Below are 71372 nucleotides of genomic sequence, written 5' to 3' on the forward strand. Positions count from 1 at the left end.
ACACAGAAGAGACTTGGTGAGTGCGCTCCTTCATCAAGCTTCTGCGTGGTCTGAAATATTGTAAGGCTTCCTCTCCATCAGAATCTTGTTTTTCCTGTCACATCTACATAAGAATTACCCAAGTTCATCTAGCAGTGAGAACTATTTACTGGCCACATTTCCATCTGCTCCTGGGGAACTAGTTATGCTATATGCCCTGCTTTTAGGATTAAATGATCTAGACGTGCTGTCTCAAGAGTACTCTTTGCTGTCACCAGCAAAGTCACCGTGATTTTCTGGGGACATCTGCCTCAAAATACACTGCTTACAGTGCTGGATTCTTTATTGTCGCTTGTCTTTTATTTACTCATTTCCCTCCTCTCCCAGAAGAGAGAGGTTTGTAATTCACAGTGGGAGAGAAAAACAGCAAACTATTGAACTAATAGAACACAAAGCTCTTAGGTGCAACAGTGTGACAAATGTATGCAGCAAACTAAGATTCAGTTTAACTGACATCCACAAATAGAGACAGCATCTGTAAACAAATTCAGCTTGGTTTCATTCAAGGAGTGTGGGTGATTTGATTTTACCATTGTTATTCAAAAACCCCAATTCTTCTGGCTTTGAGGATCTTTCCTGCAAAGGGGACAGAAGTTCTTTATATCTAATCCTACAGTCTATAAAATCTATTACTTCATTTTATAAATATGGACTAGAGTAAAGCACTACATTGGAATAATGTCAACTGCTGCTAAAGTGCTATTTAAAAGCATCCTGGCAATAAGAAATATTCAAAGGCCATACTCAGCAACTTGTCTGGCTTTTCATCACAGTCATTTGACAGTTGCACACTCTCTTAATTTGTATTTTCTACAAGAATGCCCTTTACAGAAAAGGGAAAACAAAAAGCAGTGCTCAAGAGTGAAAGGTGTCAAACGCATAGGCACAATTTTAGCCTAACTTCTTTGTGTATACATGAAATTATTGCATGCAGAGGTACCTTGTTACCAGGAAATTCAAGCACTTTGGAGTAAAAGGGCTATATTTTGTGTGCTGTGACTCACCATTGTAGTCAGGATGCTTGAACTCACTGTTGGGCATGGCATTAAAGTTGTAAATAAAATAAACACTGATCATTATCCTCTTCCCAAATCACTAAGTTTTATCTACATGCAAGTGAATTCTTCTTTTTTACAGTCACCAACAATTCTAGAAAGCTATAACAAATAAAAACTCTGACATTTCCTATCCACATTGGAAAAAATGCCACATAGTGTTAAACCAGACCATTTCATTAGCTAATGTCTGCCTTTAAAACAGAGCAGATTCCCTTGTATGGGACATTGTAGCCAGGTGGGGGGGGAGGGGGGGGCTTCTTCTCCCAGGCAACCAGCAATAGAACAAGGGGACACAGTCTCAAGTTGTGCCGGGGAAAGTATAGGCTGGATGTTAGGAGGAAGTTCTTCACAGAGAGAGTGATTGGCATTGGAATGGGCTGCCCAGGGAGGTGGTGTAGGCACCGTCCCTGGAGGTCTTCAAGAAAAGACTGGATGAGGCACTCGGTGCCATGGTCTAGTTGACTGGATAGGGCTGGGGGATAGGTTGGAGTGGATGATCTTGGAGGTCTCTTCCAACCTGGCTGATTCTATGATGATGATGATTCTATGATGACATTAAGTTTTTGCTAACCAGAATTATTTTCCTTTCACAGCTATTACAGAGATTTGCTATTGTTAAAGCCCAAAAGATACAGACTGAAAGGTTTAAGAAGCCCATTTAAGAAGCCCATTTAATTAGGTGTAAAATAACTCTATTATGAAAAAAACAGACGTTAAAAACCTCAGGTAATACAGTTGAAGTAACCTCTTAGAAGTTATAAGCTATTGGAGAATTTTTGTGTCAATGTGACTGCAGAGAAAAACACTATGCAGTTTCAGCAACACAGCTATATTTATATATCCCATTTTCCACTGTTACATTCAAAGCAGTAAGGATCAAGGATCTAATATTTGTACCCTTTGACAAGCTGCAATACTCTATTGTACTTCTAAGCATCAAAATTCCCAACAAGCTAAGGTTCACAGATGAGAGCTAATGATAATTAGACTTGTATCTTTACTCCCTGCATTCAAGGAGTAGGTTTCCACCTCTATAAGGAAATGCTCACACCAAAGCACACTTACTCTGCTTAACCAGCAAATTCTGTTTCTTCTTTATTTCTGCCATACTCTCATTTCACTAAAAGTTGTCCAAACTTTTTTCCATACCTGCATCTGTGTACTGTAGTCAGCTGATAGTTGACCCCCAGCACCTTTATAGCTTGGAAAGACTCTCTTCTCCATATTCATTCTGCACAACTTATACATGAATAAAATATTCTACCTATGCTCCTCCTTTCCTTCTTCCATACTCTCATTTTTCAGTGAGTTTATTCTCTCTTAGACTTTCAGTTTCAAGGGTATAAGAATTATTCATTACAGTATGTGAGTCACAGGATGTTAAATTTATTTCTGTATTCATCTTCTTTGTCAGTGAACCATTGAGAAAATGCATAAAATCCTTTGGCAGAAATAAAAAACCAATCTTGGCCACTCCTAGAGTAAGAACATTCAATCTTCACCCTCCCATATCTTTGGTTCCTATGACTGTGCTCTTTACCTTCCTTTTTGAATAAGGCCTAGTATTGATAGGAAAAATGTTTATTCCATAAACAAAAGAGACTCTTCCAAAAGCAAAATCTTGTGGTCAAACCGGGGGACCCACTTGGCTAGAAGCAGAAATGTTTCACATCCATTAATTCCTAAGTGCCTGCTTTATTGCCACCTACATTATCCCCTTCCCTTTCTTTGAACACCACCTCTTTGTTACCTACTTGGTCTGTTAGCATTTCTTTGTTAAGGAATGCCTTTGCCCGATTTTGCAAACTCATCAGGCTTTGCTGGCAGATTACTTGTGAGCAGATTAGGTGAGACTCTTATCTTGATAATCTGGGTAGCCGTTGTAGGATTTTTTCCACGGCGAAGGAGACTTAAGTATCTTTTTATCATTAAATTTTCCAGAGTTTCACTGGGAAAAGTGCTTTTTCCCTAAAATAAACACCTTGTGAGTGCTGTCAGTCACTCATCTGTGTAAATCTGAGATAAATTCATTAACTAGTATGGAATTTTACTTTTTGTTTTGTTTTGTTTTCTGATAAAGTGTAAGAAAGGCATTAATTTTTTCAGCCAACATTAGCCAGAGATGCAAACTGAGACATAAACTTGTCTCAGCACCTGGCAAACAGATGCTTCCTCATGAACATATAAAAGATGTATTCTCTTTATTCTAAGATTCCTACATATATTTGTAGGAGAAGGAAGTTGTAATGTTTCAGATGCTGCCTTTGGTTTATAGCTCTTTCATATGCTAATCAAAGAAACGCTGATGCCAGTGTATGTCTGTGTGTGACCTTTTTCAGTAGCACCTACTGATGACAGAGAAGGAAGTCTCAGAAGTCTAAAAGGCATTACAGACAACCACCTGATCAGATCTTTTTTCTAAATGTAATTACCAAACTCTGTTGAAAACTAAGGAGGCATCTTTCCCTTCCTGCTCAAGAACCTCAATCCTCCAGTGTTCACTCTCAAGGGCCATATATACTGGTAGATTTTGTGCCAGATTGTGTCATTTCTTTCTAGCTCTTTTCCCTTGCTAGTGATTAGTCCCATTTCTCTGCGTGTTTGCATTTCTAAGGAGGTCTTGCAATGTGACATTTCTCTTTTATGTGTTTAAGCTATTGCAGAGAAAGAAGATTCTTCCCTGGGTAACCCTCTTAGCTGGTCCTTCCTTCACTTGCCTCTCTAGAAGATTCTGCACTCTTTCCTTACCTTTTGACCATTAGTGTACTTGGCTAAATAAACTGAAGGCTCTATATGAGAAATTCTGCATCTCCTGAGTTGTCTTTCACTGCTCCCATTTGTTTCAGCTTTCTTGGGCCTGAAGTGCTGCAGCTGTTTGCCATGGTCACTATAGAAGTCTGATTTATCAGTAACCTGCCTTTCACTTGATGTATTCCTTTTCTGCACATGCTGCAGCATTTGCCAAACCCTTCCCTCCTTTCAGTTCTTCTGCTAAGTGCTTTTTCCTCCTGTTCAACTAATACTCTTTAAGGAATTACATCAAATTTAGCTGACATCTAAGCTTGATTAATTTTTTTTTTTCTTGTAATGGGAGTCCATTTTGCATCTGCTTTTCATCGTTGGCATTTGCCTCGGTCAAGAAAGAGGGTATTCAAATCAAGGCAGTACTCAGCTGCACTGGACCGGGGAATTAATGGTAATAGGGTTTGCCCCAAGGGAAAGGGAAATGTTTCTGCTGTGTGACAATGGTTTCTGTAGTTTCTGTGCCAATGACCAATTATGCCTCTACAGAAAATGGCTTCGGTAAATATGCCTGTGGCTAGATGGATGGCATAGAGTACGTGAGGCTGAGAAGGGCAGAGTCATTCTAGAAATCAATAGGAAACAGAGCTGTCTGTGCTATATACTTTGTTCCTCATCCTGTCTCCTGGGAAATAGAGCAGATGCAAGATAAGGGAGGATAATCTTATTCCCAGGGGTTTGGAATTCTCTCTCCTTGTTGCCTCCATAGCAAGTATGTACTCTGAAGTTTTTGCTTCTTTCAGCTGCTTCCATTCCTACCTTTTCTGTTGTAATTATATATTTTTTTTTAAAATCTGCTTTAATAGATTATTTTCTTGCAAGTTCACAGAGAAATTAATTGAAAAGTATTAAGTTCAATGACAAATCTGCCTTAATAGATTTTTTTCTTGCAAGTTCACAGAGAAATTAATTGAAAACTATTAAGTTCAAAGACATTCCATGGACATACTCTTCACTACTTCTGTACCTTCACAATGATGCAGAAGAAAACAAGAAGTGTACGTTGCTGCTATCGAGTCTTACGACTTAAAACATTAGGGGGATGATTGCATAATTCGTTCCTACAAGATGGATGGTTTTATCCCCAAAGGCCCATCTGTCAGTTACCTGAGAACTTGATCTGTGTTCAGTCTTCAAAAGGTCTAGAACAGAGTCTGTTATCCCAGATAAGAGACTGAGAGAATGGCTTTAAATCACTTTGTGCCTTCCCAGTCCCATATTACTCCCTGCTCCCTGTGTGATTTAAATAACCACAAGGACCTGACTTCCACGATCTCCCCATGGAGATCTATCTGTGATCTAGCTCATCATCCACACTTAATATACTCCCTGTATTAGGGGATGTGAAAGGAAGCTGTAGAAACTAGCCTACCAGGTACCAATTTCTGAAGAAAGGAATTCCTCATACATCTGTGTACAGGTGATTTAAAGACCAGTATAGAAAAAAAACCCAAAACCCAGCCACCAGTGAGAGGATGCTATTCATTTTTCCAGTTTGACAAATACTGCTGCATTGCATCATGTTCTAAAGCTTTTTCTTATTCAAAAAAAGCTAGACTCAATGTAACTAAGATGTAATTTATGTAGATATTGGCTGAAAAAGGAAGTTACCTCATCAGAACGTAGATCATTGCAGATATTTTGAGGCTACAGTTTGGCTTCACAAATAATTAATGATGGGAATTGAAGCAAGACTCCTTGACCTCTGACTTTGGTGGCCAGCACAACTCACAGGAACTGGAGCTTGTAGGAATTTAAGGAAAAAAAATAGTGCCACCATCATTCTATACAACACCAGTGTCACCTATGCACATGGTCTGTTTGAGGTGTTTTGATTACACGGAGCAGTTCACTCTAGCATATCAGTTAACAGTCTTCTGGGCAAGCTCTGGGGAATTGCTGAAGCACCTCACATGCAGTACTTTAGATTTTTAATTTGTGTGTGCTAACATAAAACTGTTCCTTACTATTTAAGATGCCATTTATGTTTTAATGAAAGCTGAAGTACGTTGAAATTGTTCCAAAGATATATATATAGTGCAGTCTTACATAGTTTATCAAGCCCTACATATTGAAAAGAATATAACTGTAAACAAGAACTGAAACATGCCTCAACATTAGGAGAAAGCTGGGAACAACTGATGTATATATAAATTAGCTATGAAAGTGAAATGTACTGCCTACACAGTGTTACACTTGTTAATACATGCTGAAGGGCCACAAAGTACACCATCACCATATGTTTGAAAACTGTCATGACTCACATCAAATAGGCTGATGACTAACAGCATCTTCTTTCATCAGTGTTTAGTGCTGACCAGAAATCGACCCAGTAAATGGGTCCATAGAAGGCAGCAATTTAGCATGCTCTCTATCCTTATAATTAACTACACAACCTTAAAAATGGTACTGCCAGGTTTATTGTGCACCAATGCAGAAAGCACTCCAAATATCTCTAAAGGAAAGTTCACACATTCGTCATCTTCCACCCCACTCATTTTGCAGGCAGAAGAGGCTGGAATGCTGTGTTACCAGCACGCTCACTAATTTAACTTACCTTCTTTCTCTTTGCATTATTGCTTGTGAACTCTGCTGTGTAGCAGTCTCCAGGACCAAAGTTCATATTGGAAATAAGTCAGATTGCTTTTCTAATGTACAGGTAAACATATAATAGAAATAAATGTTGAATTACAGAGTTAATTACAGATGAAATCGAACACTGAGTGCTAAGTGCTGTTAGATAATACCTATAAATTACAGACTCAAGACACTAAGCTGCTTTGCTGCTTTTAGAGGAAGTGTGATTCAAAAAGCTTGAGAAAAATCTTCCTAAGAAGTAAACATGCCCTGTCCAGTGGCAGCTCTTCAGTCACGTTTTCCCAGCATCAGCCTATTTTACTCACCCCTTTAGCAATCGGATTTATGGCTGCAGTACCATGGTAACTCTAAAGCTTGCCCAGCGAGTCTCCAGGTGTCACACTGTATTGACCCCTCCTTCTCCATACAACAAAAGCAGCACCATGGAAGAAGCAGCAGAGGAGCATAGCAAATGAATTAATTTTGAGCATCTCTTGTCAATTAAAATTGCTCTGCAATATCCTATGGCAAAGCTGATCTTTCCTTTGAAGTGAGCTTGGATTCTCTCTTAGCACACATTAGCACCTGTGGCTATTTACTCATATCAGTGTAGCATTTTGTTCTGTTTTTCATGGCACAATTTTTCATGAGGCCTGAGGAAACTGAGTTTTCCAGCTAAGACATTAAAAGTGAAATATTATTTTGGCAAATGTAAGAAGATTGGTAAAGCCAGAAGACATTTTCTTACATATTCACTGGAATTTGGCTTCCACTTTGTCTTTTGGTCTCATACAACTTCCCACAAATAAGCATTTTCTACTTACGGATTTATAGTTCCAAGAGCTACTAAGGTCAGAATTGTCTTAACCTGGTTTGTTACCAAGTTATTTGCTGTGTTATATTATCTGTTTTCTATATGACACTCCAAAATAGTACAAGCACTTGGAAAGCAATCAAGGCAATCTCTTTTGACATTTGCAGATCATGGGGTTTGTCTCCTAAGAGTGTCTTGGCTAGAAAAATCTGTTTTCTAAAGCCCTCTTCCCCCTAAAGAATCTATTTTTTTTGATTATTCAAATAATTCAAGAAATGACACTCTGTAACTTTTCCAGACTTCTTTATGAACAGTCAGTATAAGCTACACATTGATCGTAACATGAAAAACATTTCAAGGCAGGGATTTATTAAAAGACAATTCTTTAACAATGAGAGATGAATAATGACCTGAATTCCTTACAGTTATGAAATCTGTGCTTTAATTGTCCATGTGTTTTGGCTTAGCTGATTGTGATGGTTTGGGTGTTACCTGCCCCCCTACTCTTATGAAATCACCCAGACTAGACTCATCTGGCTGGAAATTAAAGAATGAAGCTTTATGTTTACAGCTTAGCACAATTTACAAGCAGGTATTTAAAATATATACAGCTATAGACAGAAATATACAAGTTAAAAAGTAATACAGAAACACAACAGCCCTCCCAGAAACCAGAGTCCCCAGGAGGGGGTCCCAACCACCCTTCCACCTTCTTTCCACCCCTCTAACTTATCCTGGACTTTGCCTTATGTGCAAGGATTGCACGTTTGGAGGATTGGCATGGGGGGTTAGAAAGCAGAAGGATTAGTTACACAGAAAGCAGGCCAGGGAGAAAAGTACAGGCACCCAGAGACATACACCGACTGTGTTTGTGTTTATGTTCTTATTTTTGTACATCTCAGTTAGTCTATGAGTGAAGTAGACATCACCATTGTTTCCTTTTCAGAGCCTATAATCTAGTTTCTCTCACTAAAATATTCCAGCTAGCCTCAAACTAGCACAGACTGGTGATGAAAGTTACCACAACCAATTCTGCAGCTGAATCATATCAGTGGGTTCTCTGGAGGCAGTAGTGTGAAAGAATACTGCTGAATGCCAGCAATTCTTGACTGGCATAAGGGCTGCTAGAAACTCATGCCAGTCGTGGTCCATCGAAATAGCTTCAGGGCTATTCCAGTTTAGGCTGAGTGCTAATTGCCTCCCAGCAGTCTCAGAAGATGCATACAATATTTTTTGCTGCCACCTGCTACTTCAGGCCCTGGTCACAACACACCTGGGACCACCCCTAAGGATGAGACACTGCATATACCACCAGAAAGCAAAATCACTCTCCCTGCAAAATACAAGAAACTCAAATAAGTATCTGGTTTGAACTAGTAAAACACAAGTAGCTTTATGAAACAGGGACCACATCTTCCAAACATTTACTGATTTTGTCTGTGGGTAATGCTATAAAACAGTATTTCTCCCAAGTTGAGATCACACTGAAAAATGGATCATGTAATTTTTTGCCATTACTGTTTCTAGCCAGAAGTCCTGCTTTTGCACAGCACACAGCAGCTGCTATTTGAAAATACCAGTCAACTACATCTCACAATACTTACATAAAAGTTAATTCATGAATGAATGCAAGGCATAAAGTAATAATATATATAATAATGAATATTAATCTGTTTCAGGATTATTATGCTACATGCACTTAAGAACTCTTTAGGACATAAAATAACTTGCATTTTTCTTACTACTTTGAGAAATGAACCTGAATATTCGATTGCAGGGTTATTATTCTGTAAATCAGTGTACAGTGATCACTGTATATATATATTTAATATGAAAACATTATTCTTGCATATTGCAGTTCCAGGCCTGTATTATCTCTTCCTGAAAACATTTCAATCTCCTAGTCTTTATGCAAAAGACTGGCCCGTGGGCACTGTTCAGGATGCAAATTAAGTTATTGTTTGAATAAATCCCTCTATAGGATACCAATATTGTTTAGTGATAGTGGAAGCTTCTAAATAACAAATCTGAGTTTGGAAACAGATTCTGATTGTATCCCTAAGAAAAGTCACCTAAATATAGAAGCTATCTTCTCAGTTACCAATATTGCTTAATGATAGTGGAAGCTTCTAAATAACAAATTTGAGTTTGGAAACAGATTTGGATTGTGTCCCTAAGAATAGTCACCTAAATATAAAAGCTATCTTCTGAAGAGTTGCTACCATAACTTTAAAACCTCCTAGGGCATTTTAAAAAGATGTACAGTACTTTATTCATGAAATACAAAGGTGTTACCATCACTTCAACCCAACTTTTAGCTGGTCCACCTCTCAGTTCCCCGCTCAACACTTCATCTTACTCCTCTTAGAATCATAGAATCAACCAGGTTGGAAGAGACCTCCAAGATCATCCAGTCCAACCTAGCACCCAGCCCTAGCCAGTCAACTAGACCATGGCACCGAGTGCCTCATCCAGTCTTTTCTTGAAGACCTCAAGGGATGGTGCCTCTACCACCTCCCTGGGCAGCCCATTCCAACAGGAAATCACTCTCTCTGTGAAGAACTGTATTTGACTAATGCTGCAATAGAGAAAATTCAATGAATAGCAAACCCACACATTATCATAACCACCCCCAAGCCACCACAAACTATCTAAAATTATTTGAATGTTACCAAAGTGTTGCATTATTATGCACTTACTGAAGGCATAAGACATAAAGAGGCACATGCTGACACCATTACATGTGAAATACTGCTATTCCTTCTGACAGGATTAGCTAAATACTTAAGTGATAAGAACACTCCCCTGTATTTTTTTTCTATACTCAGAAAATGTGCACAGAAAAGTCACTCTTTGATCTATTTCACCAGCTTCAGTTACAGTAGCAGGCTTTTGTATGCATTTAAAAAAATCATTTTTAGTAGTCTGCAGCAGCTCCTTATTCTTCCTTTGATGTATAAAGGATTTATGATCAATATCTGAAAGCAGTGGGCAGTATTACAACTGCTCAGAGTAACAAAGTAATGCAACGCTGGCAGAAACTATAGAGTTCTTCACTCTTTAAAAACTGTAATTTTCTCAGTAAATTTCAGATGGATAGTTTTTAATAGTATCTTTTCACAGTGGCTTTATTAGATAGTCTAAATCAGAGTTCAACACTTACCAAATAGATAAATACCTCACTCCTTCAATAGGCCTTAGATTAAGAAACCCAGCACTCCACACAGCATCTTAATGAAGGCAATGCCAAAAAGGCATGAATTTTACCTGCAAGTAGCTCACAGCAGAATCCAAGTATCATCCATCACACACCAAGTATTTTTGGGTGACCAACATGACACGTTCAGGAAACAATTTTAGCTGTGAATTGACTGAAGCACCATTTAAACCCTCCACATCTCCCTCGTGCCAACACACATCTGCATGATGAGGCATGTTAAATTCCACTGACATATAACACTTTTTTTCCTTGGATTAGTTCTAGCAGTCAATCAATTCTCTGGTCTGGTTCAGCAGGCAGACACAAAAATGTCTATATTAACAACAGTGAGCAGCCCAGAAGATGAAATGCTTGTTTTTATTGACTTCCACCCACTTAAAGCATATGTGAAATGACCTCAAGCATCTCATGCATAGACTGTCAGAACATATGGCTATGAAGCTACCATGTCCTGGTCTCCAAGCTGGTGACACATGGGTTTGATGATGGACCATGAGATAGATAAAGAACTGGCTTGATGGCTGCACCCAAAGAGTAGGTGTCAACAGATCCATGTTAAAGTGGAGGCCAGTGACAAGCAGAGTCCCTCAAGGATCAGTCCTGAGACCAGTCTGATTTAACATCTCTGTTGGTTACATGGACAGAAGCATTGAGTGCACCCTCAGCAAGTTTGCTGATGACACCAAGCTGTGTGGTGCAGCAGACATGCTGGAGGGAAAGGATGCCATCCAGAGGGACCTGGACAGGCTGGAGAGGTGGGCACAAGCCAAGCTCATGAGGTTCAACAAGACCAAGTGCAAGGTCCTGCATCTGGGTCGGGGCAATCACAAGCACAAATACAGGCTGGGCAGTGACTGGCTGGGGAGCAGCCCTGAGGAGAGGAACTTGGGGGTGCTGGTGGACAAGAAGCTCAATGTGAGCCAGCAGTGTGCACTTGCAGCCCAGAAAGCCATCCAGAGGCTGGGCTGCATCAGAAGTGTGGCCAGCAGGTCGAGGGAGGTGATTCTCCCCCTCTACTCTGCTCTGCTGAGACCCCACCTGGAGTACTGTGTCCAGTTCTGGAGCCCCCATTACAAGGATGTGGAGATGCTGGAGCATGTCCAGAGAAGGGCCACAAGGATGATCAGAGGGCTGGAGCACCTCTCCTTCAAGGACAGATTGAAAGTTGGGGCTGCTCAATCTGGAGGAGGCTCTGAGGTGACCTTCTTGTGGCTTTCCAGTAGCTGAAGGGGGCCTACAAAAAGGCTGGGGAAGCACTTTTCAGCATATCAGATAGTGACAGGACTAGGAGGAATGGAGCAAAGCTGGAGATGGGTAGGTTCAGGCTGGACTTGAGGAGGAAGTTCTTCAGCATGAGAGTGGTGAGACCCTGAAAAGTATTGCCCAGGGAGGTGGTTGAGGCCCTGTCTCTGGAGGTGTTTAAGGCCAGGCTGGAGGGGCTGTGGGCAGCCTGATCTAGGTAGGGTGTCCCTGCCCATGGCAGGGAAGTTTGAACTAGATGATCCTTGTGATCCCTTCCAACCCTGACTGATTCTATGATTCTAAGCACCAGTCCAGTGGGGTTCTGCTATCTGCCTCTCAAGGGTATTTTCTTATATTGTCCAGTAATTCTTTTTCCTCGAAACTATTGAAAGGTGTGCATTTGCACTGTGGACAAAGCTTATGTATTCTGAGACAGGACTGTAAAGCCCTCAAGAATTACATTACATACCCACAGCACTCTATTTTAAAATGTTTCTAAAGAAGCATGCAATTTTGTAACTTTTTAATAAATACAGACATTGTTATTTAGTGATGCAGTAAATATTTTCCTCTAAGTGCTGGTTATCACCTGAGCAAACTGTTAATGACTCTTTTCATGAACTGCTACACAACAGTTAAAAGCACAATTCAGTGACAAAATGTTTTAGGCCCTGTAATATCATCATTCTATGAAACTGTGCTCCACTATGGTACTATTAATAGTTCATCTAGCAATGGCATTATTACAATTGATACTGGCGAAGCTTTTTGATCCATCTGAAAAAGACAGTGAGTAAATGATGTCATGTTTTAGATGTGAAAAACAGGTCACTGGCTATTGAGCTGACATTTCCAAAAGCAGAATGCTCCCTGCAGCACAGCTTTAGGAAAACATGCTTCAGCTGACAATACATATTCTTTCTGACTGAAACCTCTTACGAGGTACTGTATCAAAACAAAATAATCATTTAACTGTATAAATGGACAGGGAGAGCATTCTGAGGAACGTAAATTCTTTTGAATTACAGATATATGACACAACATTTTAAAACTTCACTCTTTCCCATTGTTGTTGCATACCTGCAGAGCAAAAAAGCACTCTGGGCAAGTTGTTTTGCATGTCTCAGAGAAACTGGTGAGAATGGCACATTTGGTGAAAGAAATGAAGCCACAGAAAGCAGTGTGTGTTAGTACTAATGCTGCTCTCCTCCATATAGCCACACATCAGTTTCATTTTCTCACGAGACTGACTGGCAATGCTTCTGCTTTACTGCTTGGCAAATAAAATCTTTACTAAGCATAAGTTAGAGGAACTCTTTTCCAAAGACAGATTTCTTTTATTTAGAACAAAATTATCTACAAAGATCCTATTGCATTAGCAATGTATATGAAAACATACCTTAACTGTTCGTTAAGAGTAAACAATCTCACTGAAAAGAGCATTTCTCTAAATTGATTTTGTGTATACTCACAAATCAGACTTCTTCCTTCAGTCATGTTGTATTACTTAGGGATAGCTACTGCACAGACAGACAATAACGTTTCTATCTGTGTATACTAATAGGATTGGTAAGGACATCATTCTCTGACCCATGTTCAGGTACAGCACACTGAATCACATGCTACTTAGGAGCTATGGCTTTGTGCTTAAAAACATGACCCTTTTGATACATTCCATTTAGTGTAAATGAGGAATAGCTTTTGCAGCTTTCTTGATTGTGTTTTGGTTGAGAAATACTTTAGGTATCCTTGGAATAAAAGATAAAGGAAATGTGAGTATAAATTAAGACCAATGGTAACTTTAATTTACATAGTTTAACAAACAGATTCAAGTAATTATAACATTAGTTATACAAATTCTGAACATCACTATAAACAAATTTATAGCAGACCTAGCTAGTGTTGCATTCATGGACCTGTGATTAACTTCCAACATTTTTCTTTTTCCAACGAAGCCACCTCAGAGCTCTCACCAGTGCTACTTGTCCCATGAGGAATGTGATGGTAAAGTTACGTTTATACCAATCTCTAGGTTTCCAAAGCCAGGAAAAACATCAGCATACATGACAAGAGAAAAGAGGAAAAGTTACACAATTATATTAAGATATCCTTTGGCATTGACAAGTGCAAAACATTTCCTGCCTAATGAGAATTAGATAATCTATGAAGAGGTTTATGTGAATATCAGAGAATCATAGATTCAAACAGGTTGGAAGAAACCTCCCAAGATCATCCAGTCCAACCTAGCACCCAGCCCTAGCCAGTCAACTAGACCATGGCACTAAGTGCCTCAGCCAGGCTTTTCTTCAACACCTCCAGGGATGGCCACTCCACCACCTCCCTGGGCAGCTCATTCCAATGGCAAATCACTCCTTCTGTGAAGAACTTCCTCCTAATATCAAGCCTATATGTCCCCCCACAAACTTGAGACTGTGTCCCATTGTTCTGTTGCTGGTTGCCTGGGAGAAGAGACTGACCCCTACCTGACTACAGTCTCCCTTCGGGTAGCTGTAGACAGCAATGAGGTCACCCCTGAGCCTCCTCTTCTCTAGGCTGCACACCCTCAGCTCCCTCAGCCTCTCCTCACAGGGCTGTGTTCCAGGCCCCTCACCATCTTCATCACCCTTCTCTGCATCCATGAACAGATTACATGCAGACTACGAGGCTGTAACCATTGAGAGCTTAAATGCAAAAAAGCTAAGGGATGGGTGCTTTTATGACCAATTACGTTTTAAATCAGGCAAGATAATATAATTGTAAACATATCTCATGTTTCAGAAGTAAAGCTGATCATCAAGCTACCCAGGCCAATTTCCTGCCAGTGCTATACTAGGGCTAAGATTTGTTTGTGCATATATGAATATGCGTTGGAAAATATACAGTTGGTCACCTGTAAGGGTCGGGGGAAGAAAATAAATAAAAAGCAGACTTCAAGGATGAATTGTATAATCCAATGTAAGAAGCATTAGGTTCCTAATGCAGTACCTTTACAGGAAATATTGTTTCCAATTCAGTACCTTTTAAAGATATGCTTTTAATATTGCCAAAGTTAGTCTATGTATCTTTAAACAGATCTCACAAAGTACACATGGCTTCTGGAAGCAACTCAAAGATACAGATAAGTTAGTCAGTATCAGCTCTTTTTAACCTCTGATAACTTGCTTCAAATTCTTGCTGCTGATAAAATATGAAGAAGTATCATAATTTCTTTCTAGATTTTAACAAGGATAACACTCTACTTTTTTAAACTGCTGCACAAGAAGCAACAGATTGTACTTACTGTAAAATTATCAGGAAGTATTAAATGGTGGGATTTGGGTCTTCTCTTGGTATCTGTGGGAAACCTTTTATGTACAGATCTAACATAAATCTGAGATACTAAACTCTCAATAAAGACAGTAACCAAAATCATACTGACAGGCAGCACTGAGCTACCCCCTCAAGTGTCATGTTAAATCAAAATGTCATGCTAACATGGTAACTGTCTCTCTTTCCCCTTCATGTCTCATTTCCTATATCCTCCTCAAGTTTTTTTTCTCCTAAACCAGACTGTATTTCCAGTCTAAGTATCGTGAACTAGGTATTCATAGCATCTATGAGCAGCCATTGCTTTCTTTTAACTAAATTTTAGAAGCTGCAACACCTCAATAGTCAAAGTTTGCAGGCCAGCTGGCAACACTGCAAAAGAACATATGTCTGAATGCATGAACAGATTCTTATAAATCTGACCCCTCAAAATCAAAGTGCATTCAAGCTCCACTGCTTTCAGGGTTGTACACATAGAAACTACGACGATGCAGCTGATGAGGCCTGATTGTACCAGACAGCAAGAAGGAAGGTTATGTTTAGGCCCAAAGCCTGAACTCTTACTGTGAATATGCAACATCACCCTGAGGTCACTACAACAGTGGCATCTGATGATCAGTTCTAAGATAAAATTAATTGCTTCCTCATTAGTTATAAGCTACTTGGAAAACAATCCTCTTATTAAAAATATTTTTGTACTTTCCATCTTCTTATGCTGTTGCTTAGGTTTATGATGAGGTTTCCTTCCACACCACCTCCTGCCATGGGCAAGACATGATGTGAGTATCTGTTTTACAACAATCTGTTCCAACAAATCCGTACTTACAGTATAGTATGTTACAGTATATGCACGTAGTAAACCTAAAGCATAATTTGTAATAGATAGTTTTAGTGATGACTGAATTCTCACTAGCATTATACCATTAGGAACCCACCTGACACCTTTGAGTTCAATAATCTTTTAGTCAAATAGAGAGAAGAAACTTAAATTGTGGTGTCATATTCAGTAAGCATTAAAAAATATAATTTTCCAAACAGTTTTAGGTGCTGCTTTACCAACTATGGAGGAAAAAAAAGGTTCACATTATAAATTTGATTTTATGCCTTTGAGTTAGACTGTAACACATAATAGTCAACTTAAATACTTTCTACATACCTGTTATATTGCACATGCTTTCTAAAGTTTTTACTTAGAAAGTCCTTGTAGAAGTCAGCCATTTCTTCTGCATTCAGTGTTGCTTTTTGACCTGAAAATAAATTTTGGCATAATGATGTCAAGGTAATACTTTGGATTAAAGCGCTGGGCTCAGATGCAGGAGAGCTAGGTCTGACTCCACATTCCCACAAGCTTCCTGTGTAACTCTGAACAAGTTTGTATGCTTTTGTCTTCTAGCTTTTAAAAACTTATGCATGGAGCAAACCAAATTAAACATACTGATCATCTTGAAGCTGGCATAGATTTTAAACCCTTATTACTTATCAGTTCTTAGATTATTTATGGAACTAGTAGGCCCCTGTGAAAAAGTGCAAAGATCTAGGAGTATATACACTTTGTGGGAAACTAAAGTCTCAGGGGCTGAAGTCTAAAATAGCACAAGTAAGGGCATTTAGTAACATATTTGCCCCCTAACACAAAGTCAATAAATACAGAAAGAACACTATCCATGACTGACATATTTTCAAATGTACATTTTTTTTTGTTGATATATTTTAAGTAATATATAAAGATTCTATGTCCCAAGATTTTCAGATTTATTAACAATATAGTAGGCAATTAGTTACTGAAAAAGGAAGTACCAAAAAAATGACTCTGAACTTGAGTAAGAGGAGATAGATTCTCTCCACAGAACACAAAAGGAAAACCTGTGGCTACAGCAGAAACATAGAAACCTGACACCAAAAAATATTCTCAACCCTATTAGATAATTCTTATATAAAATTTCTGGCACTCACAAAGTTTCTAAAATGGGGGCCAAAATAGTATGCCTCAGGGGAACATGGATATGACGAGGGAGACAGAACTGTGACATTCAACTTCTTATTGGTGCAAAATGCATTTTAAAGCTCCTGAGACTGATCATAAAAATGTAAATTATTGATCAATTCTATTTGTAATTATTTACAAATCTAATGTATTACAATAGATTAAAATACAACTGGATGATTTTACCCAAAGATTATAGGAAGGCTACTGAGAGGGGTGGATTGTGCTGGTTTGAGGCTCATTGGAATATTTTAATGAGAGTGGATAGAGCAGTGGCTGTGAAAAGAAAGTAATAGTGATGTCTGTATCACTGATTTGCTCTCCTGAGAGATATAAAACCAAGAAACATAAACAAAGTCTCTGTCTGTCTGCTGCTTGCTTCATTAATTCCTCTGCCTGGACCTGTATAACTCAAAATAATCATTCTGCTTCTAACTCCTTATCTGGCAATCTCACCCTTGAACATAAGACTTCTGATATGAGGATGGAAAGAAAGAAGGAAGCTGGTTTCAAAGCCTTCCTGGGCAGTTCTGCTGTTCAGGAGGGGTTTTGTATTTTGTATTTAACTTGTATATAATTGTATATAGTTGTAAATATCTGTATATAGTGTGTGTATATATATGCTTGTGAATTTTGTCTTGCTGTAAGGTGTTCAAGGCCAGGCTGGACGAGGCTCTGGCCAGCCTGATCTAGGGTGGGGTGTCCCTGCCCATGGCGAGGAGGTTGGAACTAGATGATCCTTGTGGTCCCTTTCAACCCTGACTGATTCTATGGTTCTATGAAATATAGCTTCATTCCTTAACTTCCAGCCAACTGAGTTAGTCTGGCGAATTCATGAGGTGGGCAGGAAACTCCCAAACTACCACAATACCTCAAGTTATAGAATCACAGAATGGTTTAGGTTGGAAGGAACCTCGAAGATCATCTAGTTCCAACCCCTGCCATAGGCAGGGACACCTTCTTCACACTGGTATCAGCAGAACTGGTTCACTTAAAAGAGCTGGTTTTATTCCAACTGTTCTTTTACACTGTTGTTATTTTTACATACACATGCAGCTGTATTACAGAACAGAGTTCATCAACACAAGCAGCCAATACAGTTGTATTTCTACAGGATGTACATGCTTACTATTTTTGCTTTTACTTCTAGGGTATGAAGAACAACCCCCAAAAAACCCAAACCAAAATTATGTTTCTAAGCAACACAGAACTTAATTAAAATAACTTATCAAATGCATATTAATCACCAAGATACAAGCAGACAAGAAAAATAATGATCTGTAATACACAAAACAGCAGAGCACTTTACTAACTCAATAACTCATTATTCTATGAACAAAATGTTCAACCTCACACAACACAGACCAATTCACTGTTATTATGAAAGCATCTTGCTTTGAGTTTCACGTAATGAATTAGAGAGGCAGACAGACATGCAGATAGCAGCTGCTGTCTCCTGAGAAGCTGTCTTACTCTCCCTCACAGTAAAATATTGTATTCATTGTATACACTATGGACCTGAAGCCAAAGAGTGTAAATCTACCCACCCAACTGTAACACACACTTGAGGGAACTGCTCTGTATGTTTAGCTCAGCTAGCTCACTGAACTAGGAGGTGTGAAAGGAAACAGCCCCTTCCTCCTTAGGCTACAGGATCATTACATTACTTGGTTAGGATTTCAAGTGTTTTCCCACCAGCTGCAGGGAAAGAATTAGGGAAGGAAGAGTGCAACAGATGACCTGACCCTCACAAGCACATCTCTGAGGAGCTCCTCCTCTTTTTTATTCATCATGCTCCCAAAAACATTTCTAAACCCTACCCCCAAGATTTACTTGTGACAGAAGAGAGCATAAACTAACAAAATTCAAAGTCAAACAGAGCTAAAAATGCATCCTAAGCCAGAAGCAGGTATCTTACCTGTTTCATCTCTCATTTCCAGACCCTTGGCTTTCAGTCTTGAAAAAATAAATTCTTCTTTTTCCTAAAACATGTTTTACCACATTAGAATTTTAAGTACTCAGTCCTTGAAGTTAACTATTAATCATGTAACAGGGTGAAATAACAAACACCACTCACTGTATTTGTAAATGTCAACACGACAGTTTTCCTGAATCCAGTGAATTAAACAGGCAACTTTGCCACTTAGATCCTGCTATTTGTACACATTGGTTAATCCATGGAAGTGTTCTACTGAAGCATATAAAACTTATTTGTGGAGTAAAGTTTAGAGCTGAGCTTCAGTATTGTTTGACAGGATCCAAACCTTTGGTCTATAGGAGAAACTATGAAGACATGCTGTACTATATGTAACTGAAAAAATATATACAGCCTTAAAACCTCTGGAATTACTTAAATGGAAACAGAGCAATTATTTGTATGTAAGTTTTTGAAAATCAGTACTATGGAATTCAAAACCAAACTTCATCTTTTTGCTGAGATCTTTGCAAGTTTTGGGAAGATACAATGATCAAAGATTATCACAAATTATGGTGAACTGGTAGGTACTAGTTTTCCAGCAAAACTCAGTGTCTGCTAACCAATGCTGCAACCAGGAAAGAGAGACCACAACTGAAAGTCCTCGCTTGTAGTCTTGTTGGGGTACCCTGTCACTGAAATAAGGCATGTCCCTCATTTCCCCTTGGTGGTTTATACCCGATTTCTTATGACAGATCCAAGAGGAAATGCAAAATCATTTTCAAGAGCTGCTCTAAGTCACAAGCAGCTGTGAATAGAGCAAATGGCCCACTAGGGTGGCTACAAGTTAGTATTTTCAGTACAAGACTGGAAAAAGACAAGTAACATTATACACAAGTAACAAATCATAGAATCACAGAATCAACCAGGTTGGAAGAGACCTCCAAGATCATCCAGTCCAACCTAGCACCCAGCCCTAGCCAATCAACTAGACCATGACAAAGCTGGTGAAAGGCTTGGAACACAAATCCTATGAGGAGAGGCTGAGGGAGCTGGAGTTGTTTAGCCTAGAGAAGAGGAGGCTCAGGGGTGACCTCATTGCTGTCTACAACTACCTGAAGGGAGGCTGTAGCCAGGTGGGGGGTGGCCTCTTCTCCCAGGCAACCAGCAACAGAACAAGAGGACACAGTCTCAAGTCGTGCTGGGGGAAGTACAGGCTGGATGTTAGGAGGAAGTTCTTGACAGAGAGAGTGATTTCCCATTGGAATGGGCTGCCCAGGGAGGTGGTGGAGGCACCGTCCCTGGAGGTCTTCAGGAAAAGCCTGGCTGAAGCACTTAGTGCCATGGTCTAGTTGACTAGCTAGGGCTGGGGGATAGATTGGACTGGATGATCTTGGAGGTCTCTTCCAATCTGGCTGACTCTATGATTCTAGGTGCCTCATCACTTTTGCTTCAGTGAAGTGCCTCAGGCCCTTTAGATCTGTACTTAATCCAAAAGAAAGGATTCTTTAAAATGTAGTTAGCAGAAAGTCACCACATATATAAAAAGAAACAGTACAGACTGTCAGCCAGTAATGGTAGACAGCTGTGCCAGGGTAGGTATAGGCTGGATATTAGGAAGAAGTTCTTCACAGAGAGAGTGATTTCCCATTGGAATGGGCTGCCCAGGGAGGTGGTGGAGGCACCGTCCCTGGGGGTCTTCAAGCAAAGCCTGGATGAGGCACTTAGTGCCATGGTCTAGTTGACTGGATAGGGCTGGGTGCTAGGTTGGACTGGGTGATCTTGGTGGTCTCTTCCAACCTGGTTAATTCTATGATTCTACCTCAGGCACCAATCCCCCGCAGATTACCGGCGGGCAGGCAGGCCGGCAGGAGCCGATCGGCCGCGGGTGTGTTAGGGGGCTTACCCGGCTGAAGGCACGGTTGTGCCCTGCCCAGAAGCGCTGGTCGCAGGCCTGGGCCTCCTGTCGCGCCTCACGCAGCCGCCGCTCCAGGGGCGACTCCTCGGGGGGCACGTAGAAGATGACAGGCCGCAGGTTAGAGTGCTTGTCGGGGGGGCCGATCCAGTCACGGCGGGAGTGTGCGGGGGGACTGAAACGCAGGCCCTTGAAAACACAGGCAGAACTCAACGATGAACACCAGCGCTTCGAGAAGAACATCCCGATTTGAAACCGACCCCAAAATTCCACTTCAAACCACGTCAGCGTGGCCAGTTCAGAAATTACACACATTCGCCTACTCTGACAGAAAACCGCGGGATACATGTAAAATCTACTTTTATTTGGAAATGCACTAGAGAGAAAACGCTTTTCCAACAAACGGGAACCACTTTTGTTTTAGAAGTAACCTCCCTCCCGCCCCCCTTCTCTGAACCAGGCATTCCACTCCGTTAAAACACAGGGCAGCAGGACCTGCAGGCGTGCAACCCTCCCTACGCCCTCCTTTCTCCGTGCAGCCTCGGGGACACACAAGCGTGCAGCGTTCTTAGGCCAGGTTTTAGGAAGAACCACTCCGTTGGCAAGGGCAAGTGTTGCTTTCCCCGTCACTCGGCACGCACCCGCACAGCACGGGAAGGCCCCACCGAGGGCACGAGAAAATGCACAAACAAGGAGAGGCCGCGGGAAAGGCTTTTACCGGGACACACCCGCACAGCACCGCTGAGAGTGACCGCAGGGGCAGCCCCCTCCCCGCCCACGCTTCCGCAGGGAGGAAGGCCCTGAGGTCTTCCGCGCGGCAGGCCAGCTCCGGGGCGTAGGAGCTGTCCGCCTCCCTTTCCCGCCTGGATTACCGGGTTGTCCTGCCGCTCCCGGCGCTCAGCCGCGGGGCGGCCGCTGCTAGCTGAGGAGAGGAGGCGGCAAGGACAGTAACAGCCCCCCCGCAGCACCCGAGCCACTGCCATCGCTCCTGCCAGTGCCCAGCGCTTTGCGACAGCGCCACGCAGGCGGGGCCGTGCGGAGCGCAGCGCGGCGCCGCGGTCGGGGCGGTGCCGCGGAAGGGGCCGCGCCGCCGGGTCACGCTGTGCCCGCCTCCCTCCGCCGCCGCCCGGCCGCGGGGCGGGGCTGCCGCGGTTCCCGGCTGCTTGGCCCGTGGCGCAGCCTTGCGCCGGGCCAGCCAGCGGGTGCCTGAGCCGGAGCTGCCGGCAGGTAAGGCGGCAGGAGTAGGGCGGGTGGTGGGCTGGATAGGAGCGTTATGGTGGGAGCCGAGGGAGGCGGCTGGGAATAGGCCTCTGATTAGGTTCTGCGGTACTGCCTCAGGTGTCACCTCCGAGCTTCGTCGGGCCCTAGTGCGGGACAGGGGGGACAGGGCGTTGCTGCTTTGCAGTGGCCTGGGGGGAGCTGCCGCGGGAGGCGGGCACTGAGGGGGAGCGTCGGCTGTGGGGCCTGTGTCGGGGAAGCAGCCCAGCTCTGGGGCTGTAGCGCTCCAAGGGCGGCCGGGTTCCGCCGCTGTTTTTCCCCTGGGCCACGGGTGTGCGGTTTGGTTCTGCGATGCCTTCAGCTGCAGAGCAGGTGAGGAAGGAAAGGCTGAAGGTTGTGGGTAAATGCTAAGAGCTAGTCGTGGGATAACTAGAGCAGCCTGAGCGTTAGAAAGGTGTGAAACAGTAGAGGAATGACTGGGAAATGCCAGCCAATAGATGTATTTCTATAACTAGTGATACTGAAAATTACTGCAATGCTGGAGTGCTTCAGGATGCCATGAAAGTGGTGACATGTGCTTGCATAGCAGTTTATTAATTGCAGATTTTGTTCTCACTTTTCCTTGTAGTTCCTCTGAAACTGGGAGAAAGAAGAGAATGGATATGGGTAACCAACACCCATCCATTAAACGGTTGCATGAAATACAGAAAGAAGTCAGAGAGATTGAACAGCAAGTGGCTGTCTTCAGTGGTCTGACTACTGATCAAGATTACAAGAAATTAGAAAGGAGTCTCACGAAACAGCTTTTTGAAATAGATTCTGTGGACACCGAAGGAAAGGGGGATATTCAGCAAGCCAGAAAGCGAGCTGCTCAGGAAACAGAGAGGCTGCTTAAGGAGCTGGAACAAAACGCAAACCATCCACGCAGACTGGAAATAGAGGCTATATTCAAGGAGGCACAGTCGCTTGTGGAACGTGAGATTACACCTTTTTACAAAGGAGGTAACAGTATAAGTGATGAATTTGAAGAAGGTATCCAGGACATTATATTGAGGCTTACCCAGGTGAAAACTGGAGGGAAAGTTTCTTTGCGTAAAGCAAGATATCGCACTCTGACAAAAGTATGTGCTGTTCAGGAGATTATAGAAAGCTGTGTGAAGCAACAGCTGTCCCTGCCACTCTCTAATGATGTGCATCCTTCTGTCTCCAAAATTAACTCTGTAATGTGTGATGTGAACAAAGCAAGAGGAACTCTTATTGCACTTCTAATGGGAGTGAGTAGTAATGATACCTGCAGGCACCTCTCCTGTGTGCTTACTGGCCTCATTGCTGATTTGGATGCTTTAGATGTTTGTGGCCGCACAGAAATAAGGAATTACAGAAAGGAAGTGGTGGAAGAGATCAATAAGTTGCAGAAGTACCTGGACTTGGAAGAAGAAGGAAATTCTACTCATGCTTATGACTTGGCACAAAATCAGTCCATTCTGAAAATAGAAGAGATACGCAAGAAAATGAAGGAAGTGAATTCTTTACTTTTAAAAACAGAGAATGCTTCTGATTTGTATTTGGGAACCAAAGCAGAGTTGCAGGGATTAATTTCTCACTTAGATGAGGTGAGTCCTGGAAAAAATCCCTGTATTAGAGAAGCCAGAAGAAGAGCAGTAATAGAAATTCAAACTCTTATAACGTATATTGATTTGAAGGAAGCACTCGAAAAAAGGCAAATGTATGCTGAGCAAACTGCTGCCGAACATCAGTCTCATAAAGCAGTTTGGAATGTTCTTGGAAATTTGTCTCAGATTCAGCAGGAGGTCATTTCATTTGATGGAAACAGAACAGATAAAAATTACATGAGACTGGAAGAACTTCTTACGAAACAGCTTCTAGCACTTGATGCTGTTGATCCACAAGGTGATGAGAGGTGTAAGGCTGCCAGGAAGCAAGCAGTAAAGCTTGCACAGAATATTCTTTACTACCTGGACATGAAAACAGATGAATGGGAATACTGAAACAGCCATGGCTTAACACAGAAGAGCATTTCTTCCTTTGGCACTTTATTGAGATCATTGGCAGTGGTGTGTTCTGTGCTTGCTTAAATCACAGAGATTGCATAAGCAGTTGACTTGGTTATATGTCTGCTGTCCTACGCAGTCACCTACTTGCCATGGCAACTGTCAGTACACCATCAGCAATTCTGGTCATTGCTATAAGCAAAGAAGTGTGATTCTCTGAAGGAGTAGTTTAATACTTGATCAAATTGCTGCTTTATTTTTTTTCCCTTCCTGTTTCTGTTGTAATACACTCGTTTGGTGAATGCATATTTTTTTCAGAGATGCAGAAGCTTCCTTATGGTACAGCACTGGCAAGGCTATTTAAAGAAGACTGGACATGAAAATCGGTACGCAGGCAACAGGCTTCACCCAGCAACTTCACAGCAGACTGGATGTACTCTTTAACGTGCTGATACGACAAAACATTAAGGACAAAAAAACTGTTGGCTTTTGGGTTGCACTTGTTTTATTCCATCCCTTGCACCTTTCTGAGTGTTCAGATTTGTGAGTAAATGGAGCCATAGTGACAACTGCAAATTAGCATTTACATAGAGTCAGTTAAGTCTGTTTTTTGTAATAACTGAGTCTTTTGATTTGCAAAACCAGGTCTTATGTTCCTGGAAACTCTTTCAAATTAATTGCTTTAAGGTGCTGAGAGTTGGAGAGAAAAATCTGTGCATAGGTAACAACCAGGTAAATGGGATTTTGAGGATTTCACCCTGCCATCTGTAAACCCATGAAAACTGCACTGAACTTTGTTTAGTGGCTGCTTGGGTGTCTTTTTAAACTCTTGTTAGATCTGAGCTGACTTATCTTTGCATTTGGTGAAAACAGAAACAGAATTCACTTTGAAGTGAATGAGCAGCTTGGAAGTATTTTTGTAAAATTAGGTAGCTAGCTGTAAAGATATCTCTAATGATGTAAATGTCTGTTAGATATTTCATTCTAGTGGCTTCAAACATGCCCTGGAAAAGACTTGTGGCAAATGTCTCGCAGCTCACCACTTTGTTGTTTTAGTGACTTCGTAAATAAGCTCTGGTACTGTTGTATGCACCTACCGTTTTATTTGTGGCTGCTAGTGCCAATCACATTTCTGCTATGGCATGTTTGAAAGCATGGCATTAAAGTCAATTATAAAGATATGTTTAATTATGGATATTTTGCACTTAGCTCTTTCATCTTGAATTAATGAATTCTTGTTCTTTAGATGATGATTTGCACCACTTCAAAGAGTAACAACTATTTGAGATGTTAAGTATTTTTAGATCTATTTTTGACTGCTTTGAGAAAACAGTACTGTCTGTGAGAGACAAGTGCCTTTATGATGCCACTAACTTACACCTTAATGTGGAGACTTAGGAACTGTGTATTGGCAGCTTGATTTGTAATCTCTGCAAACTGGATTTCTCACACATATATAATCCTACTGTAATAAATGTCAAATTACCTTAATATGATAGATGGCAAGTGTTTCTACAGACTCTTGATTATTGAACTTGGGAAACAGGGATTCTTCTTGCAAAGGAATGCATTGATGTGGACATGAGGGGATTTGGGGCAGGTCCTCTGTGCCTATTGTTACTAGAAGGAGAGAATGTTTGCTTCATAACATGCTCTGAGATGTTGATGGAAGGCTGTGTAACTTATGAGTGTGAATAGATTTTGTTTGTGATTGTACAGGTGATTGCTTTACAAAAACTGATCTATTTCATCAATTGAGTGCAGCGTGGAATGCACAGTTTGGCAGTGATGCAATGTTTGTTAAAGGAATCTCTACTCCTTCAGAGATAATAACCCCCTGAATTTCTCTCTCCTTACTTCTAAAAATCATTTTCCCTAGTTAAGATTCCATTCTCTGTTTAGACATCAATATTTAGATGTTAATATTCTAACACAGCATATTAATAATGTTACACACCTGAACGATTTCACTCATTTCAAGCTTTTTACACATTTGAATTGCAACTTCTGATTTGCACTTACATTTTTAGGAAATAGAAAAATTTGACAGTATAAAGATCTTACAGATTTTTCTTTAGTATTACTGTCAGGTCTGCAGTGGTAACTTGTAATTCATTTAGGAGTTTAGTGTCCATGTTCTTTGGAGATCACATGAAGCTGTATAAATGTTTGAACCTCTCTCACATAAAGGTGAATAAGCATAATTTAGATCAGTTCTATTTTAAGGTTGTATGTGGCTTAGCTTTTTTGAATGAACTGTTAGGCCTATGTCTCTATGAAGGCAAATGTGTAAAGTTAGTGTAATTTTGACTGAGTAGAGTTCAGTAGCAAGCTATTATGTGGATTAATCTTTTTTTCCCCCCATTGTTCTATAGTCTGATGAATTGACTATTTAGATTTTATGTTAAAATTCAAATCTGGAATGGGCTTAAGTCTCAGTTTGCATGATTTAAAGTAATAAGCTAAATACATTTAACCAAAATAGAAGGCACAGATTTCTCAAAATCTTACTTTTTTGCTGAAGAATGTCATTTCTCTGGTTTTTATATCCAAAGACTGAGGGGCACTCAAATTCTCTTTCTGATAATGGCAGGCTAAAAGAATCAGGAAAATGTAAATGGACCAAATTGCAGCAGCCTGCATTTTAGTACTATACTGAAATGTAACAACTTCTCTGCGTGCCGTGTAATCTACCTTAGAGCAAAAAAAGTGATTGGATATTTGGGAGAGAGGTAATCCTACGTCATCATTCCTGTTTGTTAACTGGGGGGGGTGGGGTGGTTGTTAAACTAGTTTTCTTTAATTATTTCAGTGTTTAATTTTGTTGCTCACTGCTCTGTCTGTTACCAGTTTGGAAGAGATTTTTGTTAGGTATGATTCCTACTTTTTCAACTTAACAGAAATTCGTGTATGTATTCCTTAATGGTGTATATGTCTTGATTTATTGCTGTGTAGGATATGGCATTCAGATGTAAAAATTCAAGATTAAATATTGCAGTGGTTTAGTCTTGATTATTAATAAAAATACATCAGCACCTTTTAGTAGGTATTCATTTGAATGTTATGCCCTGCTGCCTTTCTCTCTTTATTTTTGAATGTGAGCTATCAGAATGTAAACAGTTTTTGTCTTGGAGAAAGTATATTTATCAAGCATACAGACATAAAGTTCTCTTTTCTTTTCTTTTCCTTTCCCCCTCCTTTAGAAATTTGCATTTTTTCATTGCTGTATTTATGAAAATAAAGTTGTGTGGAAACCACTCCTACCTCTACTTGCTAAATCTGGTGCCTGATGCTTTTCTCTACATTCCACATTGCATTACAAACATTACATCAGTCGTTGCTTGCGTTCTTGAGCGATAGCTTTGCTTACTCCCGGGCTTTAGTTGGATGATCAGTGCAAAAATGCTTGAGGCTGTTTGAAGGGGCTTGCCACTTTTCATTGAAGGATGCTGCCTTAGTAGATGAGCTTGCAGAATGGATGGTAGGAAGTCTTCACGTGCAAAGCCTCTGTGAATTAAGGAACCTTTAGTGGGAGGTAGGATAATCTGATTGGAAACTGTAGGGGAGGGATGTTGACATGAGTGTTGTGATGGCTCAGCATGTTTTCTGAAGATGCAGTGAGCCAAGTACTCACTGCTGATGGAAACTGGAAACTTTATCCAGAGAGCTGCTGGCTTTGTGCAGTTTCTGCTGCTTGGCCAGCTCCTGTGTGCCGATTCAATCTGGTACAAGGGGAAAGAAAGCGAATTTAAGAGAGATGGAGGAGGGAGTTTCTGTGGGTTTGGTGAGTCAAACTGGTTTGTAGAGAGGCATGTGTGCCCAGGCTACCGCAAAATGAATGGGTGGGTCGTGCAGCCCTGGCTTAGGGAACAAATTGTTAAAAGATTCTCAGTAGAAGCAAGTCATGAGATAAACCTTCTGTGTGGTTAGATCTCTGGAGGGAAAACAAGGAAAGAAGGTGGCACTGTCAACTCCTACGGACAAGTAGGAATTTGCTGCTTTAGTAATGGGATAGGGTGAAGGCACTGCAAATAAATCGTGTATGGAAAATAAATCGGTTGCCTCAATTGCTCTTTTGTGTTACATAGTAGGTGTCCATTCAAGACAAAACACAGGTAGTCATGTTGACAATCTGGAAAAGTCTTACCTAGAAACATCAGATAAGAAGCAAGGCTTATAAAGGCTGAATGTTCTAGAGGTAACAAATTCACTGCCTGTTCTTTATTTTAGCAATATAGCTTATTTGAAGGAAATGCCTTCTTCAAAGACCAGTAAATCATATGGGCAATGGCCCTAGCTGTTGCTGAGCCAGCTGCTGACCTGTTCATAGACTCATAGAATCAACCAGGTTGGAAGAGACCTCCAAGATCATCCAGTCCAACCTAGCACCCAGCCCTAGCCAGTCAAGAAGACCATGGCACTAAATGCCTCATCCAGGCTTTTCGTGGACACCTCCAGGGACAGCAACTCCACCACCTCCCTTGGCAGCCCATTCCAATGGGAAATCACTCTCTCTGTCAAGAACTTCCTCCTTACATCCCACCTAGACCTCTCCCAGCACAACTTGAGACTGTGTCCCCTTGTTCTGTTGCTGGTTGCCTGGGACAGGAGACCAACCCTCACCTGGCTAAAACCTCCCTTCAGGTAGTTGTAGACAGCAACGAGGTCCCCCCCTGAGCTTCCTCTTCTCCAGGCTAAACAACCCCAGCTCCCTCAGCCTCTCCTCATAGGATTTGTGTTCCAGGCCTTTCACCAGCTTCGTCGCCCTTCTCTGGACACATTCCAGCGCCTCAACAGCCTTGGTCAGTCATTTACTTGTCAAAGGGGAGATTTTACCTTGCTGAGAATTTGTGTGTGTGTTTGGGACAGGCAGATTAAAGTGTGTGAACTGGAGAAATGGTATTTTATTTCCATCTAGGTGTATCCTCTCCTCAGTCCTCAGCTGAGAACTTGAAAGAAGAGAAGGACTGAACTCATGAATAGAAGGCCTGGGAGGGTTAAGCTGTCTGGCAGCAGGAGACATTTAAATAGCAGGATCTGGAAAAAACATTCCTGCTAGAGTCACAACCAAATGTTCAGAAGTGACATTTAAGTGAGCTCTCTGCCTGTGTCCCTGTTGCTTATGAGCTTTCATTGACAAAGTGGATTCTTGGGGGAATATTCCCTGAAATGTCAAGCTCTGTTTTAGATGAAGATGAGAAATTGTGTTTAAAGCTTTTGCTGAGCCACAGTGGGACATGTACTAGTTGTTGGCTGATCTGGATATTTTTCTCTATGAAACAATTATGTACATAATGCTTTCAATTATGTTAGGCATGTGCATAGCACCTGAAAGCTGACTGTTAACTGAAGAAGCTGAGGATGAGGTGTACTTCTGTGAAGACTTTGCACAGCACTTACTCTTTCTTTCTGCAGCATTTGATTCTGGGGCCTGCCAGATGAATTCAGGAGTTGCACTGCCTGTCAGTTCAAAAATAAGAAGGAACCCTTTCTAAGCCTGCAGAGTCTTCCTACAGGACATAAATTGCAGCAGCTTGCCATTAGAAATCAAAAACTACAATGAGTTCCTTAATTGGGCCATTTCTCCGCAATTAGTTTTGTGAGACAAACTTCTGTGCCACAGGAGTTCCTTGTGGAACCTGTAATTCAGGCAGCTAATCAAAAGCATCTCATGATGGAAGAAGCACAGTGATGCAAAGCCATGTCCTTAAGGTCCTATCTTACTTAGCTACCCAAGAGAGCCAGTGGCATCCTGGCCTGCATCAGGAATGGTGCGGTCAGCAGGAGCAGGGAGGTCATTCTGCCCCTGTACTCTGCACTGCTTAGACCACACCTTGAGTACTGTGTTCAGTTCTGGGCCCCCCAGTTTAGGAGGGAAGTTGAGATGCTTGAGCGTGTCCAGAGAAGGGCGACGAGGCTGGTGAGAGGCCTTGAGCACAGCCCTACGAGGAGAGGCTGAGGGAGCTGGGATTGGTTAGCCTGGAGAAGAGGAGGCTCAGGGGTGACCTTATTGCTGTCTACAACTACCTGAGGGGTGGTTGTGGCCAGGAGGAGGTTGCTCTCTTCTCTCAGGTGGCCAGCACCAGAACAAGAGGACACAGCCTCAGGCTGCACCAGGGGAAATTTAGGCTGGAGGTGAGGAGAAAGTTCTTCACTGAGAGAGTCATTGGACACTGGAATGGGCTGCCCGGGGAGGTGGTGGAGTCGCCGTCCCTGGAGCTGTTCAAGGCAGGATTGGACGTGGCACTTAGTGCCATGATCTGGCCTTGAGCTCTGTGGTAAAGGGTTGGACTTGATGATCTGTGAGGTCTCTTCCAACCCTGATGATACTGTGATACTGTGATAATTGTATCAGCTTCAGAACAGATACCCAAAATCAAATTTGTGACCTTGACTATTGAGAGGTCTATAAATTGACTCAAAACCTCAGAGTAGACAAGAAAGTCTAGAGGAAAACAAAACATGATAGTGAAGTTGTCAAGTGTTGTTTGACTGACTTTTATGGCATGAAAAAGAAACAAAGCAAAGCTCCCTGTTGCCTTGGAGCAAGTTTACACCCTGTAGTTCAATGTTGTTCTCCACCATATGTGTTCCTCCTGGGCACAGTGTAACCTCCTGCTGATGGAGGGTTAGCCTTGGTGTGCAAGAGCCACCCATCCCTAGGGATGCCATAATTGCCCTCATACTCAGAAATGCCTGGTTGTGGCAGCTCTTAGGATGGACTTGGAAGATCAGCATGGCTTGCAGAAGCCAGTGAGCAACATGAAGACTATATCCTGTAATAAACTGATAACTGGAAGGGATAGTATACTAACTGGTAGTGAGTCTGAGTAAAGTACCATTTGTGTAATTGTTCATGCTCAATTTATTAGGATTTTATTAAAGACAACATTTTGTAACATTGTTTTATCCAAATCAATCTGCAGCAGATGACAGCATGCCTACTTCTTACCTCCCAGGTGCCCCCTGCTAATACTATGTGAAAAGGAGGTTTGAAGTGCTCTGCCATCTATGGTTATTAATGATTTCCCTCTACTCACTTTCAGACATCTAGTAAAAGCCAGACTTTCCAGAACACCCAGCATCCCAGAGTTCCAACTGTGGCAAGTAAGGCTGTGCAACGGAAAGGAGCCCATCCACAGACCCACACATCCTGGCATTTCTTGTCACAGACAACCATGGGATCAGCACAAACCCTATGAGGAGAGGCTGAGGGAGCTGGGGGTGTTTAGCCTGGAGAAGAGGAGGCTCAGGGATGACCTCATTGCTCTCTACAACTATCTGAAAGGAGGTTGTAGCCAGGTGGGGGTATGTCTCTTCTCCCAGACAACCAGCAACAGAACAAGGGGACACAGTCTCCAGTTGTGCTGGGGGAGCTACAGGCTGGATGTTAGGAGGAAATTCTTCATGGAGAGAGTGATTTGCCATTGGAATGGGCTGCCCAGGGAGGTGGTGGAGGCACCGTCCCTGGAGGTCTTCAAGCAAAGCCTGGCTGAGGCACTTAGTGCCATGGTCTAGTTGACTGGCTAGGGCTGGGTGCTAGGTTGGACTGGATGATCTTGGAGGTCTCTTCCAACCTGGTTGATTCTATGATTCTATAAGCTTTGCAGCTAATTAAGCTACAACTTAAAATGACTGCCTCATTCCTCCAGTGAAAGGCTGTTCTAAAGCATCAGTGCTGTTGGGATTGAGTAACCTTCTAATTTCCAGCGTAAACATTCATGAGAAGCTTTTCTTCTCTGCTAGCATATAGTCTAGAACATGGTTATGCTTTCGAGCTGTGGCTGAATTTCCTCTCAGCTCCTGTTTTGCTTGGCTAATGAGCAAATACACCCAAATAAGCTGAGCTCCTTTGAAGATCCCTACTCTCTGAACCCAAAGCAAATCCTGAATAGTGTTATTCCTTTATTCTTTTGTTGTTGGTTTTGGTTTGGGGTTTTTTTTCAGGAGTTTTTGCAGTACCAAAGCCATGGTCCAGTTGATTGGACAGGGCTGGGTGACAGATTGGACTGGATGATCTTGGAGGTCTCTTCCAACCTGGTTGATTCTATGATTCTACTGAAGTGCAGTAAACCCAGAGTCTGCTGCCTGTTTTATTTCTACAGAGCTATTGTGTTTCTCATGGATTTTGTCTCTGCTTTTTGTTGTAAACCTTTGTCTCAGTTTTGTGGTAAATTTCTTAATTTCTGTTTCTGTTCTGTCTTGTTCTTCCCAAGCACAAGTTGCTTCTCAGGCAATTCCGCTGTGGACACCATTTCTACCACTGTGAGAGTCTAAATCCTCTCTCCCTTGTTTACCAACAGAGATAAAGATTGCCATCGTCTATTCTAATCAACAAAGATATGGTCTCTCCCTTGTAAATCCACAAAGACAAAGATTGCCTTTGTTAACCTCCCGGGCTCAGCCCAGGTGCCTGGTGGAAAGCTCAAGGATGCAAACCAACAGACAGTGCCTTTGTGGAAATTCCTGGACTTCAGCCTGGCTTGAATGCCCAGGATGTGTACATCTTATGTCAGCTACCCTGAAGAGAAAAGGCTTATGTGTACTCAGGGTATGGACAGGTAAGCAGCACAGGGAGGGGGTGGAGGCCCTCCCTGGTGCTGCTGCTGGACCCCTGCGAATGCATGAACACACAGGAAGATTCCCTGGGGAGCTGCACCTGGATGCCCATCTAAAACACTGTGTGAAAAGACATGAGCAATGCCTGCTCATGTGGACTTCCAGGTGTGCACCTCCACCAGAAGAACTCCTGATGAACTCCACAGAACAACATCCTGTGCTAGTTTGAGCCTAGCTGGGATATTTTAGTGAGAGGAATTAGGTTATAGGCTGTGAAATTGAAACAATGATGATGTCTGCTTCACTTATAGGCTTGCTGAGATGTATAAAAACAAGAACACAAACATAGATAACAGAGTTGCTCTCTGGCTCTCCTGCCTCCCTTCTCTAATCTGCTATCTAACTAATCCGTCTGGTTCCTAACCCCCCTGGCTGACTCTCCAGACTCACCTTGAACATAAGACAAAGTCTGGGATAAGGTAGAGAGGACTCTGGTTTCTGGCAGGGGTATTGTGTTTCTGTACTACCTTTTTAACTTGTATATTTCTGTCTGTAGCTGTATGTATTGTAAATATCTGCTTGTATATTGTGCTAAGCTGTAAATATAAAGCTTCATTCTTTAGTTTCCAACCTCTGAGTCTAGTCTGGGTGATTTTTCTTAACTGTGAGAGGGTGGGTAGCACCCAAACCATCACACATCCCTGGGCCACACACCCATCTCTCTCCCCTCACCATCTGCAGCTGATGGTAATATAATCCCTGCTCTTTTCCATCCCTGCTTCTTCTCTTTTTCTCTGTTGTTATCTCTCTCTCTCCACTTCTCTCTCTCCCTCTGTTTTGTTCAACTTTATCATATAATAAATAGTTTTGTGGAGACACATGGTCTCACTTGCACCTTCATCTCACAACATGGTAATCTGTAAGAACAGATCTTGCTCCTCTGGACAGAGATAATATTAATCTCTCTTCTCTGGACCTTGACAACCACCAATGGCTGAAATCTCTCTGTCCTGGTGGTAACCTTACAGCTCATGTTCAGGATGCATTTTGTTCAGTGCTCTGACTGAAATTGATTTTATTCACTTAGACCTGGAGACTCTGAAAAAGTAGAGCTCCTGTGTCATGCATCTGTGGAACCAAGGCTCTGGCAGCTGTGAAGAAGCTGTTCAGATTTAGACACAAGACACCTGGAAGAGCTTTTATTAGCTTCATTCCTGGTACAGTAAAAGAGGATGTTAGAAGATTCTAGTAACAGATAAAACCCCATGAGAGGGTAGAAGAATTGCCATCACAGTGATCCAGAAATAGTGCTGCTGGTATACTCAACTGGTAGAAGAAGTTGGAGGACAAGATGGGGAATGGGATGGGGCACTGGAAGCCAGAATGATAGCAGGGCAGTGACAATATTCAGGCTCTTCCAGGAGTCCAGATCACCAGACAAGTCTGGTGATGATGCAGGTCTGAGGTTGAGTCAGGAACTCAGCTAGCAGACCAGGGTCAAGGACCCAAAGAGACAGTGCAAATAACTAAGGTTGACAATGCTGGGGGAGGTCTAGGCTGGTTCTTCCCAGAGAGAGTGATTTGCCATTGGAATGGGCTGCCCAGGGAGGTGGTGGAGTGGCTGTCCCTGGAGGTGTTGAAGAAAAGCCTGGCTGAGGCACTTAGTGCCATAGTCTAGATGATTGGATAGGGCTGGGTGCTAGGTTGGACTGGATGATCTTGGAGGTCTCTTCCAACCTAGTTGATTCTATGATTCTATGATCATAGATGGTGACATTTTAGATGAGTTTTGCTAAGCAATTATTAAGCAGGGTAAGCGTCACTGAAGAGTTGGTAATAGAGAAAAAACAGGGATTGAGTCAGCAAAAGGAAAACCATGGGAATTTTTTTTTTTAATTTCAACTCCTAAGGCTGCATTTCTGTAAGTTCAGTGAGCTGTTCAGCAAAGTCAGTTGCTGAACAGCTCGGAGACCTGAGCATGGTAAAGGGCTGGACTTTCAGTAGCTGCATTTTCTGGTCATATGATTCAAGATCAGACACGCACCAGCATGTGCCCCAGTTTATGATGCAATTGCATTCCCACTTGCTTACTGTGTGATGATGGTAAATAAGATGATGCTATATGACTGAATACTAGCAGATGCCATGTTTATATTTAATGCAATGTCAATTGATCTTGATTCACAGAAGCTGCACAGAACTTTGTGTGGAAATATGAGTAGTGACTGCAGTGTGACCTTTAGTTTTGGTACTATCTCCCTGAGAGCTTTCTAGAGTATTTCTGCACACATCCATCCTTATGCTATGGCCACAAAGAAAATGAAGATGTTCTTACAATGCACCACAGACAGCATCACAAAACTGGTGAAGGGCCTGGAACACAAACCCTATGAGGAGAGGCTGAGGGAGCTGGGGATGTGCAGCCTGGAGAAGAGGAGGCTCAGGGGGGACCTCATTGCTGTCTACAACTACCTGAAGGGGCATTGTAGCCAGGTGGGGGGTGGCCTCTTCTCCCAGGCAACCAGCAATAGAACAAGGGGACACAGTCTCAAGTTGTGCTGGGGTAGGTGTAGGCTGGATGTTAGGAAGAAGTTCTTGGCTGAGACAGTGATTGGCATTGGAATGGGCTGCCCAGGGAGGTGGTGGAGTCACCATCCCTGGAGGTGTTGAAGAAAAGCCTGGATGAGGCACTTAGTGCCATGGTCTAGTTGACTGGATAGGGCTGGGTGCTAGGTTGGAGTGGATGATCTTGGAGGTCTCTTCCAAGCTGGTTGATTCTATGATTCTATCTCCAGTACAGAAAAGGAAACATTACTGTCATTGCACATGACAGTAGGAAAACCCCCTTTGAAATACCACAGGTACTTTTGGTCCACTGAGGAAAGCTAAGCAACTACTAGAGGTATGAAACAGACTAGGAGAATGAAAGACCTGCTTTAGTGGAAGATATTAGAAGAGCTGGGTTTTGTAGCTTAGCAAAACAAAAGCTGAGAGGAAAACATGACTTCTGTCTCTAAATAGCAGGGTATTATCAAAGATAAAAAAGCAATCACTTCAGCTAATAGATGGTGTGGGCAGAAATATGAATGGATTGAGATTAGCCATCCTGGAAGGGAGAAGACTCTATTTCTGAAGGAAGCTATATGAGATGTTGCCTTGACTTGATTATCCCAAAGATACCTTTGAATCCTTGCATAACATTTCTAAGTCTTCTGTGGATGTGCTGTGTGCCACATATTTCTATTTAGCTTACTCTTCGTAGGAAGTTAGTGCCCCATCCACTTTAGAGCAGCTGTAAGGTTCTCTTAGTTCCTTACAGACAAGCAGCTATGCTATGATGGTCATGTGAGAAACTGGAACATGTTGCCCAGGGAGGCTGTGGATACTCCCTCTCTGGAGGTGTTCAAGGCCAGGTTGGATGAGACCTTGAGTGACCTGCTCTAGTGGAAGGTCTGACCTGTTCATAGAAGGCCATGAGGTTTATCAGGCAGGATTTGCCCTTGGTGAAGCCATGCTGATTGTACCAAATCACCTCTTTCCTATTCTTATGTCTCAGTAGTGTCTCCAGGAGGATCTGCTCCATGATCCTCTGGGCACAGAGGTGAGACTGACTGGTCTGTAGATCCCCATCTGGGGAACAGCTGGACTCATCATCTAAAAATGTAAATAATACTGATTGTTTTCTTTTTTTCTTACAGGAATCTGGAGAGTAGTGAAGTAATCATTAGTAATAAATATTATTATTCACATAAAATAGCTTTTTTCCTCCACTATCCCTTCAGCATTTGCTTCTACAGGTTAATCATCAGAACAGCTTCAGTATTCCATCAGAGAGCAACACCACATGTTATTTAAAGTTCTGCTGCTGAGGTGGCTCTCCCATAGATGTTCACCATAGGCTCCTTTTTGAAGTACTATTCCCAAGAATGGGCACAAGACTACAGCTAGGCATTCATTAGCAATTAATAGCATGACATAATTTATTTTCATAGTTTAGCCATTACAGTCCCATAAATACAGCCAAGAACACCTTCCTCACAAGAGCATCACACAGTTGACTCATGTTCAGTGTATGATCCTGCATAAGCCTGGACCTGTCACTGGCTTCTGTCTCCATCCTGCCTGCAGCTAGGGTGAGCACAGACATTTACTGTGCTGGGCAGAGCCTCCAGCCTGCACCATGGCTCCACATGTCAGCCACAGCTGGTTGCTACTCTCTGATTCACTGACCATGACCATATCAACTGCCAAGCAACCCCCTGAGATGGCTGCTCCGGTTTCATCCTGGAGCTGTGCCTGCTGCCACATCATGTGAATGAAGGTGCCAAATGGTTCCTGCCCAGCCAGGCATTGACTTCATGGAAGCTTGAAAACTCCCAAGACCCTTTCTTGTTCCTCAAGTTCAACAGGCAGAAAGGATTCAAATTGAAACTTCTCTTCCCTAAATTATCAAGACTGGCAACTGAAGGGAAGGTCTTTACCTGGAGGAGGAGGCATATTTCAGCTACTCAGTCAGAAACCTCTAGAAGAGGCTCCATTCAGAGAGAGTTCCCAAATATTTGTGAAGACAAGGTGCTGCTCAGGAAGTTCTAGCATGGCACCTGAAAAGATCTCCATGCTCAATAAAACACATGAAAATCTGGGTTCCTTTCATGTTGCTGAGCCTTCTCCTGATTCACACACTTTTGCTTACATGTTCAGCTGCTGAAAATAGGAGCACTGTCTGCTTTATAGAGTTAGTCTTCCTGTATGCTCTTTTATAGGCTTGTATAGCTCACTGACAATGAACATAATCTATTCCACTTGACCTGGATTAAGGTAGACAATGCATTGCATCACTTACATTAGTGGCTGCCAGGCTGTGTCTTAAGGTGAAAGTTTCTCTGTGTGGTCTGTATTTCTGATCTGTGTCCTGGCTTGGAAGGGAATAATATTTCAAAGGAAGAAGATAAATGTGGGTGGTAACTAATGCCACAGGCCTGGGAATATCATATTTTGATATCTGACCCTTGGGTTCATGATTCCTGGGTTAGTGATAAGATATTTCTATACATTGGTTAAACTCCCAACACAGCAAGGGCTTAGACTGGTGACAGTGGGAGTAGGGTAGATGGCTATGCATGACTTGAGTACCTGTCTCTGTCTGAACTCATGACCTAACTTCAGTGATCCACCTTGGCTCCAGTCCTATGCACATCAGGATGGAGGCACTGAAAAGATGTGACCACAACCAACATCAGAGTAATCTTCTCAAGGAGTAAAGCAGTTTGCAGGTCACTGACACTTTTTAACATGATTTTTGAGTATAAATATTGAGATGTTACTTGTGCTTACTCCAAGGCCTGTCCATGAGATGAACACCCTTCTGTACGAACACCTGCATCACAATCTCTACTTGCGATTGTCAGTCTTAGCTTAAACTCAGCCTCTCCCTCAGATGAAGGCATCGTTTAGGGCAAAGCTCCTTCCCTGTTGGGTGCCCACCTCCCAGGATGGATGTAAGGCCATTGTCCCAACTGAAGAAACCAGCTAACACAAAGGTATAAGGCAATCCCAGCTGCTCAGGCAGCTCTTGTGGATAAAGCTACCCTTTTCTCATGTCAAAGGGTTAAACACTTAATTTCTTTGCAACAGGCATTGAGATAGTTCCTGCCATTGTATAAGCTGCTGGGTGTGTTAGAAGTGTTTATCGTCTTTGTGGACCATTGTTCTTTCCTTAAAGATAGCAGATCACTCACTGCTGAAGGTTGTCTCATCTCTCCTCCTCCCAGTGGGTGGAAAAAGCACCTTTGGAGACACCTAGCAGTGTCTCTTTCCACTCCTTGATTTTCTTTCTGATTTGACACTTGCTGTGGCTTTTTAATCTCACCAAGATGGTTCTGCTTTGAAGCCTAAAGCCACTTGCTCCCTTAGTTTCAGTGTTCTTGCAGTTTGATAGAAACAGGTTTCACTTGGGAAGGAAGGGTGTGGGACAGCACCAGCTTTCTATTTCTGAACACTGCTCCAGATCCTTGCTCCCTGCCATGCACAGCTGCTGCCTTGCAGAGTGTGGGAAATTCAGTATTTTTAATTCTCTGCTTACTGACTTTGTCTGATGTGCTCCTGTGGTTGGGTGCTTGTACTTGGTCCCCTAAATCTCATGAGGCTCTTGAAAGAGGCAGAGCTCTGCCTCATTTGCTGTTTCCTATATATAACTGGAGTGCATGACAAACTTCCCAAAATAAGCTGCAGTACTTAGCGGCTGCTGTATTGTCAGGAGGTGCAGAACAGGAAAACAGGGTTCCTCAGATTTCATGAGGGCATTTTTTGCTGACCTGACTTGTCACTTCTCTGACTGAACGCAGCAGGGCTTTGCCTTTCCTTGTTGGCTTCAGCTTTTTACGAAACAGCTAAAAGAACAAATGAAACAAACGTAGTGCCATGGCATTTCGGCAGTGCAGGAAGTCAGATTGGTTATTGCCTGTGGCTTTGCAGGGAGCAGGAGTCAGCTCTGTCATTTAGCTGGAGAACTGTACTCAGCACTGGTCAGGCCACACCTTGAGTACTGTGTCTGGTTCTGGGCTCCTCAATTCAAGAGAGATGTTGAGATGCTGGAACGTGTCCAGAGAAGGGCGACGAGGCTGGTGAGGGGCCTTGAGCACAGCCCTACGAGGAGAGGCTGAGGGAGCTGGGGGTGTGCAGCCCGGAGAAGAGGAGGCTCAGAGGTGACCTCATTGCTCTCTACAACTACCTGAAGGGAGGCTGTAGCCAGGTGGAGGTTGGTCTCTTCTGCCAGACAACCAGCAACAGAACAAGGGGACACAGTTGTGTCAAGTTGTGCTGGGGGAGGTCTAGGCTGGATGTTAGGGGGAAGTTCTTGCCAGAGAGAGTGATTGGCATTGGAATGGGCTGCCCAGGGAGGTGGTGGAGTCACTGTTCCTGGAGGTGTGCAAGGAAAGCCTGGCTGAGGCACTTAGTGCCATGGTCTAGTTGATTGGAGAGGGCTGGGTGCTAGGTTGGACTGGATGATCTTAGAGGTCTCTTCCCACCTGGTTGATTCTATGAAGTCAGTTCTGACTTCCATCTTGCAACACATGGTTCTGCAAAGCTGTCAGGGGTGCAGTCTTGCAAAACCTTCAGCCCCTACTCACTTCAAGTGGCCTGACCTGTGCAGAGGGAGAGGACATCCTGTCTGCCCAAAGTGCCTGGAAAGCACTGGCAGATGTTTATAGGACGCTGGTGCTAAATTCCTGAAGAAGTGAGGCTGTGAGATGTCTGATGAACTGCACAAGACAGGACACTGCAGCTTCTCTCATGGAGTGCCCAGTGAAGAAGACATTGTGATCTTTGGAAAAATGAAACCATAAAATGAAAGTAGACGAATATGTCTGCATTTTCCACTGAGATTTCTAAACTACCACCCATCATCATAAATGCTGTCCCGTGGGACATTTTTTCAAAGCCCTTCACAAAGGTTCATAGTAGGAGAAGCACTATAAAGCTCAGTGAGCAAGAGAAGGTTTAGGTTAATAGAGGCCTTGTAAAAAAAAATATCATGAGACTAATGCTTAGCCAACCCTTTTTTCTTTTTCTTCTTGTCTCTCAGTTGTTTCTGTCTGCAGAATTGCAAACTCTGTGACTTTAGCCAGCAAAGTTATTTGTATGTGCAAATCTATGCACAGGAGACAGCATGAAAGAGAAGATGCTGAGTGCATTACAGCTTGCTTAGAAGAGCAAATGCTGCCTGGGACTGTGAGTTTGCAGATGACACTAAGCTGGGGGCAGATGTGACTGGGTTGGAGGGCAGAAGGGCTCTGCAGCGGGACCTTGACCACCTGCACAGATGGGCAGAGTCCAGTGGGATGGCATTCAATAGCTCCAAGTGCAGGGTGCTGCACTTTGGCCACAACAACCCCATGCAGAGATACAGGCTGGGGTCGGAGTGGCTGGAGAGCAACCAAACAGAGAGGGATCTGGGGGTGCTGGTTGATACCCACCTGAACATGAGCCAGCAGTGTGCCCAGGTGGCCAAGAGAGCCAGTGGCATCCTGGCCTGCATCAGGAATGGTGTGGTCAGCAGGAGCAGGGAGGTCATTCTGCCCCTGTACTCTGCACTGGTTAGACCACACCTGGAGTACTGTGTTCAGTTCTGGGCCCCCCAGTTTAGGAGGGACATTGAGATGCTTGAGCGTGTCCAGAGAAGGGCGACAAGGCTGGGGAGAGGCCTTGAGCACAGCCCTACGAGGAGAGGCTGAGGGAGCTGGGATTGGTTAGCCTGGAGAAGAGGAGGCTCAGGGGTGACCTTATTGCTGTCTACAACTACCTGAGGGGTGGTTGTGGCCAGGAGGAGGTTGCTCTCTTCTCTCAGGTGGCCAGCACCAGAACGAGAGGACACAGCCTCAGGCTGCACCAGGGGAGATTTAGGCTGGAGGTGAGGAGAAAGTTCTTCACTGAGAGAGTCATTGGACACTGGAATGGGCTGCCCGGGGAGGTGGTGGAGTCGCCGTCCCTGGAGCTGTTCAAGGCAGGATTGGACGTGGCACTTGGTGCCATGGTCTAGCCTTGAGCTCTGTGGTAAAGGGTTGGACTTGATGATCTGTGAGGTCTCTTCCAACCCTGATGATACTGTGATACTGTGATACTGTGAGTTTTGACCTCAGGGTTGATATGGCCCAAAGACCCAAGTCAGCTCTTGTCTGAGTATAAATACCTTTCACCAATGATAGAAGCACAGAAGATTTACTTTTCAGTAACAACAGAAAATAAATACAAGCATGGCCAAAACAGTAGTAGACTAAGAACTCCTAATGGAAAATATGATCTGGAGCTTCTGCTTGATGTGCACACTTGTGAAATCCATTGTGCTGACCTGGGGATTTTGTTCATCCACTCCTGCTGGTTTAGCATATGGAGAGGGGCAGCACTTCCAAGAATTGCTTTCCATCTTGTTTTTGTAGTAGGTTAAGCAAATTTAGGCAATTTCATGCCCTTGGCCCCTGCGATAGGCAGTGGGCCACACCCAGGGCACCCTTCCAGCTCCTTGGCTGCTCTAATCACTGGCAAACAGCTCCACAGCTCTAGACACGAGTGCAGCCCCTTCACCTGAAAACATCTGGAGTGGAGTGACAGCTCATTCCTAGACACAGATGTTAGACACGGGGTAGGCATCATCTGGTGGCCTCAGAGGGACCAGAGTGAACACACATCAGTTCTGCACTGGCTGTCACTTTGTGGGTCACTGCATGCTGACCCAGGCTATTGAGAACACCACTTTGTGCAAAGCTTCTGCTTAAACTCATCGAGTCACCTCCTGAAACAGAGGTTTTTGCTCCCACTGCCACATTCTCAAACCTCCCAGCTAGTTGCAGTCTTACAGTGTCTCGCCTGCGATTGCTCACAACCAGTTTACAGGCATTTGTCCTCCTGCTGGATTGGTCCTTTAGCTTCAGAAGGCAAACCAACCCCTGGGTAGGTTTGTGTTTAAACGGCAGTTCTCCCTGGCATGGTTTGTGCAGGGTTCCTTAGGCATGTGGGCACATGTCACCAGCCTGGGCTGTTCCTCAACACACAACTTTCTGTTTCTCCAAATGCCTCTCACATTTCTCCAGCAAGTGTTTTATCTGTGCATGCATTGACTCCTGGCTGCTTTGCCTGCTACCATTTCTGGTGTGCCTCTGTGAGTTCAGGTCGTGTCCCACCAGCCAGCTGGGCTGCCTTAGTTAACACTCACGCAGGTGTGTCTCTGCTCCTCACTGCATCCCCACGGCCCCGTGGAGCCCCTGAGCCTTGTTTACCCATTCATCCCTCTGTGTCACTGTCCTGGCCTCACACAGATACTGCTGCCAGGGCACTGACAGCAGTAAATCCTCTCTCTTTCACAGGAGGCTGGAAATCTGCCCACTGTCTCTGGAGGTGCTGAGTGCAAGCTGATAGGTGTGAGTGGTGCAGATGCTTTAGCAGGGACACTGTTTCCAGAACCAGCCCTGCTGTGTGGAGGCAGCTCCTGGGTGTTGTTTGCTGTATTTGGGTCAGAGTGATAAAAATAGGGCTGTACAGTGCTCACTGCAGAGCATGTGCTGCTGTGACACAGGTAGCCACACACAGCACTGCTCAATGATTTCTCTCTGTTGATACTGTGTTTTTCTTTCCCCACTGGTGCCCATCCTTGCTAGACCAGTATTTAATGCATGAGGGTTGGATTTTTCTTCTGACCTTTGCAGCACACAGTGATGCACCTCTTGATGGGGTCAATCCAGATTTAGGAGCGTTTCCTTATGAAGCAAATGACATAATAAGCATCTGGCCAAACAGCTGAGTTCTGGTTTCTTTACAGACATTTCTCAGAAGCAAAGAGCAGCTGTTGTCCTTGTGCTGAGTAGCCTTAAACAGTACTAAAATACAGCAGCTATTGATCTCTTATAGTTAACCACCACACTTTGGGCTCGGCCCTCCAGCCAGTTCTTGACCCAAACCAGAGTCAACCTGTCCAAGCCATGAGCTGCCAGCTGCTCAAGAGCAGCCAGGAAGAAAGAGACCTGGGAGTACTGGTAGATAGCAGCTGAAGATGAGGCAGCAGTGTGCCCAGGTGGCCAAGAGAGCCAATGGCATCCTGGCCTGCATCAGGAACAGTGTGGCCAGTAGGACAAGGGAGGTTATTCTTCCCCTGACTGGTCAGGCCAAACCTTGAGTACTGTGTCCAGTTCTGGGCTCCTCAGTTCAAGAGAGATGTTGAGGTGCTGGAACATGTCCAGAGAAGGGCAACAAAGCTGGTGAGAGGCCTGGGACACAAACCCTATGAGGAGAGGCTGAGGGAGCTGGGGGTGTTTAGCCTGGAGGAGGCTCAGGGGTGACCTCATTGCTATCTACAACAGGGAGGCTGTTGCCAGGTGGGGGTTGGTCTCTTCTGCCAGGCAACCAGCAATAGAACAAGGGGATACAGTCTCAAGTTGTGCCAGGTGAGGTACAGGCTGGATGTTAGGAGGAAGTTCTTGGCTGAGAGAGTGATTGGCATTGGAATGGGCTGCCCAGGGAGGTGGTGCAGTCCTTTTCCCTGGAGGTGTTCAAGAAACATATGGATGAGGCACTTAGTGCCATGGTCTAGATGATTGGACAGGGCTGGGTGCTAGGTTGGAGTGGATGATCTTGGAGGTTTCTTCCAACCTGGTTGAAATAAAAACAAACCAAACAAAAAATCAACCAACTACCAAAAAACACTCCACAAATTTTGCCAGCGAGCATTGTGTTTTTGACATCCCTGAATAAAAGTGAGGAGGGGAGACAATGATTTTTCACCTTTCTGCCAATGCTGATCTGCCTCAGGAACAAGGCAGGACAAGTGACAGCCAGGCCTGACAGCCTCTGTCTGCAAAACAACAGAAGGTGGTCAAAGGTCTTTTGAAATGTTCCCTCCACCTGCAAGGAAAGAAGGGGGCATTTGTGCTCCTGCTGTTGCATTAGTGTGGTTGCGGCTCAGGGCTTAGGAGGGAAATAAAAATTCCCTGCATAACCTCAGAATTCGAGTTAGATGCAGCCTGAAAGCAGACAGCCATTGCTAGGCAGACCATCACTTAGCCACTTGTTTCCCTGAATGCCCTCTGCAATTGCCACAGTCTTCGGTTCTGGGGTTTTCTGCTTTAACTCATAGAGCTGTTCATTGTGCAGGCTGTGGCTCCAGCTTGTTACTATGCTGTATTGGCACCTTTGAGTGGCAGATAAGGGAGACTGGATGAACAGAGAGAGCAGAACGTGGTTTGTGTGGTTGGGATGGAGATGAAGCAGATGAGAACTGGGAAAAGTCAGGGGAGAATGGCTCATCTTCACCCTCTCCTCCTGGTGTGCAATCAGCTGAGGCTGGAAAGGAAAACCAGACCCCTCTTGGATTTTTCCCAATGCCTGAAATCTGAAAGCATTTACACTTTTTGTGTACTAACTTTGAGACCAAACTAAGGGGAATTGATGCCTGTCATTTTCAGATATTTAATTACTCTTTGCAAATTCACCTGCTAACAGGTCAGCAGCCAAGTCCCACAGCCCTGCTTTCCTTCTCAAGGACAGCAGTGGTGGCTGTGTACACAGCAGGAAGTAGCTGCTGTTTTTTGCTTGCACTACTGCATTCATTTTTGTAGAGGGCATTGCCATCACTTCTCTTTTCTGAGAAGAAGAGACATGTGCAAGTCACAGAATCACAAGAACATTATGGGTTGGAAGTGACCACAGAAGATCATCTAGTCCAACGCCTCTGCCAGAGCAGGATCATCTAGAGGAAAGAACCATTCCTCGATTTCTAGTCTCAACTTTCCCTGACATAACTTCATTCCATTTTGTTATGTCTTACTGCTAATCACTAGAGAGAGATCAACACCTCCCTCTCTGCTGCTCCTCTTCAGAAAGTGGTAGACTGCAATGAGATTGCTCCTCAGTCTTCTTTCTCCAAACCAAACAGAGTGACCTCAGCTGCTCCTTTTAGGACCTATCAGCCTGCAGAAGGCAAAGGATGCTCTGGAGTTCATAGAATCATAGAATCATAGAATCAACCAGGTTGGAAGAAACCTCCAAGATCATCCAGTCCAACCTAGCACCCAGCCCTATCCAGTCAACTAGACCATGGCACTAAGTGCCTCATCCAGGCTTTGCTTGAAGACCCCCAGGGACGGTGACTCCACCACCTCCCTGGGCAGCCCATTCCAATGGGAAATCACTCTCTCTGTGAAGAACTTCTTCCTAACATCCAGCCTATACCTACCCTGGCACAACTTGAGACTGTGTCCCCTTGTTCTATTGCTGGTTACCTGGGAGAAGAGGCCACCCCCCACCTGGCTACAATGCCCCTTCAGGTAGTTGTAGACAGTAATAAGATCACCCCTGAGCCTCCTCTTCTCCAGGCTAAACAGGCCCAGCTCCCTCAGCCTCTCCTCATAGGATTTGTGCTCCAGGCCAAGGCCCTGGCTCTGCTGAGGCTGTGTTATCCACAGAGGCTGCCCTGGCAGATGCCCGTTTCTGTTATTCTTTGTGATGAAAAGGGAACTCAGAAGCATAAGCTCTGTGGGATGCACCAATACATTCATCTTCACTCTGCATCCTGCTACTGACATTTTCAGCACTGTGTTTCACATGAGGCAGTCCAGATGTAGGTCTTTCAGGTCAAGTCCACTTTTTATCCATTGTATTTTCCACCTGACGTTGCCTGTCTCTTAGAGATATCTATATCTTAGAGCTGTCTGGATCTTAGCCCTTAAGATACAGGTTTGAAGCAATTCCTTAGCACTGCAGGCAATCTATGTAATGTCCCCTCTAGTTCTGAGACGATTCCCTGGGACTGCTAAAAAGTCTTGAGTTAAGCAGCAAAACCAGTGGCAGATAGGACAGATGCTTTTCAGCAGCACTTAATCAAGGTATTTAGATGCATGAGAGTTACACCCAAGCAAGTTACTACCCTACTGTAACCCTGGTCTCCTCAGTCACCTGCATTTGTCCCCTGCAATATTTTCACCTCCTTTCCACAACCCTTTCAGACAGTCTGGGACTGGGTGAGAAGAGCTGCTTCAGGAGTTACACATGCCCTGGCAGCCTGGAATGGAGAAGACATGTCCCAAGCTCTGGATGAGCTCAACCTTGTGCTGGTTGTGTGATGGCCTGGGGGCTCTGTAGGGCGCTTGGGATACTTGAGGAGGAGGAGATGGGATATGTGAGGGGGAAGTTCTTCAGCATGAGAGTGGTGAGAGCCTAAAATAGGTTGCCTAGGGAGGTGGTTGAGACCCCATCACTGGAGGTGTTTAAGGCCAGGCTGGATGAAGCTGTGGGCAGCCTGATCTAGGGTAGGGTGTCCCTGCCCATGGCAGGGGGGTTGGAACTGGATGATCCTTGTGGTCCCTTCCAACCCTTACTGATTCTATGATTCTACTCTATGACTCTACATGAAGAAGGAGCACTGTGTCCATGCCTCCTGCCCTTGAACACTTTGTACATATTATATCAACCACAGATCTTTCAGAACTGAGGATTAGCAGGGGGACTGTTGAAATAATCTATGAACTTGCTCCATCAGTACATTAATACTCCTGCAGGCTATGATTGCTTTTGCAGGCTACCTCTGACACCACCAGCTTCTGCACACATCTTCCCCCATTTCTTTTTCATCTACACCAAAGCCAGGGCTGTAACTTTCAGAGATGCCTTGCAGCTGTTTGCATGAGCTGATGGAAAGAAGTGAAGTCAATTATAGTCAGCCCTTTCACAGCTGGTACTTGCTTTGGCTTACATGAAGGACTCTATGTTTCAGCTGGCAGGTTTGTCTCTGGGATTGCTTTGAAGAGCAAACAAGATCTCAGCAAGTCTGTGTCTGAATGAACATGTTTTCAGAAATCCCAGGGCACACCACGATGGGCTCATTTCCTCCCATCCTTTGCCTCCAGGGCCCTATTAGAACCTCAAGATTTTTGGAGAACAAGGTGTCAGCTAGAGGTTGTGCTGGTCACACTCTTCTCAGAGGGGATATGCAAGCGCCAGTGCATTGCCAAATGTTTCAGTGACCAAGGACACTATGACAAATTACCAGAGGTTGGTGTGCCTCAGTACTTCCAGAAGATTTTTGCTAGCTGAGGAAGCTGGGCTACTCAACAGCCATTTAATTCACCCCTGAGCATGACACACAGCCCATTTATTTTCCTTTCTGGTAACACTGCATGATGCAGCATGTCACAGGCTTGAGTCCTAAAAGACACACATTCATAGAACAAGGGAAAATAATTCTCCTCTGCTGCAGGCAAAGGGCTAGTCTTTGGCAGGCAGACTCTAGCTTGTGCCATGTAGGAGTCCCACCAGAGCACTACAACAGCTCCCATGGTTTCATATCTGGCAGCATGGAAAAAAAGATATAGCAGGGTCAGGAGGGTAGGCAGTGGATGCTGTTAGCCTTGATCTACTCTGATCCTCTGGGACCTCACTGAGCAGGACTTGTAATAGCAACAGAACTGAGAAACGTTCCAGCCTGGTGACTGGCCACAGAGCACATGTTGCCTAGGTTGTTGCTCACCATCATGTTGAAATCTGTGAAGGTAATGATTGTCCATAAGGGGACACCGAGTGTCCATTCAGGCATGTTTCAGTGCTTCTTCACAAGCCGTCTCCAAGGTTTTCAGGCCATGAAGGGCTCTATAGTGAACAGCAGTTCACACTGAGTAGCTGTAAAATCAGGCAAATATAGAGTGAAAATTGAACTGAAAGAGGTGGTAGGTTAAGAATTTTCCAATCAGAGCTGCTCAAAACATGTAGCAGAGATCTGTTCAGTTTTAGTGTGTTCCAGAGCACTGAATAGACTGGGGAGGGGGAAATAAAAGAAAGGTGAATTATCTCTGTTCTTAGCACCTTGTATGAGAATGGACTTGGAGCACAGTGAGACCTCAGCTCCCTGTTTACTCTGCAGTTCACATCCTACCTCAGGGAATGGAGGCTTGCTGGGACACTGAGTTTTGGCAGCTCTCCCAAGAGGTCTCAGCACTGTGGTGGAGCTTTCTCTCCATGCTTATCCTCGCGAGCACTGAGACCAGCTCCTCACTGGCTCAGGATGATCACAGAATCATAGAATCAACCAGGTCGGAAGAGACCTCCAAGATCATCCAGTCCAACCTAGCACCCAGCCCTATCCAATCAACTAGACCATGGCACTAAATGCCTCAGCCAGGCTTTTCTTCAACACCTCCAGGGACAGCGACTCCACCACCTCCCTGGGCAGCCCATTCCAATGCCAATCACTCTCTCTGGCAAGAACTTCCTCCTAAAATCCAGCCTAGACCTTCCCCAGCACAACCTGAGACTGTGTCCCCTTGTTCTGTTGCTGGTTGCCTGGCAGAAGAGGCCAACCCCCACCTGGCTACAGCCTCCCTTCAGGTAGTTGTAGACAGCAATTAGGTCACCCCTATAGTGCTGTGTTCATGGGATCATGCATCTGCAGGGTGCAATTACAAAGCTGGAAGCTTTGATAATAAATGTAACATTGACCTTGACAAAAAAATCTTTAGGAGTGTATTCTGTAAAAGAATGTAGGGAAGAGGTCTCCAGAAAATTGTTATTTTGTCCATCTCAGGTGGGCTTTAGGAAAGCAACTGAAAAAAAATGCATTTTGGGCAAAGAAGAGGTCCACACAGGCCCAAGAAATACTGCAGGCAGCTGCTGTTAATGAAGAAGCTTTGCTTTTGGGTGGTGAAAGAGGATCAGCTCTGACGTAGAGGTTGAAGGAAGAGTTTATGGAAAAGCTATTATGATGAGTAAGAAATATCCTAGGCTGAATGGGGATTTTGAAAAGGAAAGGGTGAGATATACAGTCCCTGAACTGTGTTTGGTCAGTTGGATTTGAAGCCTTGTGTTTGCTTAAAGGTAATGGGAGTCTCTTGGAGTTTACTGAAACCTGGGATAACACATACTCATGCTGGTTAACCTCAGCTGCTAGAGCAGCTTCCAAGAGGTGATGATGCAGGACTTGAGCTGACATGACCACTACATGAATCACCAACTTTGTAGCTGTTGGTGCACCCTTCCCATGGAAGGAGAGACAGTGTTCAAGTCATTTTCTGATCACAGAATCATAGAATCAAGCAGGTTGGAAGAGACCTCCAAGATCATCCACTACAACCTAGCACCCAGCCCTAGCCAGTCAACTAGACCATGGCACTAAGTGCCTCAGCCAGACTTTTCTTCAGCACGTCCAGGGACAGTGCCTCCACCACCTCCCTGGGCAGCCCATTCCAATGCCAATCACTCTCTCTGGCAAGAACTTCCTCCTAACATCCAGCCTAGACCTCCCCCAGCACAGCTTGAGACTGTGTCCCCTTGTTCTGTTTTGGTTGTCTGGCAGAAGAGACCAACCCCCACCTGGCTACAACCTCCCTTCAGGTAGTTATAGACAGCAATGAGGTCCCCCCTGAGCCTCCTCTTCTCCAGGCTAAACAACCCCAGCTCCCTCAGCCTCTCCTCATAGGGTTTGTGTTCCAGGCCCCTCACCAGCTTTGTTGCCCTTCTCTGGACACGTTCCAGAGTGCAAGGCTAGGATGGGTTTCCTATCCATGAAAGGCCACAAAAACTTGTTTGCATCATGGAGTCAAGAAAAACAAGGAATAATTTAGGGTGGAAGGGACCCCTGGAGGTCACCCAGTCCAATTTCCTGCTCCAAACAGGTCTGACTTTGAAGTTTGGTGGATTGCTCAGAGTATTTTCCATTGAGCATTCATTACCTCCAGGGATGGAAAGTAAACCTGTTTTTAGGCCTCTGCTCTAGTGTCTCACTATTGTCATAGTGAAACCTGGCTTATTATATACCAGATTCAATATCTGTATTCCTCTGATACAGCTGATCTGCAAGAATATTGTTGCTTCTGTTTTTATTAGAGAGTATGAGATGCTAGAGGGATTTGTGTTTTAGCCACAAGGATCCTTAAATAAAGTTAAATTGTCCTTTCTGTTGGCTTCCTACAAATGGTCCCCTCGTGAATACTTGCATTCTCATCAGCTTCAAGCCCCAGCAGAGGAATAGGAGAGACTGTTTTAAAGATATAGCTGTTTAAAAGATAATTATGAGATTCTTCCTGGGTTCCTTTTGGGAAAGATAAAACCACAACTTGCTGTATGTAATCATTGCCTGCAGTTTCTCTTGAGAACCAGAGATACATAAGGACACAAACCAATATTTCAGTCATTCTTATTTTATATTCTAGCAGCTTGAACAGTCTCTGCAGCTGTTCTGCATTCATCTGTTCAAGCTAGAAAGCCAACCTCAGGCTGCAGTATGTCTAAACAGGTGCTGGCAGGTGGTAGAGCCCCTCATGGAAACTGAATATCAGACAGAATAAGGTCTTTTTCCTATAAAAGTCAGATGGAATTGTGTCTCTGGAAGAGGACCTGGACAGCCTCTCCCCAGAGGTCATGCCTACTGTCCTCAGTGCAGAAGATAAAACAGTCTCCTTCCTTGCTGTCAAATCCTGCATCTGATTGCAAGGGACAATGCGAGCAAGGTCCTGTGTTCACCAGGGTGGATGAGGCATTCAAGGACATGATCATGTCTGACTCCTACACAGGCTGCTGAAGGAAGAGGCTGCTTTTGCTGCATTGGCAGAGACCAAGCAAAAATCTTGTGTTTCCTCTGCAGCATCATAAAGCAGAAGATGAACCAGGCTGCAGCTCGGTGGAGGTTACCTAGCGCCAACATATACTCCCAGAGTGAGTCACCCTCATTTCATAGAGTCAGAGAGTCAGTCGGGGCTGGAAGGGACCACAAGGATCATCTAGTTCCATGGGCAGGGACACCCTACCCTAGAGCAGGCTGCCCACAGCCTCATCCAGCCTGGCCTTAAACATCTCCAGCAATGGGACCTCAACCACCTCCCTGAGCAACCCATTTCAGCCTCTCACCACTCTCATGCTGAACAACTTTCTCCTCACATCCAGGCTGAACCTACCAACCTCCAGCTTTGCTGCATTCCCCCTGGGCCTGTCACTCCCTGAGAGCCTAAAAAGTCCCTCCCCATCTTTTTTTTAGGCCCCTTTCAGACACTGGAAGGCCACAAGAAGGTCACCTGGGAGCCTCCTCTTCTCTAGACTCAACAGCTCCAACTCTTTCAGTCTGTCCTCACAGCAGAGCTGCTGCAGCCCTCTGATCATCCTTGTGGCCCTTCTCTGGACATGCTCCAGCATCTCCACATCCCTCTTGTAATAGAGACTCCAGAACTGGATGCAGTACTCCAGGTGGGGGTCTCAGCAGAGCAGAGTAGAGGGGAAGAATCACCTCCCTCGACCTGCTGGCCACACTTCTTCTGATGCAGCCCAGCCTCTGGTTGGCTTTCTGGGCTGCAAGTGCACACTGCTGGCTCATGTTGAGCTTCTCGTCCACCAGCACCCCCAAGTCCCTCTCCTCAGGGCTGCTTTCCAGCCACTCACTGCCCAGCCTGGATTTGTGCTTGGCATTGCCTCAACCCAGCTGCAGGACCTTGCACTTGGTCTTGTTGAACCTCATGAGCTTGGCTTGTGCCCACCTCTCCAGCCTGTTCAGGTCCCTGTGGATGGATCCCTTCCCTCCAGCGTGTCTGCTGCACCACACAGCTTGGTGTTGTCAGTAAACTTGCTGAGGGTGCACTCAATGCCTTTGTCCATGGCACTTGCAAAGATGTTGAGCAAGACTGGTGCCAGGACTGATCCCTGAGGGACTCCACTTGTCCCTGGCCTCTATTTGGACATGGAGCCTTTGACAGCCACTCTCTGGGTGTGGCCATCAAGCCAGTTCTTTACCCATCTCGTGGTCCACCCATCAAACCCATGTGTCACCAGCTAGGAGACCAGAATGTGTTGTGGGACAGTGTGACAGTGTCAAAGGCCTTGCTCAGGTCCATCAGCTGCCCACCCCTCATCTATTGATGCTGTGATGTGTTCATAGAAGGTTTGTCAGGCAAATTTCCAAATGTGGGGGAATTTTAGAAGGCAGAATGGAGTATTAACTGAGAGTGGCTTTATTTAAGAAGCAAAATGTGGGTTTTGAAGGTGTCTTCTGCAATCCATAGACCTGTGTTTCTTGGAGATGTTTCCTTCCTATTGGAGAATGACCTGGAGCAGTGGATGACCTCTCAGGCCTATCCTCCCCCAGACAGTGTGCTGTACCCTCATCTCAGATCAGTCTCTGACCCTCTAAGCCCCACTCAGTGCCTCAGCATGTCTCCCAGATAGACACACTGAGATGCATCTCAGAATGTTAGGGGCTGGAAGGGACTACCCATAGCAGACCAGTCTGCTTATCAAACTGACAATTGCAGGTACGAATGTAGCAGCAAAGGTGTCTCTTCACAGGCAGGAATGTAACAGCAAAGGTGCCCCTTCCTGAGCAAGCGAGCATTTGGGCAGCACTTTTAGCTTAGGAGGGACAGCTCTGTTACAGCTTGGAGGCAGCTGGGTGAGAGGAAAGCAAAGCTGAGCCATCAGGTGGCAGTCTGAGCACGCTGTTCAGCAGAGATGCCACTCGGAATGCTCCTGGGCTGGAGGAAATCCCTTCAGTTCAGTAATATGACATCAACTTCATCAGCTGTGATTCATTTCAGGCTAACAGCCTTGTCTTTATTTCTGCAAAATTATTCATCCAGCTCTATTTATTGCATTGTTTTAAAAGGCAGGACTCCCAGAAGAGAAGTACACCAACTCCATGTTTTCTTGATGGTTCTTGATCCAAGTATGTATCATGTGGCTTAATATTTTTGATACTTCCACTACTTGTTCCTGTAGTAAACTAGCCTATTTTGGCATCTTTTCTGAATTTGTTCCTGTCTTTGGTTTGGTCTCCTCCCATCAAGCTGGTCTCAAAATAGGAACCTGAATTAATAGTCCCTAGGTTTTTAGCATAAATCCCTTCTTAATCTTTTCAAGCCATTCATCAGTTTTTGCAGTCTCTGTTAGTGTCCCCAGGTTTTTAATGTAAATCCCTTCTTTCTTTTCAGCCATTGATCAGTTTTTTTGCAGTCTCTGTTATTGTTCTGAATGAGGTTTCATTTGGCAAGAATCATAGAATCAATCAGGTTGGAAGAAACCTCCAAGATCATCCACTCCAACCTAGCACCCAGCCCTATCCAGTCAACTAGACCATGGCACTAAGTGCCTCAGCCAGGCTTTGCTTGAACACGTCCAGGGACGGTGCCTCCACCACCTCCCTGGGCAGCCCATTCCAATGCCAATCACTCTCTCTGGCAAGAACTTCCTCCTAACATCCAGCCTAGACCTCCCCCAGCACAACCTGAGACTGTGTCCCCTTGTTCTGTTGCTGGTTGCCTGGCAGAAGAGACCAAACCCCCCCGGCTACAGCCAGGCTACAGCTTCCCAGTTGTAGACAGCAATGAGGTCTCCCCTGAGCCTCCTCTTCTCCAGGCTAAACACCCCCAGCTCCTTCAGCCTCTCCTCATAGGATTTGTGTTCCAGGCCCTTCACCAGCTTTGTTGCCCTTCTCTGGACATGTTCCAGTATCTCAACATCTCTCTTGAATTGAGGAGCCCAGAACTGGACACAGTACTCAAGGTGTGGCCTGACCAGTGCTGAGTGCAGAGGAAGAATAACCTCTCCTGTCCTACTGGCCACACTGTTCCTGATGCAGGCCAGGATGCCATTGGCTCTCTTGGCCACCTGGGCACACTGCTGGCTCATGTTTAGCTACTCTCCACCAGTACCCCCAGGTCACTTTCTTCCTGTCTGCTCTCAGCCACTCAGTCCCCAGCCTGTAGCACTGCTTGGGGTTGTTGTGACCAAAGTGTAGGACCCTGCACTTGGCCTTGTTAAATCTCATCCCACTGGCCTCTGCCCACCCATCCAGCCTGTCCAGGTACCTCTGCAGGGCTCTCCTACCCTCCAGCAGCTCCACACCTGCTCCTAGCTTGATGTCATCTGCAAACTTACTGATGCTGGACTCAATCCCCTCATTCCGATCAGCAATAAAGATGCTGGACAGAAAGAACTTCACTTGAGTGATTTTTTTTTTGGAGGGGGGATGACAAATCTAAATAAAACCATAATGTCTAAAATGCCTTTCTGATTCGTTCCTTACTTTTTATTTTTTGTAGCAGGATGCCTTCTAGTTGGACATACCAGAGGTAGTTTATTATTCGCCTGTTGGTTCTACAACATTGCTTTGGTAGGGGAAAATGTAGTTATGGTAATTGAAGGGTGAAATTAAAGGGCTGGCGTTCAGCACCGCAGAGCAGCACTGCAGACTGTAAAATCACTGCTCTGCTGTGTGAAGCCAGAAGTCTGTAACTGGGAGAGAGATCAGGCTCGGTAGTGCCTGGGCAAATACTACTGATCCCCAGAAGAGAGCGGAGCTGAGTGGGTTTTGCACAAAAAGCTCTCCCCTCTGGCCGAGCATATTTGTAAAACCTATTTTTTAACCTTTGTAACCGACCCATCGCTGAAAACAATTTAAGTTCTTACTCCTGCATCATCTGACCCTGATAGTCGGTGTATTCCCTGCCATTCACATCTCCCATCCCCAGGGGCCTGAACAAAGAGGAGCTTGTTGCAGGGAAAAGCATGAGCTCATCCATTGTAATCAGCCGGCAGCTTTAGCTGCTGCTCCAAAGGAGGTTTTGTGGCAATTTCTGAATGCCTTCTGACTAGCCAGCACTGCATAAACTTTGGTCGAATCTTCAGGGAGCAAAACTGAGTGGATTAAGTCCTCATATCTGCTGTAAGAATAGATGTTCTGAATCCAGGGAAACCCTGGTTATTCAGATAATACAGTTGTGTTCCAGCTCCGAGCACAAGACCTCTTAGGGGCTCTGGGAAGCAAGGGCCCAGCATAGTCTTCAGTGTTACAAATAATATAATCCTTTGATCCTTTGACATTTGGGGTTTTGGGGAAAGAAAGGTGAGAAAATAAGAAATGCAAATGAGTAGCTTTTGAAAGGGAGAAGAAAAGTACTTGTTGAAGCTTAACCTTGCCGAGACTAGCAGTGCAATTTGATGCAGATTAGTTACAATCACATGTATGTGATGTTTTAAAAAGCAGGATTCAGTGTAAATTTCCATGTAGAGACCCTCAAGTTCTTTAGCCTTTCCTCTTGCCGTGGCTCCAAAGCACAAATCTTCAATAAAAGGATGACCTAGGGAGGTGTTGGAGGCACCGTCCCTGGGGGTCTTCAAGAAAAGCCTGGATGAGGCACTTAGTGCCATGGTCTAGTTGATTGGATAGGGCTGGGTGCTAGGTTGGACTGGATTGCTGGGTGCTAGGTTGGACTGGATGATCCTGGAGGTCTCTTCCAACCTGGTTGATTCTGTGATTCTATGATTCTATGACCCCGTGCTGTCTTTGCATTGTCTGGTGTGCTGAAGAGTAGACTGCCTCCTGGATTTTCAGTCTTACATAATCTAGCTGAGTTATATAATCGAGTTAAGGAAGAAGCTTGAAGTGCAAGAAAAGGCTCAAGAACTCTCCACCTTTGCTTGCAAGTTGCTGTGGGGTTTGGGGGACTTGCTTTGCTCCTCTGCATATAATATCTATCAGCTAGTAAAAACAACATTCATGGCACAACAGTCCACTAGTGACAGAGAAGGGGCTGCTATAGCTTGTCTACGGCCATGAGGGTGATCAGAGGGCTGGAGCAGCTCTCCTATGAGGACAGACTGAAAGAGTTGGGGCTGAGGAGGCTCTGAGGTGACCTTCTTGTGGCCTTCCAGAATTTGAAGTGGCCTACAAAAAAGCTGGGGAGGGACTTTTAGGCTATCAGAGGACTAGGGGGAATGGAGCAAAGCTGGAGGTGGGAAGATTCATCCTGGATGTGAGGAGGAAGTTGTCCAGCATGAGAGTGGTGAGAGCCTGGAATGGGTTGCTCAGGGAGGTGGTTGAGGTCCCATTGCTGGAGGTGTTTAAGGCCAGGCTGGCTGAGGCTGTGGCCAGCCTGATCTAGAGTAGAGTGTCCCTGCCCATGGCAGGGGGGTTGGAACTAGAAGAATCTTCTGATCCCTTCCAGCCCTGACTGATTCTATGATTCTATGGTTCCTACATGTGACTCATCTCCGTTAGTGGTGAGAAGTAGAAGGAGCGCAGGCAATTTCCCCACTTTTTTGTAAGTAGTTTTTAAAGCTTCCCTGTAACTGAGATGACAAAAAATGACACAGAAGCCAAGACCTTCACACGTTTCCTGACTTTGAATCTGCTGTTAATATTGTGAGGGCAGTAATCTCCTTATACAACACGAGGAAATGGCATAATTCTGGCAGACCTACAGGAACTCAGTAGGGACTGAAGCATTCAGACCTTTATCTATTGATGTTCTATCCTGACTCATCTCACCCAAGTGATTTTTTTCTACTCATTTTAAAAGGTAATATAATTCTGGTTCCTTTTTTTTCCTCCCAGCCACACAGTTGACTACTACAATGACTGCAGTTTTTATTCAACTAATGCATTAATTATTCCTACATTAACAAGAAAGAACCATTAGGATGGCAGATGAAATGGAAAACAGAGGTATAGCAGGTTGACTCTAACTCATGACCTTTTGAGACCTGTGGGTTAGCTCTGTGCTAAACAATATAATAACGTGGGGATTTCTGGTTTCAGCAGAGAGTTTCTTTGCTCCAAAGTATTTACTGATGAGAAAGGAAAATCTTTCATATGCCAGGTTGGTGAGGAGTTTTCATTTCCCCAGTAAGATAGACATGTATATTTGACTGTCCTTTCTTTACATTAGATTACCTGTTATAACACTAATACACAGAGAAGAACACCAAAATGACTTAATCTTGTAGCACTCAGCAATGTAAACAATAGCTTGTAATATTACCAGCTTACAGGTGGCACAGAGGAAAAGAAGCACAGAGGGATTTATGTGCCTTGCCAGATATCACAAAATGAAGGTCTGCCAGAGCCCAGAGATATCCTCTCTCACAGCCTCATGTTCAATCCCTAATCTTTCTCTCTTTCCATTAAGTTAAAATATGTTTCCCTAATCCACAATATTTAAGGTATTTTGCAGGTAAGCCTGTGTGTGATACTGTGAATTACCTGGTATTCCCTGAAGCTTCTGCTGAAAAGAGTAGAGGGTGATCAGTTGGTGTTCAAGAGGGGACACAGTCTCAAGTTGTGTTGGGGGAGATATAGGCTGGATGTTGGGAGGAAGTTGTTGGTGGAGAGAGTGATTGGCATTGGAATGGGCTGCCCAGGGAGGTGGTGGAGTCCCTGTCCCTTGAGGTGTTGAGGAGGGGCCTGGCTGAGGCACTTAGTGCCATGGTCTAGTTGACTGGTTAGGGCTGGGTGCTAGGTTGGACTGGATGATCTTGGAGGTCTCTTCCAACCTGGTTGATTCTATGATTCTATGATTCTATGATCTGGGCTCCTCAATTCAACAGAGATGTTGAGGTGCTGGAAGGTGCCCAGAGAAGTGCAACAAAGCTGGTGAGGGGCCTGGAGCACAGCCCTATGAGGAGAGGCTGAGGGAGCTGGGGGTGTTTACCCTGGAGAGGAGGAGGCTCGGGGTGATCTCATTGCTGTCTACAACTACCTGAAGGGACATTGTAGCCAGGTGGGGGGTGGTCTCTTCTCCCAGGCAACCAGCAATAGAACAAGAGGACACAGTCTCAGGTTGTGCTGGGGGAGGTCTAGGCTGGATGTTAGGAGGAAGTTCTTGCCAGAGAGAGTGATTGGCATTGGAATGGGCTGCCCAGGGAGGTGGTGGAGGCACTGTCCCTGGAGGTGTTGAAGAAAAGCCTGGCTGGGGCACTTAGTGCCATGGTCTAGTTGAGTGGACAGGGCTGGGTGCTAGGTTGGACTGGATGATCTTGGAGGTCTCTTCCAACCTGGTTGATTCTATGAATTCTGTGATTCTGTGACCTCCCCATGTGTGCAGGTGGATCATCACAGTACATGAAGTCACTCAGGACGCCTGTCTTATGCACAGAAATTCGCCGATCCCTTTGCATTTGCTGCTGCCGCCCGTGGGTCTCTCTGCAGCGTTGCCTGTGCCCTCTTTCTATCACCAGCCAGCACTAGGTGATCTTCAAACACCTTCCTTGTCACCCTGCTTCCGAAGGGAGGATGTCAATAGGCAGCAGAATTTTCCATCGAGCTGCTGTTGATGGGGAGGCTCTGCCCGCGCCGCGCTGCAGCCTGCGAGCTGCAGTTGGGAGTTCCCTGGGAAGAAAGCCTATTAAAGCCTCCTTCTGCGGGGATTGCCATAGCAACCCGCGCACAATGCCAATGGCCCAGATTCCCTTCAGCCCCTTCTTTCTGAACTGACAGCAGTGATTTTAATGCTCCTTGAACCAAATCTTTGTATGCGGAGACCTCTTTAGAAAAGAAGGAAAAAAAGGCTTTTAATCAGGGCTGGTTGTTCTCCCTCCTTTCTTCTCCAGAAGTGAGCGGGGAAGGCTTGCAGCATGGCATCCCTCTCAGCCCCTTCAAGTCACAGCTGGATAATGACCACAAAGCAGTCCTGGGCTCGGCAGTTTCAGTATCACTTAGCGTTATAAGGCACTGTGGAAAAGATGCTTGCACAGGGGTTGCTCTCTGACAGATATCTGCATGTTCGGATGGGGAGGATGGGGGAGCCTGGCATGCAAATAGAAATGAAGCGATCACAGAAGCAAGGCAAACTTACAGTTAAATGTGAGAGAAGAACTTGGACTCAGGGCAGCAGTACTCTGTAAAATGGGGCGTGCTGCTCTGCTCACTTCAAGCATTCCAAGGACAATATCTGAATCCTGACAGGCCTGTAAGCTGTAGTAGGCTCCCCTTGTGACACTCAGTAGGGCACAGTGCCATAGCCAGGACTGGCTTGTGGTGAAAGCTGGTGCCTTGGGCAATAGGAAAGCAGAGCCAGCACCTGAGGGTGCATCTCTGAGCCAGCTCCCCGCGTGAATGAAGCCACCTGCCATCTGACCAGAGGCACACTGCTCCCCGGGCGCCCAGAGCTGCCAGCAAGCCAGCATATGGGCCCGCAGCTAGCACAGACAGGCAGGAAAAGAAATAGAGTACACCTGTGTCTGACAAATGTGACCCAACCTCTACAGCAAACAGTCCCTCTCTGGGGTCAGCGTTTGGAGTGCTGGGCTGCCACAGCCCTGTGCTAGTTTGAAGCAAGCTGGGATGTTTTGGTAAAAGAACTAGATAACAGGCAATGAAATGAAAACAATTGATGTCAACTTCTCTCACAGTCACGCTGAGAACTCTGGGAAGAAGAAAGACTTTTTCTCCATTTTGTTTCTCACTTTTGCTTTTGCCTTAGACCTGGTCACATCTCATTAACCCTGCTCCTACTAACCCTGCTCCCTAACCTCTTGGCTGCACCTCTCTTCTTCCTGAGAACTGGGGTAAGGTTGAGAGGGCCGGGGGGAGGTGTTGGGGTGGTTTGAGAGACCCTCCTGGGGACTCAGGTTTCTGGGAGGGGAGTTGTGCTTTTGTATTGTTTATCCTTTTGTATATTTCTGTATATAATTGTATATAACTGTATATATTGTAAATAGCTGCTTGTAAATTCTGCTAGCTGTAAATAAATTGCTTCATCTATATTCCCAGGGTCCGTCTGAGTTAGCTGGGGCAAATTCAAAAGTGTGGGGGGGCGGGGTAACCCCCAAACCATCACAAGCCCCCAGGCACTCCTCTCTCTTGCCAGTGTCCCTGTCATCTCCCCTTTCCTCCTGCCTGCCCTTGGAGACGTTCCATGTCTATGTCTCATTGATGCAGGAAACAGAGAGAGTGGCAGGGTGAGAGTAGCTTCAGGGAGGTCCAATGCCTGGTGCATTCAGCTCCAGGATCCTGAGATGCTGCATTTGCAGCTGCAGAGGGCCCCTGGGGTGCAACGCCCTCCATGTACACCTTCTGCACAGGGAACTGAGTCAAATCTGTATGTGTACTGTTACACCTGCTAACAGCCACACTCCAGGCCCTCCTCGCTACTCATTGTACCCATTCATGGTGCTCCCCACCCTGTCTGCTGTAGGCATCTGTCCCTCAGCAAACACAATCTGACAGTGCTTAACATTTCTGTCTTTTAACGTCTGTGCAAAGATTAGAAACAGAGGGAGCTCCTGAATCACTGAATCCAGCCCTGGGCTATCTCAGGTAACCATCTCATGTATGCTAATTGATCCTCCCAACAGTCCTCACATGGAGACATGAGCTGCCTGGGTCTCTGGAGGGCTGAAGTGTGTGGTGGGCAGCAAACAGCTGCAAGGTCTCATTCTCTCCCCAGCTGAGCTTGCTCTGGTCAGTAAATACAAGCCGTTACTGCTCAGACAGGGATCCTGCTGTTGGCACAAACAAATGGAGCATGGATACAGAAGGCATGATGAGTGGAAAAATGCTTCAGAGGAGAAAAAGAGGCAAATTCCTCATTGCCTGCATGAAACCTAAGAAGGTCTGGAACTGCCCCAGGCTCTAAGGGAACTGAGCCCTTCCCACGTCTGGCATTTCCCTGCAGATGCTACATTCACCTGCATCATCCTTGCTGTTCTTCTTCTTTAGTGCTGGTGTTCCACTGCCCTGCCTCCCTTGCTGCCTTTTGTGGGTGAGGAGGTAAGGCCTCCATAAAACTGACCTCTCTCCACAGCCACATCCTTACATAACTCCTACCCTGGCAAGGGCAGACACCCTCCATAGGGCCTGGGAGCCCGCAGAGAGGCTTGCAGCAGCGGAGGTGATGCAGCATATTCTCTTGAGCTGTAAACGTATTTATATCCCCTCCCTATCCACTTGTGCTGAAAACCCCTTACTAACAGGCATGGGCAGGAAGGAAACCATGTTTGCACTTTTTTTTCAGCTGGTGGCTTGATGGTTTGTGCAAGCTGTTTCCTCCAGCAATCCCCTGTAAGCTGCTTTGGTGCTGGGAGGGTTGGAGGACAAATGAAATACTCTCTTGCTGATGTTCTCTCCCTATGCTGTGAGCTGGCAAGCTGTGGGGCAGACGGACTGATCGTTGTCCCCATGGCACTGCTACCTTTCAGCAGGATTGGAGGTAGCACTGGAGGTGGGAGAAGGATGAGATTACTATTTCTGTCCATCAGAGGAAAGGGATGGACTATAAAGGATATATTCTTTGTAAGAAAAAAGGAAGAGCCTGTTAGGTTTTATCTAGTATAAAAATAACCTTCCATTCAAGCAGAAAGATAACAGCCTGTATAAAATGAATTTTTACAGCACTACAGGAGCCAAGCTGGGTCCCGGGTTGACCATTCACTTTTATCTCTGTGCTTGCACAAAGCTGGAGACATCACATACAGCCAGAGCTCCTGCATGGAGATGAACATGAGCCAGCAGTGTGCCCAGGTGGCCAAGAGAGCCAGTGGCATCCTGGCCTGCATCAGGAATGGTGTGGTCAGCAGGAGCAGGGAGGTCATTCTGCCCCTGTACTCTGCACTGCTTAGACCTCACCTTGAGTACTGTGTTCAGTTCTGGGCCCCCCAGTTTAGGAGGGACATTGAGATGCTTGAGCGTGTCCAGAGAAGGGTGAGGATGCTGGTGAGAGGCCTTGAGCACAGCCCTACGAGGAGAGGCTGAGGGAGCTGGGATTGGTTAGCCTGGAGAAGAGGAGGCTCAGGGGTGACCTTATTGCTGTCTACAACTACCTGAGGGGTGGTTGTGGCCAGGAGGAGGTTGCTCTCTTCTCTCAGGTGGCCAGCACCAGAACGAGAGGACACAGCCTCAGGCTGCACCAGGGGGAATTTAGGCTGGAGGTGAGGAGAAAGTTCTTCACTGAGAGAGTCATTGGCTACTAGAATGGGCTGCCCGGGGAGGTGGTGGAGTCGCTGTCCCTGGAGCTGTTCAAGGCAAGGTTGGATGTGGCACTTGGTGCCATGGTCTAGCCTTGAGCTCTGTGGTAAAGGGTTGGACTTGATGATCTGTGAGGTCTCTTCCAACCCTGATGATACTGTGATACTGTGATACTGTGTGATTGGAGAGGCTGCTTCACTGCTCTCGCTCATCTGCTCCCAAAGAACAGAACAAATATTTGTGTGTGAGACACAAAATAAACCATGCATTTTGCTAGAGGACTGGTGGCATTTGTTTTACCATGCTATGCCTGCAAATGTTTGCAAACACTGCATCGATTTGCCATACTACAGCAAAAGCTAGGATTCATTGCTTCAAAGCCTGTGTTGAGGCTTGAAGCAACTATTTTTTTCCTGGGGTTTTTGAGGGTGGTTCATACTCCAAAAAGTATGGTTTGAGCTGTGTTTTCATGCTGGACATGCCACAGCCATGGGCAGTGCGGGAGATGCTTGGTCTCCTGCACATCTCTTTCCATGTGGTGGCACACAAATGCCATCCTAGTAGAAAATACAAGTTTCTACAATTGCTTTTCATGTGGCTTATGCCACAGACCAGACTGAACTCATGGCCCCACACTGAAACAAAGGCTTTTAAGCAAGAAGCAGGTTAAAAATTAAGATTGAAGAAAGCCCACATGAAGCCAGCAGGAGACAGGCAATGTGCCATGGCTTTCCCACTGCAAGATTATAAACCTCCAGCTTTATAAATCCAGTCTGCAGAAAAGAACCCTTGAAAGCCTGTATCTCCAGGCTACCTGTCACACAGGTGCCATGGAGTCTCCTCCGAGTGCCTCACTCCCTCCTGTGTTCCTTCCTACTCTCCTAGTTTCCTGTATGTGCCCTGCAGGAAAGCATCCTGGGGAGGTGGCTCCATGGATACATAAAAAAACTAACCACTGCACGTTACTATTTGCACGCTGGAGAGGAGGCAACAGCCCCCATGCTTCAGAGCCAGGAGTAAGCGTGCCCTGGGGCAGAAGGAATCACCTTCCCCAAGCCTCTCCCAGGCCAGTGTTCACCTGACACCCTGCCAGTGAAGGCACTAAGCTCGTCCTTTGCTGGGAATACTCCTGGCAACTTGCAGGCACATGCCATGTTTCCTCTGCCAGGCCTTCATCCTCCCAAAACACCAATAGCAGGACCAGGGCAAAGTCTCCTAGAAACACTGACCCATTTTGTAGGGCTCGCCTTCTCAGCTGGAGAACTGAGGAGTAGTGCAAAGACATAGATCAGCTGCTGGCCTGGCACTATACAGGATGACAGACCCTCAGAAGCACTGCTGGCCACAGCTGCAAGGGCCCCTCTGTTGCAGGAGTTCACATCTGTGTCTCTTATTATTGTGGAATAAAGCTGAAGATAATAGGAGCCTGAGTCATATGGGTGTGTAATGCTCGGACAGTTATGTGGCTGAGTGCTTTGGCAAGGAGCTAATTTCAACTGCTTGCTTGACCCAAATCAGCAGTACCTGGCATGGGGTTTGTCAGATAATCCTGGTGCCATGCTAATCTTCCACATTAAAGTCAAAGACTGGCATACAGCTCCTACACTCCTCTCATCTCCCTGACTTATGACCCATATAAACCATGAAATAGTTTATCTAATTCACTCACATACTTAAAAGTTGCCACACATTTGAAATCTGATGGTCAGGTGGGCCCTGGCTTTACTTATATACTGAGGGTCTCAGCACTTTGTCTCACATGGGGGTTTTCTTTCACTGGCATATCTGTCCTTACATATTTTCTCTTTTTCTTTCAAGGTGGCAAGGCCCAAATCCATCCACTCTTGTTTGGGTTTGATCTGTTATTTTGGTTTGGGTTTGGGTTTTTTCTGGTCATGAATACCATAAAACAAGAGGGAAGTCTGTCTATGACTTCTTGTTGGCCTCTTTTTCTATGCCCCAGGTTTTTCTAACACTGACTAGTGGAGCCTGCCTGAATACTCCCACTTGTACTGGATGATTAATTTTCTCCAGGGGAGAAAAAGGATGAAAGATGAGAGATAAGTACATATGGATGTTCTCTTATTGAAGCCCACAGTATTTTGTCTGATTTCTCTGGCAGAGGCATCTCCTTTGCATGTATCTCTCATGTCCCACATGCACCCAGGACAGCACATGATGCAAGCATAGACTAGGATTTTTGTCTTGTTGGATCATGTTCTCAGTAAAAGCCCTATACGAGTCACATCACCCTCCCAAGTTGCCTGCCTGCTGCCAAGATGTCCAGCTGCATGAGAAGGAAGCAGAAAACTGTCACATGAGAATCTTGTTGACGGTGGAGGATTGGCTGCCACGTGTTTGTTGGAGCCTCTTTAGGCAGCATTCACCAGGCTACATTGCAGGAGATGTGTGGTAACAAACTCCCTTTGGGTTCATTTCATCTGCAGCAGAAAACCAGACAGATGGGACCTGGAGCATTTCCATAACAAAGTAGAGTACTTCTAAGGGTGGGAGGAGTTCCCTTGTATTAATAATTCTTTAATAGTAAGGACTTTTAATAACCTTTTCTCACTGGCTACTCTTCCCAGAAGTCCCCTCAGTCAGGTTTACTGCTTTCCCTTTGATGCATTCGAGCCTTCTGACAGCCTTGTTCACAGATATTTATTGTGCTTCAGTTCTTTATGGACTTGCTCACTGATTTGGCTGCAACTCCAGTAGGGCTGTTAATGGTGCAGCTGTGTAGCTATCATATATATCAGAGATACCTGTTCAAAATGCTGAGTTTAGCTTCCTCTGTTAAAGACAAAATGTGCTTTTCTCCCCAGCAGAGATTAAGAGAAACGAATGAGACACACATGAGGTGCAGGGCAGGGAGCTGGAAAAAGGCAAAAGTGGGAGGAGCATGCAAGTGGTTTTGATGGAAATAACTTTCAAATGGCTCATTTTCTGTTATTTGAAATCCAAGAACTAATGCACAACAGGCAATTCATACTTCAACAACATTCCTGGGCATTGTGCTGTCAGAAGGCTCCAGTTCTGCTGCACGGGTGCGTGGTTTACATGAAACAGTAATGTCCTACTTTCCAGTTTTCCAGTGACACACCACAACATCAGAGCAGGACACTTGGCCTCTCATTCTTTTAAGAAAGAGGGGGATAATGCCCACCTGTGCAAATCACATTGCTACCTATAGCTTGAGTTGGCCTGTGTTAATCTCTGCCCCAAAGTTGTTTAGACCGATGGAGGATTCTGATGCCAGCTTGGCAAGTAGTCTTATTTTGTGTTGTCATGCATTTTTCTGCTGCAGCTTCTTTTGGAGAGCCATGAAACTTTTACAGAACACAAGAGTGGCAGTGCAGACTCTGGCTTGCTCATTGTGCTGGCAGCTGCAGAGGGTTAGAAGTCATGAGACTGACTTGAAAACCATATATCATAAAATAATATCTGTTTTCTAAATTTTGTTTGCCTCCTCCATTTGGAGACTCCAACTACAGCCTGGGACACATTTTCAGTCTGTTTGTTTGTTTTTTTCAGCAAAAGGAGTGCAGTTAAAGAGGATAAAAGAGAGATGGAATGATTCTCAGGAAGTGAGACCTGCAGAAAAACAGCAACCACTGTGGGTACTGATGAAATAAAAGAAGGTGGCAACACTGCATTAAAAACAGGTTTGGAATTTACTTTAATCTTAAACTTCATCTCATTCTTGTTTGCTGCCTCTAGCTAATTTTGAGTCCAAGCTCAGGCTGTTGCTAAGTCTTCCAGGAGAGAAATTCATGTATCTAAGGGCCATTACAGTTGACACAGCAGGACTTCAGATGAAAACTAATCTGATGTGAAGGTTTGGTCTGAAGAACACCCTGGTGCTTGTTGCCATGCCCCTGACTGCTGGGTCAAAGTGAATTTGGTGGAGCTCAGCGACGACTATAAGGGTTGCAATTGTGCTAGTGTGGTGGGTGGTGAGAGATAGCCTGTTCCTGTGGGCATGGGGGAGGGATGGGAGGTGGAGGGGGCTGTGAGAGGAGAGCTTCATTTGCCTCTGCTCCCAGGGCTCTTAATTGCAGCAGCATACATAGTGATAAGCTGCTGAATTCCCTTTCATTGACCAGGAAACCCAGCATGTGAAAAAAATCAGTAGGACATGGTCTGTTTGCACAGCTCCGATGCCTGACCCGCCAGTCTGCACACAGGATTGGGACAATGAAGGCAGACATTACTGCTACTCCAAGACCCACTGACCAAAGCAGCATCCTATCTAGCTGAGAGAGTTGGAGGGATCAGGTGGTGGAAATTAGTTCACATTGGCCACATTGTTTGCTTCATTTCTACTCCTTTTGGGCCACAGCCTCTGTGATGGGGCATTTTCCCAGCTGCAGAAGTATGCTGGCTAGGCCATACAGGGCTCTTACTGGAGAGCAAGGAGTGGCACAAGCATCAGTGACTGATCTGGGATAACTTTACTTGGAATTTTGCAGTTCCCAGACCCAGCTCTTGAGCACTGAGTATTTGCAGGGAACCTGTAATTTGCTTATTTATTTATCTAGTTCTTCCTGTGACTTCCAAGGAACGATTTCCTCGTCCTTATGCTAATCCAAGCTCTGCTGAATAAAGAGGCTTTTTTTCCCCCATCCCATCCCATCCCATCCTGCGAGAGGTCATCTTTATTCAAGAGCCATGAATGATGTGCGCGGGGCACTAATCGCGCACAAAGAGCCCGGTCCGGAGCCAGCCAAGCGTACAGCTGTCCTTTTGTTTACGGAGATGGAGAGGGAACCTAAACACTGCTCCTGCCCCAGGGACAATGGCAGTGGCTTGCGAGATGCCTGAGATTTGGCAGGGCCCCTCTTTCCTGGCGCTAAGGGGCCTTTATTAAGCATAAATCACGTCAGCTGCTACTGCAGCCCTTTATCAGCTTATAAAAGATTCCCCTTTGCTGCTGAAGCGACACGTTGGAAAGGAATCAGTCTGAAATACCCCAAAGACTTGAGCAATGACACCTCTGACTGTTTAATAGTGGTGCTTCTCTGTTACTGCTACAACGATGCCTGCAGCTGGGTTAATTTTTTAAAGCCAGCTGATGATTCATTGTGTTCCATTGATTTTGTGTTGGCCTGAAATGCCAGGGGGCCATGAGGACAGATTTCATACCTGTGAGTTATGAAGAATAACAGAGAGCCCTACAAGCCCTAGATTAAATGGCACTGATGGCACTGGCACCTCTGGAAAAATGTGATGCCCCAGGCACTGAGAAAATAACTGCGTAGAGCACTTCTGCAAAGAGCAGAGTACCTCTGCTGAGGGAATAATTACTAGACTGTCCTGTTCAGCAATGTAAGAGCTGACTACACCATTCCCCTGAGGTGAGAAGAAACGCTTGTTCTTCTTCCCCTTGTAAATAAACAGGCAGTTTGGGGATCAGAAGTTCTCATGGAAATTCTGTTACTTCAAGTATCACTCTTGACAAGTCCTGCAGCGCATTAGGCAGCAGCTGTTTCTGAGCAAGGGGGGCTGAGGTATCGCTGAAATCACGAGACGTGGCAGCCAGGAAGGCTTCAGGCAAGACAAGGATCTGTCAGGAGAAGTTTGATGTCACTCTGGCATTTCAGAAAACTGCACGGTGGCTGTGTCTGGACCTAACTGGGGAAGGACTTAAAGACCTTACCTCTAGGACTCTCTTCAGGCTATAAGTGCCTAGGCTCATCTTCTGCTCCTTGTACAGAAAGGCACTATCTGTATCTGAGCAGTTACCAGCATTGCACTCTGTTAATATTTGCATCCACAGGTTTAAAATTGCACTTCAATAGAAGTGGTAACTGATTCAGACCATGCCTTGTCTAGCCTTCCTTAAGCTTTGCTTATGCTCACCTTTGTTTGCCTTGAGTTGACACTCCAGGCTGTCCAGCTGTCTTGCTTGCTGGAGATGGTTGTCACAAGGAGCATAGACTCATAGAATCAGTCAGGGTTGGAAGGGACCACAAGGATCATCTAGTTCCAACCTCCCTGCCATGGGTGCAAATACCCTACCCTAGAGCAGGCTGGCCACAGCCTCACCCAGCCTGGCCTTAAACACCTCCAGCCATGGGGCCTCAACCACCTCCCTGGGCAACCCATTCCAGGCTCTCACCACTCTCATGCTCAACAACTTCCTCCTCATGTCCAGGCTGAATCTCCCCACCTCCAGCTTTGCTCCATTCCCCCTAGTCCTGTCACTCACTGATAGCCTCAGAAGTTCCTCCCCAACTTTTTTGTAGGCCCCCTTTGGATACTGAAAGGCCACAAGAAGGTCACCTCAGAACCTCCTCTTCTCTAGACTCAACAGCCCCAGCTCTTTCAGTCTGTCCTCACAGCAGAGCTGCTGCAGCCCTCTGAGCATCCTCATGGCCCTTCTCTGGACACGCTCCAGCATCTCCACATCCCACTTGTAATGGGGGCTCCAGAACTGGATGCAGTATTCCAGGTGGGGTCTCAGCAGAGTGGAGTAGAGGGGAAGAATCACCTCCCTCGACCTGCTGGCCACACTTCTCCTGATGCAGCCCAGGATCTGGTTGGCTTTCTGGGCTGCAAGTGCACACTGCTGGCTCATGTTGAGCTTCTCATCCATCAGCACCCCAAAATCCCTCCTCAGGGCTGCCCTGTCTGCCTCTGTGCTCTCTCTGGTTCAGTGTCAGAGGTCAGGTGCATCAGGGCTGTGCAGCAATGAGCTCAGCCCATGAATTTGCATCCCACGCCAGAATGGGTCATTCAGCAGGTGAATCCCCTAATTCAGCACAGGCGTAATGCTCCGTGGCATTTCTGATCATCACCTCAGAGAGTTTGGGAAGCATATCAGTGCCTTGGCTAGATGAGGTTCTGCTATCACTGGGTAACAAGCAGACCTCAATTTTGTGTAACTAGCAGAGCTCCTTTTTTTGTGTTTCCCACACGCACTGCAGCTTCTGACAAGGATCCCCACCGACCTCCCAAGGATTCATAAATAACTAAGCCCACAGCTCTATGCGTCACGGCACAGCTCCTCTCTGCAAAACAAGTTGTTGCTCCAAACCGCCCCTGATCACCCAGTCTGAGGTCCCATTGCAGTTTCAGTTACACACGTGGGCTGCCCTGCACTTTCCACACAGGGCTTCTAGGTTCAGCTCCCAGCGCTGGTAAACAAGCAGGTTTCACTGCTTTACTGTCTGTTTGCAGAAAGCTGCCAACTCTTTGGGTTTTCCAAGTGGTTTATGTTCAGTTACTACATGGGGATGGGGTTCAACAGCTCCAAGTGCTGGGAGCTGCACTTTGGCCACAACAACCCCATGCAGAGATATAGGCTCGGTTGGAGTGGCTGGAGAGCAGACAAACAGAGAGGGATCTGGGGGTGCTGATTGATACCTGCCTGAACATGAGCCAGCAGTGTGCCCAGGTGGCCAAGAGAGCCAGTGGCATCCTGGCCTGCATCAGGAATGGTGTGGTCAGCAGGAGCAGGGAGGTCATTCTGCCCCTGTACTCTGCACTGGTTAGACCACACCTTGAGTACTGTGTTCAGTTCTGGGCCCCCCAGTTTAGGAGGGACATTGAGATGCTTGAGCGTGTCCAGAGAAGGGCGACGAGGCTGGTGAGAGGCCTTGAGCACAGCCCTACGAGGAGAGGCTGAGGGAGCTGGGATTGGTTAGCCTGGAGAAGAGGAGGCTCAGGGGTGACCTTATTGCTGTCTACAACTACCTGAAGGGTGGCTGTAGCCAGGTAGGGGTTGGTTTCTTCTCCCAGGCAACCAGCAACAGAACAAAGGGACACAGTCTCAAGTTGTGCTGGGGGAGGTATGGGCTGGATGTTAGGAGGAAGTTCTTGCCAGAGAGAGTGATTGGCATTGGAATGGGCTGCCCAGGGAGGTGGTGGAGTCACAATTGCTGGAAGTGTTCAAGAAAAGCCTGGCTGAGGCACTTAGTGCCATGGTCTAGTTGATTGGACAGGTCTGGGTGCTAGGTTGGACTGGGTGATCTTGGAGGTCTCTTCCAACCTGATTGATTCTATGACACATTTTTTTTCCTAATGTTAAAAATGGTCTGGGATAAAAAGGCCAATAGAGTGTTAGCTGTACAAAACTCACAGTTCTCACATTGCTGTCTTCACAGAAACCACCTATAGGAAATGCTCATCTCTTTTTTTTTTTTTTTTTACAGGTGTCATTAAACTTCATTTTTTTCCCCTAAATAATATATACTGGAATTGAGAGATATATCTCAAGATATGGATAAATATAAATTCATATCTCAATGCACGTCCCATGGAATCATAGAATCAACCAGGTTGGAAGAGACCTCCAAGATCATCCAGTCCAACCTAGCACCCAGCCCTAGCCAGTCAACTAGACCATGGCACTAAGTGCCATGTGCAACCTATGTAAAGCTGAAGTATCAAAGCTTAGTTTACCCAAGTGAAACTCAGTGTGTCAGTGCTTAGGGGAGCTGATGACAATGAAAGGCAGAAAGAAAATGAGGTTTAAGTTGCTTTGGATCTTCAGATGTATTATTTCTGATTTTCATGAGACCAGAACAGAATGCACAATAGCTTAGGTGAATCATTCTATGTACTTTCTTTACACCGATAAGCTTTAAATAGTTTTAATTCTTTTCCCCTTTCAAATAGTTTTTCAGCTGCTAGAATGCACTGTCATAAGTTTCAAATATATTTCAGTTGCTCATTTAGCAGAGGAAGGACAACAAATGTCTAAGTGAAAATGTGCAGAGGATGGGGAGGTGATTCAGCCTTACTGGTTGCTATTCACCATGACAATTTGCTTTATAAGTTACAGATGTAACTTCTGGCAAAGCAGGGTCATTTTGGGCTATCTCTCCCCGCTTAGCATTTCCACCAGTTGAAAAACTTTGCTAGGGCTAAATATGTAGCTTGTGGTTAGTCATACACACAGGAAGGCAGATTCTTAGTTTCTGTGCACTAAGCTCAGTCTGTATGTGGGCATTTTCTTCCCTCACCCTGTGGTCTTTTAAGTTCAGCACTCACCTTGGAAATGTTTGAGCTGTTGGAAGGATGAGGGACTTGGGGGTCCCTTCTGAGAGTGCAGATGTCTCTGTGTGTGTGTGTCAAATTTTGTTTGCTTGCTCTGCCAGTTTGAAGCTAGCTAGAATGTTTTGGTGAGAACAACTAGGTTACAGGCTGTGAAAGAGAAACAATGGTGATGTCTACTTTACTCATAGGCTTGCTGAGATGTAGAAGAGCATGCATCTAAACATAGATAAGACATTCAGTCACTGCCTCAGCTTTGAGCTGCATTTTTGTCTCTCTAACCTGACCTGATTAATCCACCTGCTTCCTCACCCCCCTGGCCAACCCTCCATTCTTCCTTGGGCACAAGACAACATCTGGGCTAAGGTAGAGAGGGGTGGGAGAAGGTGGAAGGGTGGTTGGGAGCTGTTCCTGGGGACTCAGGTTTCTGGGAAGGCTGTTGTGTTTCTGTATTACCTTTTACCTTGTATTAATGTTTCTGTATATAACTGTATATGCTGTAAATATCTGCTTG

General features: G+C 45.0%; 2 protein-coding genes across 3 annotated transcripts; one reads left to right on the forward strand and one right to left on the reverse strand.

Annotated features, from left to right (window-relative positions):
- Window positions 1-13529: 13529 nt before the first annotated feature.
- LOC135187516 (cytochrome c oxidase assembly factor 8) lies at window positions 13530-21940 on the reverse strand. Of its 2 annotated transcripts, none has more exons than XM_064166331.1 (5): window positions 21745-21919; window positions 20864-21061; window positions 18961-19024; window positions 16215-16305; window positions 13530-13780 (listed from the first exon to the last, which is right to left on the reverse strand). In XM_064166331.1, the coding sequence occupies exons 1-5, from the start codon at window positions 21853-21855 to the stop codon at window positions 13675-13677; spliced, it is 570 nt and encodes a 189-aa protein (XP_064022401.1). In that variant the 5' UTR covers window positions 21856-21919; the 3' UTR covers window positions 13530-13674. The 2 variants fall into 2 exon arrangements, with proteins under 2 accessions (XP_064022401.1, XP_064022484.1); XM_064166414.1 differs by lacking the exon at window positions 13530-13780 and adding an exon at window positions 13791-15816 and having other exon boundaries at window positions 21745-21940.
- A 47-nt stretch (window positions 21941-21987) lies between these two features.
- Window positions 21988-27359, forward strand: BAG5 (BAG cochaperone 5). Its single transcript, XM_064166535.1, has 2 exons — window positions 21988-22099; window positions 22719-27359. Exon 2 carries the CDS (start codon window positions 22747-22749, stop codon window positions 24097-24099), a length of 1353 nt encoding a protein of 450 aa, XP_064022605.1. The 5' UTR covers window positions 21988-22099; window positions 22719-22746; the 3' UTR covers window positions 24100-27359.
- The last annotated feature ends 44013 nt before the right edge of the window (window positions 27360-71372 follow it).

This window comes from Pogoniulus pusillus, chromosome 1 (genome assembly GCF_015220805.1).
Source record: "Pogoniulus pusillus isolate bPogPus1 chromosome 1, bPogPus1.pri, whole genome shotgun sequence".
Classification (NCBI taxonomy): domain Eukaryota; kingdom Metazoa; phylum Chordata; class Aves; order Piciformes; family Lybiidae; genus Pogoniulus; species Pogoniulus pusillus.

Coding starts and splice junctions, on each gene's coding strand:
- LOC135187516 (XM_064166331.1), bottom strand. CDS start 21,855: ATGGCAGTGGCTCGGGTGCTGCGGGGGGGCTGTTACTGTCCTTGCCGC. Junction 16,306..18,960: donor GGAAATGAGAGATGAAACAG/GTAAGATACCTG, acceptor ATTTATTTTCAG/GTCAAAAAGCAACACTGAAT. Junction 13,781..16,214: donor AAGCATGTGCAATATAACAG/GTATGTAGAAAG, acceptor TTGGAAACCTAG/AGATTGGTATAAACGTAACT.
- BAG5 (XM_064166535.1), top strand. CDS start 22,747: ATGGATATGGGTAACCAACACCCATCCATTAAACGGTTGCATGAAATA.